This window comes from Cynocephalus volans, chromosome 5, assembly GCF_027409185.1.
Source record: "Cynocephalus volans isolate mCynVol1 chromosome 5, mCynVol1.pri, whole genome shotgun sequence".
Lineage (NCBI taxonomy): Eukaryota > Metazoa > Chordata > Mammalia > Dermoptera > Cynocephalidae > Cynocephalus > Cynocephalus volans.
The window spans coordinates 118,174,489-118,246,577 of record NC_084464.1 but is presented as its reverse complement, the minus strand read 5'-3'; the positions used below and the strand labels follow the sequence as shown (position 1 = coordinate 118,246,577).

Sequence of the window (72,089 nt, the reverse complement as noted above, 5' to 3'; positions counted from 1 at the left end):
GTGGACTTCAAGCAGATGCAGTCTCCTAGAATAATTGGTAGCCACTTGCCATATTATTTGGTCCCAAGAGGACTAAAGAACAAAAAAGCCAAAGTAGGATATAGAAATAATTTATCATGTTATTTCACTAAAATAAACATTTTATCTTTGCTATTATTGTTTAATTTATCATATATTTCCATGAAAAATGGTTTATTAGGTATTAATATACTCTGGAGTGTCATTCTCCATATGAAGTGTCACATATAAATACAAGTGTAAAATTAAATAATTAGATAATGAAAATCAAGGGCCTACTCCATAACCGTACCCGTCCCTATTTCTAATACTCGCTAAAATCCTTTTTAAAATATTTTTACTGTTTCTTCTTTTAGATTTAGTGCTATTTTCGTATATTTTTTACATCTTTGCTATATGTTTTATACTTTCATATCTCTTGGAAAGTTTATATATTTTCCGTTTGAGACATTACTTATTGATCTCTTACCTAATTGAATATATCACTCATACATACCATTTCCTCTCCTCCTCCCATATTCCAGTATAATTATATTAATTGATAGATTACTGACTTACAGTTGCCATGTTCAACAATAGTTCTGTATTTTATTCTGTTATTCTTATTATTTGAAAATAATATTTATTTATTATGTTAGTGTCCCTTTTTCCATTGCCACATATTCTCTGTCACTTTTACCTCCCTCTTTCTTTCACCTATACTTTCACTTTAGATGGTCAGAAATAATAACATGTACATTTTACATTAAAAGTTAAATCATTCAATCTCTGTTAATATTTAATTAAAAAGTTAAAAATTAATAAAGAAGTGTTTATTATATATGGAAATGTAATTTTTTAAAACCAGTCTATTAGTGAATTATGAAAATCTTTTCTGTTTTAGATTTTCATTCTTGATTTTCTGTATGGCCTATTTCTCTCCTTTATTGTATGCTTAAATTACTCCAATTATTTAAAAAACAGTCAAAAATGGGAATGGTGCTGCTGGTATGTTTCTCATTTCTTTAGAAAATACTTTTTTGCTCTTATTATTTCTACTAGAAACTAGGGCATCTTCAAAAAGTTCACAGAAAATGGGTATTATGAAAAAACTCCGCATGGATTGCAAAAATTTTTTGCACCAAAATAAACTCATACAAACTTGTTATAATATATCTGAATAAGATCTAGTTTGAGGCATTAAGAAGAATAAGACATCAGTTTGAAAAGAACCCCCATCAAAGCAACATCAACTCTGCTAAAATCGAATCAAGAACAGACATCAAGTTTGTGGTGAGGCGTGGGCGGAAGAATGCTGAACTCATGGATGCTTTACAGAAAGTGTATGGGAACAAGGCCCTAAAGAAATCAGAAGTTTACAAAGGGATAACTTATTTTAATAAGAGACAAGATGATGTTGAAGAAGAAAGCACGATCAATCCACATCAATGTGCAAGGAAAAAATTAATTGTGTTGGTGCCCTAAATGAAGAGGACTGCCGATTCCCAGCAGAAACAATAGCCAACACCATCTACATCTGAGTTGGTTCAACCTGCACAATTCTGACAGAAGATTACAACTGAGCAAACTTTCTGCTCCATAAATGCCAAAACTTTTCTACCCAGATCAGCTGCAGAGCAGGACCTGAGCACAAAACAAGAGCAGAGCTTTCAAATTTTAAACAAGTAGGATGAAGATTCTGAAGCATTTCTTTGAAGAATTGTCAGAAGAGATGAAGCATGGCTTTCCCAGTATGATCCCAAAGACAAAGCACAGTGAAAACTGTGTCGACCAAGAACTTGAAGTGCTCCAGTCAAAGCAAAAACACCAGTCAGGAGCAAAGTTCATTACAACAGGTTTTGGGGATGTTCAAGGCATTTTGCTGGTTGACTTTCTGGAGGGCCAAAGAACAATAACATCTTCTTGTTATGAGAGTGTTTTGAGAAAGTTAGCCAAAGTTTTAGCAGACAAACACCCAGGAAAGCTTCACCAGAGAGTCCTTCACCACCACAATGTTCCTACCCATTCCTCTCATCCAACAAGGGCAATTTTGTGAGAGTTTCAATCGGAAATCATTTGGCATCCACTTTACAGTCCTTATTTGGCTCCTTCTCACTTCTTTTCTGTTTCCTAATATTAAAAATTCTTTGAAGAAGAAGAAAAATAGAGAGCACCTATTTATCTTCAGTTAATAATGTAAAAAAGATTGCATTTACCTGGGTAAACTCCCAGGACCCTTAGTTCTTTAGGGATGAGCTAAATGATGGGTTGTATCACTTACAAAAGTGTCTTGAACTTGATGAAGCTTATGTTGAGAAATAAAGTTATATTTCTTATTTTTATTTTTTAATTCCACTTTTCCACAAACATTTTGATGTCCCTTTGTATGTAAAATTTCTTTGTGCTTAGTATTCTGATATTTTACTTACATGCATTAAAGTTTAAGGCTTTTTCTTTTCATTCATTGAATGGGCACCTGGTTTCTCCCTTATATGTGAAGGGGTCTTTCTGTTGTGGAATATTCTCATATGTTATGTTTTGGATAGTCTTTGGTTTGTTTTTATCCAGAAGGATTATCAGGTGCATTGTGAATGCCTGGAATATATCCTTAATGAATTTTAATTCATGTTCCCATCTCATATTTTTCTTTTTTTTTAAGATTGTATTTTATTTTTTATTGTAGTACAATATACATAACATAAAATTTACCATTTTAACCATTTTTAAGTATGTGGTTCAGTGGCATTAAGTACATTCACAATGTTGTGTAACCCTCACATTGCTATTCATTTCCAGAACTTTTTCATCATCCCAAACAGTAACACTGTACCCATTAAACAATAACTTCTCACTCCCCCCCACCACCCCCAGACAGTGGTAACCTGTTTTCTACTTTCCATGCGTATGAATGTAACACATCATATAAGTGGAATCATACAACATTGCCCTTTTGTGTTTGGCTTATTTCATTTAGCATAGTGTTTTCAAGTTTCATCCACGTTGAAGTATGTATCAGAACTTCATTCTTTTTTATGGCTGAATTATATTCCATTTATGGCTATACCACCTTTTGTTTTTCCATTCACCTGCTGATGAACATTTGGGTTGTTTCCAGCTTTTGGCTATTGTGAATACACTGTCAGGAAGACTGGTACATAGATACTGTTTGAGTCCCCTCTTTCAATTCTTTTGGGATCATGTGGCAATTCTATGTTTAGCTTTTGTTGTTGTTGATTTGTTTGTTTTGTTTTTAACAATAATTTATTACACGTATATGTGGGATTCAAAGTTTTCAATAGTTGTGTACAATGTGTGATGGTCAGAACATGATAGTTAGCTTATTTATCATTACAATAGGCAATTTCTAGGTTTTTCTGACATTTTCCTTCAAACCCTAACAAATTTAGCAACTGTAATTTTCTTGACAAGTGGTTCTGTTTTATTGTGATTATTTTCCTTGATAAGAGTGTGTTTTTATTTTACATATGCATATAACCTGGAATACTTACAATGATATGAATTAGAATTATTTGGATTTTGTTTGCTATTGTTATTAATTTTTTCTGTCTTTTGTCTGTTTTTTTCCCCTCACATTATCTGTTTATCCGTCATCTTTTAAAATTTATTTTGATATTTCCTTGTAAGTTTGATAAACTTTCTTCAAATATAACTGTTGGTCCCTCTTATGATCTCTTCCACATTAAATATTTTTGTTTTGTTTTGCTTTGTTTTTATGTTTTTGAGAAGTAAAGATCAAGTGCGAATACCATTTTTAAATTTGGAATCAGAATTTGTCTCTACTATCTTTCCTCTGCCTTAAAATAACACATTTTTTAATCTCATTTTTTCTGTGAATCAGAAATTTGAGATCGGGTCATTATAAGGAAGAAGATTGGGAGACTCATGAAATCACTTTTTGAGTACTATATTTATCTCATTAACATTTTAATATATTACTGTTCAATAAAATTCAACAGTTTTAAGGGAAAATGTAATGATTTTAAAAGTAAATTTACAGATTTTTCAACCATCACAATAATTCTTATTTAATTATTTTTAACTTTGTTGGTTCATTCTTCCACCACCTCAATTTGCCTCTGGAACCCATTAGATGACTTTTCATTTGTTGCTTTTTCAGCTCTCTGAATTTTCATTTGGTTCTTTATTATAATTTCTAGTATTCTCTGACATTCTCTACTTGGAGGGACATAGTTGTTATTGTTTTCTTTAAATCTTTAAACATATTTTTATTTCAGTATTTGAACATGTTATACAGCTTCTTTCATGTCTTCCTTTACTATACCCAACTTATGAAAAACCTTGGAAAGTTTCTACTGACCTATTTTTTTATTTTATGTATATGTGTCAATACAGACTACATATTTTATGATATTTTTGTTGTAAATTAGAAATTTCAGAAAATATGTTGTTGTGATTTTGTGTTCTGATCCACCCCCAAGGTGTTTGTTATTGTTACTCTGTGTTTCTTTCTTTGTTTTGTAACTTGCATAGTCTAATTTTGAAGAGAATTTTTTCCTCTGTAATGAGTAACAGTTAATGTCTCTGTTTAGTTTTGTTGTTATTAATTCTTGTTTTAATTTATAAGACTGACTTCTTTGGGGTCACATCTGGATCAATATTGTTTATACAAACATGTTTGTTCAAAGATTGTGTTTAAACACCATGGTGTACCATGGACTCATCTAATATATCTTTTTGTGAATTGAGAAATATATTCGAAGTTCAAGCACTTTAAAATTCTGCTCCAACTGTGTTTTCCTGCCAGATCTTATCTTATGCATAGTTTTTGTTAGAGATTACATTCAATCTATGAATAACTTTGGAAAGAACTGCCATCTTAACTAAATTGAAAATTCCAAAACTTAAGGCATCTCTCCATTTATTTAGGTCTTCTTTAATTTCTGTCACTAACATTTCACACTTTGTAGTGTGAAGGTCTTGCACTTTTTTGTTAAATGTCGTTTTATATATTTTACTCTTTGGGGCTCTAACTTGAATTTTATTTTTGTCTTTATTTCTTTTTCATATTTTTCATTGTTATACAAAAATGAACTGTGTCTTTAGGGAGTGTTTGAGCTTATCTCAGAAATTCTGATATGTTGTATTTTTGTTTACATTCAGTTCAAACTGTTTACATTGTGATTTCTTCTTATATAAATAAGATAAAAATAATAAAGCCACTCCAATTTGTGTAGTTTTGTTATTTATATTACATCTATGTATTTTCTAAACCCAACAAACTATTATAAGCATTGTTTTGAGTAACATTATGTTTTCAAGGAAATTAAGACAAATAGACACCTGCTCAAACATTCAAGCAGTTGATTCTTGTTATTCACAATTATGTTCTATAAAGTTACCTTGGATAATGCATTAATAAATATTGAACTATTGCTCCTAGGGGAAATAATGAGAGTCTGGTATCAATTAACTTTTTGTTTCTTTCTTCAACCTGACCATTTATTTCTCCTTCATTTTTAATTGATAGTGTTGCTGGGTATAGTCTTTGAAAGTAAGACACTAAGTCAGTTCATCCTCAAATGAGGGCCTGCTGATTAAGCACCACTTCTTGCAAGGACGCTATCTATATATATTATTTGGAATTCTTCTCTAAGGAAGTTTTTCCCCTTCATTTATTTCTTACCATTTATTTATATTAGTGTGTAGTTTGGAATATTTATTTTGTATTTTGTGTTATAGTCCAAATCCACATTATTTACTTTGTAGCTCAGTTTGTTCCATTTTGTCCATTGAAGGCCCTTTCAATTTGGCTCCTGTATCCCTTTAACATGTCCCCATCCTTTTGTGTTTTTAATACTTTGTTACATTCTGGTTCTACACGATGCTCCACGCTCATCTTGAATTTCACTTCCATTAGGTTGTAAAAGCCAAATAGTTGAGGTTTATGGAAGTCAGACTACTGATTTTGTTGGGTATTACTGTAATCTTGTGGTCAGTTTGTTTCTCTGTTTCATAGAGAAAATGGCAATAGAGAGTATTAACCTGTAGAAGGATAAAACAAAGATCCCTAGCTTTGCATGGACAACACACAGAAGAGCAAAGAACCATATTACTTCTAACACCAAGTTGCTTTTCACCTTTAAAAGAAAAAGAAATATTAATTTTGTGTTTCATCAACCTGTGTCAACTCACTTTAATTGAATGAAAATAGAAGTAGGTACATAGGGTGTCAGAATTCATTTACACCTATGTGTGTATTAATGCCGTAAAATTAATTTTTATTGGCTATACGTGGTCCAAAGCTAAGAAAGTCTGAAGACAAAGACCATAGGTCAAATTCATTACATGCTGGTTATTTACTTGCAATGGGATAAATCTCAACTTTGCTTCATTTATACTTCTCTGATTATTCTCTACTTCTCCCATCAGGTATTATTGGAGATTGGAAAAATTGCATGACTGTGGAACAAAGTGAAAGATTTGACAAATTTTACCAAAATAAAATGGACAACTTTCCATTAAAGTTCATCTGGGATACTAATGAATAATTCTGTTTTGTCCACAAAATTGCACAAATATTTACTCACCAACGGGCACTTAATAACAACTATCTTCTCTTTATATTCCCTTTGGTATGACACATGATAAAAAATTAATTAACGAAAACTGGAATAAAATAAATCAAAAATAGATTGCACCTATAGTAATGATTTAATGGATAGTATGAAATATGCATTCCTAAGTTATTGAGTTTTTGTACGTTTTGTATATTTTTCAAATTCGTTAGTGAGATCTAAAATAATAAAATATAGATCCATTCATATTATATGAAATTATGATTATTTTCTTTCAATGTATTATTTATAAATATGATGAATTATTTATAATATTTTGAAGGAAGTAAAGACTTTGACACAGTGATCTTAAAATTATATTTAAGTAGGACATTTGTGGCTAATTAAAAGTTTTACAAGAAAGATGCTAACATCAAGGTTGAATTATACCTAATGATTGACATCAGAAGAAATGAGAAATATTTTAGAATTTTTGGTTATGGAATTTTAAAAATTTTTCTAATGTAGACTTCATGATAATAATGATGAAATATTTTTGTGTGTGTGTGATTTATATTCTATACACTTTTTTGCAAAAACCACAATAAATTTTTGTTAGAAAATCCAGGTGTTCCTGATTCTGTAAACAACAATTGAATTTGATCTATTCCCTTAAAGGGAATTCAGTAAATTTTAATGTGAAATGGAGGGTGGGGGTGAAAAGCATAAATTCTACCTGGCAATACATTCAGCCTAAAATCCAGACCATTTGGATTATGGATTGTCTTCTTCATCAGACCTGAGTGGGCTCTTCTTGGTCTACAAATGGAGCAACTAACGACAGTTTTTCTGCATTGCCAGTGCTCAATATACAATGTTGAAATAGTGATATAAGAACTGCTCTAAATAACATTCAGAAAACAGAAAAATCAAGACTAAAAGGTCTTGGTCCATAATAATGCTAAAATTTTGTGGGCAAACATTGTGAATACCTCCAGCCATGAAGGTAGGGAATTTCCTTAATTCAGCTTTGATTCTGCTCTAGGGGAAGAACTTTATCTACTCTTGGACATATCTTTAATGAGTGTAGGGAAACATGTTCTCCTTAAAGGTTACACCACCTTTAAATCCTGACTTCTCTTATTTACGGGACATTGCTTGTTATTGTTCTTTTGCTTTTAATTTTTATTGACATACAATATAAATACATACAATATAAATACAGAGAAATTCGTCTATCATAAATATATCATGCTATGAATTTTCACATAAGGAATGAATTCATGTAATGGGCACCCCAAAAAGGAAGCAGATGCTACCCTCATCCCAGAAGCCTCCATTACAACCTCCCTCAGTCATTACAGACCTCCTCTAAGAGCAACCATTATTATGAATTCTGAGAGCATAGATTTGATTTAATCTTTTTTAAAAAAATTCTACACTATGTACTATCTTGTGTATGTTTTCTTTTGCTAAACATTTTATTAAAAAATCTACCCATATTTTTGAAGGATTTTTAGATTATTTAATGTCTTTACTGGGTAATGCTCCATTATTTGAGTGTACAATTGTATTTACATGTTCTACTCTTGTTAAACTTTATTTTTTAAATTTTTAATATTTATTTACATCTTCCATACATATATCTATTCTGAAGTTTTTGTATCTTCTATGTTTTCATCTTCTTACCAGATCTATTTCTTCCTGAAGACTTCGCTTTGGTATTTCCTTTAAATCAGGCAACATATTTTCTGTTTCTGAAATTGTGTGGGGTTTTTTTCATCTGTGTTTTTGAAGAATATGCTCACTGTACATAAAATTCTAGTTGCAAATTTATATATAAACAAATATTTCAGCATTTCATCCCATTGTTTCCTGCCACCTCACAGTTCTTTAAAGTTATATGTCAATTCTAGTGTGGTTTCTTTGAAGATAATGTTTTGTCTTGTATTCCTTTTTTCTTGTTTCTCTAACTGCCTTTATTGCTTTTTCTTTGGTTTTCAGCAGTTTTACTATAATGGGCCTTGGGGTAATTGTTTCTGGTTTTATCCTGGTTGTTATTAGTTAAGCCATATATATTTACGGGCTGATATCTTTTATCTATTTTGGAAAAATACAGCATTATCGCATTGAAGATTTCTTCTTTTATTTTCTCATTCTAGGATGCTAATTACGTGAGTGTTGTAACTTTTTAGTGTGTTCCACCTATCTCCTACACTCTTACTTATATTATCCTTTTTTTTCCTCTTTGTATGTTAGTGTGGGTTGATTTTTTTTTTTTACTGAGTTGTTTTCCAGATTACTAACCTTATCTTCTGCTGTGCTCAATAACAATGGATGATTAAATCCCTTTATTGGTTTCCATAGTTCCAGTATTATATTTTTAAAGAATGTTTATGTGATTCTTTTTTATTTATTCTAATTTTCTGGTAAATGTTAAATCCTTTTATCTGTTCGTCTATCATCTACTTCATTTTATTGAGCATATTAATCATTGTTATTTTGAAGCATTTATCTTCTGATTGAAAAATCTAGATCATCTCTAGATCTGATCCTCTTGTCTGTTTATTCTTATGGTTATCTGTCACCTAATCTTGCCTATTTACATGTCTAGTAATTTCTTATTATATGCTCTACATATGTATAAATAAATGTACAGGCTCTAAATCATACTATTCTTCACCAGAGAGAGTTCCCCTTCTTTATGTAATGCAGATAAATTTTGGGAGGACTAAAATCACTCTCATCAGTGAGTGAGAGAGTTTGGTGTTGTATTACAATTTGGCAAGATGTCATCTACCATTGGTTTATCCCTTTACATTGGGTATGTCCCTCCAGGGCTTTCAACTAAAGGCCTTCGTTGTCTTTTCCTCCTCGGTCCTTAATAATGAAGAATATTTACTTCCACTCTTCAGAGTTTCTTCAGCTTAGATCTTTGGCTTCTAACACTTCAGAGCTTCAGAATTTAGCAAATGAATTAAGAATGAGATTGATTTTGTGGTTGAAGGCCTTCAAGGTCTTCAGTTCTGTTACTCTTTACCTATGTAAAGGTCAAATATTTTTCTCGTTTCACTGTTCCCAATCATAAATTTCTCCCAGGGATTCGGAATAGATTCTCGGCCTCTAGCTGAATGCAGAATTGGTAAATCTCTTCTGTAAAACATCACTGTAGATCCTTATTTCTCAGTAACCTGTTCTTGAAACAACAGGCTGGCTGCAGAAGCCTTTCACAGGGAACCAGAGGAGGTGGAACTACAAAAACAAATACTCCCAACCAGCCACTTTTTAATATGGCAGGTTAAAGGAGAAGTACATGTCCATGACAACCAAAACTTTCTCTGTGATGTATGAAGACAGACAGGAAGGAATGAATTTGTCCTGCAGAAGAAAGTGCTTAATGTGTACTACCAAGTTATTCTTGGTACCCTTGTTTTTCCCACACTAAAGTAAAAAATTGGCAGGTGGATTATTGATTTTATTAATTTGATCTGTGTTGCTCATTCATTCAGAGATTCGTCACCATTTGGAGTACTAGTAAAACTGGTTTTGTGGATGTTTAATTGAAGACCAAATCCTGAACCCAAAGTCAGAACACCTTGTGAGGCTCAGCACAGAACAGTTCTTGGCCTCTCTTTAGTCTTTGTATTATAAACACCCTAACTGTATGACTATCACTAGTTTATTTCTTTAATGTGTTTCTGATTTTAATTTTATTTTGATATAATTTCAACCTTGCAGAAAATTTACTTGCAACAGTTCGAGACCATTGCACATAACCTTTACCTAGATTTATCCTTTTTTTTTTTTCTGAGACACATGAGAATAACTTGAAGGTGCCTTGCCATTTTATGCTTAAATAATCTTAGACACAACAGCAGTACGGTTTTTTTTTTAAATCAGGAAATTTAACCTTTATATAACATTATTACATAAAATTTATCTTTTATATTAAAATTTCTTTGATTTTCTAATAATGTCTGTATTAGTTTCCTTGCGCTGATGTAACAAGTTATCACAAACTAGGTGGCTTAAAAACAACAGAAATTTATTCTGTTACAATTATGGAAGCTAGAAGTCTGAAATCAAGGTGTTGACATGGTTGGTTCCTTCTGGAAGCTCTGAGGAAGAATCTGCTCCATGTTCCTCTTCTAGCTTCTGGTGTTTGCTGGCAATCCTTGCTGTTCCTTGGCTTGTAGTTGTGTGACTTCAATCTCTGCCTTCCTTACAAGATAGACTTCTTCACTGTGTGTCTCTATATATCTTCACACAGCCATCTTATAAGGACACAAGTCATGATTTAGGGCCCACCCTAATCCATTATGACTTCATCATAACTGCAAAGACCCTATTTCCAAATAAGGTCACATTCCGAGCTTTAAAGTGAACATGAATTTTGAATGGACACTATTCAAACCAGTACAACATTTTTAATAGCTATATGTTTTTCGAGTGTCCAATCTAGAATTGCAAATTGCATTATTATATTTCATTAGACAACTTGAATCTGGAGCAGTTATACAGTTTGTGTGTGTGCATTTCCTGATGTTGACATTTTTTAAGAGTACAGGAAATTTTTTTCTCTCTCTTTTTTTTTTTTACAATATTCATCAATTTGAAATCATTTGTTTCCTCTTTTTTTTTTTTTTTTTTGTCTTTTTGTGACCGGCCGTACCGCGCTCAGCCAGTGAGTGCACCGGCCATCCTTACATAGGATCCAAACTGGCGGCGGGAGCACTGCTGTGCTCCCAGCACCGCATTCTCCCAAGTACGCCACGGGGTCGGCCCTTTGTTTCCTCTTGAACAGACACCAGTTTGCTAATTTTTGTCAGACATGCCAATGAAGTGACATTGGACTATTTTCTCTTAATTATTTAGTTGCAGAAATAGTTTTATATATTCTAGACATAGTTTTTTCTTACATATATGTTTTAATTTTTTTTTTACAAGTGTGTAGCTTCACTATTTACTTTTTTTTAAATAGTTTCAATTGAGGACCAGTTTTTAAATTTGATGAAGTCTAACTTACATAATTTTCCTGTTATGTCTGTTGCTTTATATTACCTAAAGATAATTTCTAGCCACAAGTACAGTAATATCCTCAATGACTTCTTTTAAAAGTTTAATTGATTTAGATTTTGTATTTAGTGTATATTGCAAGTTAATTTAGCATATTATTTGAGGTAAGAGTCAAGATAGAGCAAAGATTTAAAATTATTGGAATTTATTATTTTACTTGAATAAAATCCTCCAATTCATGATTTACCAAATGAGTTCATTTGCACTTCACATTTTTATTAATACTTTATTTTCTGAGAATACCAAAGAACAATGAATGTCTTAAGCACCTTTCAATCTCCTAGAAAATCATATCTTCATTCACATTCATAAACAACACACATAAATTTGCATGAGCACACACACAAACACACACATGCCCTCCAAATTTTTATTCTGAATTTCTACTCGATGCATTTTCTCTATAAGCAGAACTTACTAATGTGAATAAGATAGTAGAAAGGGAACATATTAGGTAATCAAATTTAAGTGCTCTGGATCCTAACTGTCACATTGAACCATCACTGTATTTTATTAAATAAAGATGAGCATGTGAGTGAAATAGAGCACAACTATGTCAAAGACCAAACAAATTCTGAGACAAAATTAACAATATATGTTTATTCATAATTTTGCAGCAAGGTAACCCATCTGTTGTCACTATCATTTCAGCAGGTGTTCAAAGGTCTTAGAAAGGAAAGTAAATTACACAGATTTAATGAGGAAATATTGAAACAGACTCCAATTGGCAAGCATTCTAATAAGGTGTTGTTTTTGAAAGTGAGGTCTCTTTTTGCCTGTTCTTGTTGGCTGAAAAGAGGTAAGAAAACAATCTGGGACATTTCAAAAGAGGAAGGAAAGTAGCATACTGAAGAGATATCTGCACCCTTGTGTTTATTGCAGCACTATTCACAGGAGTCAAGATATAGACTCAACCTCTGTGTCCATCAACAGGTGAATGGATAAAGAAAGTGTGGTATATATACACAATGTACTCAGCTATGAAAAGAATGAAATCCTGTCGTTGGCTGCAACATGGATGAATTGCTGAAAGTGAAATGTCAGGCACAGAAAGATAAATACCATATGTTCTGACTCATATGTGGAAGATAAAAAAAGTTGAACTTTTAAAAATAGAGAGTGGAAAAAAAAAATAAATAAATAAATAAATAAATAAATAAATAAATAAAAATAGAGAGTGGAAGCAGGGAAGAGGATCGGGGAGGAAGGATAGTGAATGGGTGGTTAATGGACCTAAAGTTACAGCTAGCTAGGAAAAATAAGTTCTAGGTGTACAGCAGTGCTAGGCATCTACAATTAGGAATGATTTATTGTATGTTTTCAAATGTCTAGAAGAGAGGAACTTAAATGTTCTCATCACAAAGAAATGATAAATGTTTATGATGATGAATTTGCTAACTACCCTGATTTGATCATTACATGTTATATACCTATATTGAAATATGAGTACGTATCCCTAAATATGCACAATCAATACATTTCCTTCTAAAATTCCTTCTAAAAAGTGTTGAATATCTTATGTAATTTTGAATACCATACATCATGTTGAAATTGTGATGGTTTTGCATCATTATAAAGCAGGAAAATCAAGTCGAATCCTAATGAAATGCCCATGACCAACCGTTCCGGGAAAGAGTGTAGGGAGTGAAGTATCCTACACTGAATCCCCCGAGGTCAGCTGCCTGTGTGCTTTGAGAGAATAGTTCAGGAAACCAGCGAGAAGCACATGCCCTCCTCTTCCTGTGTAAAAGACACATGTGCAATTCAAGGTTGGTGGATTTACAGATGGCTGATGACCATTATTATGTTTTGCAAAGGGGCAAAATGAGAATTCCTGGAAAAATATGAAGCTGTCTGCAGAAGTTAGAGTGAAACTGGTGATAGACAAGGCAGGTGGCATTTAGTAAGTCTAATTTCTTCTTCCCCTCAAGAATATCCTCAAATATATTGGAATGTTATTTTTATTATACACATGTGTAGGGATTAGGAAGGCAAAATATGTATCACACTGTGATTTTTAGCTTCTTACTTTCTTGTCTCTAGGGGAGATTTAGATTTGCATTTTATTTTATCTGATTGTTTTCTCTCCTTTCAGTTCATTTACCTCTGTATTTCACAAGTAAAGTTTTCTGCTTTTGATGACTTGCTGAAGAAGAAACAAAAATGACACACTTGGAGTTGACAGACATGTACACATTTATCAGTCTCTTTTAATATTTGATAAACTTAGTCTGAAGACCTCCTTCCTTGTTAATTTTATTCACTGTATTTCTCTCTCCTATACTGATGTGTAGCAAGATGATCTCTATCCAGATTTCATGTTCAGATCAGTGGTGTGGATTGTTATTAGTTCACTTTTTCCTATTTCTTCTTAGTTGAGCCTGCTCAGTTGTTCTGATGAAAAGCAGGTGGAGGTACGAGAGTCTACACATACACACACAAATGAAAAGAGCAAGTTATTTCTAAACAGTAGAAGAGCAAGGATAGTGTCCATAATTACAATGCACAGTGGTCCTATTATATTTCTGTACAACAAACAGTAGAAAATACTATGAGAAAACACAATTTACAATAAGAGAGAAATATAAGTTGTCTAGGAATACATGTAACAAAAGTTTTCAAATAATTTATGTGTAGAATTATAAAACTTTAAAAAATACATTAAAGAAAACCTGAATAATAGAAAAATATATGTCACAAAGAAGTCAATCCTTCCCAAATTGATATAAAGTTTTAATGCAATTCCCATAAGACTCCCATACACATTTTTTTTTTTTTTTTTGGTAAAAATTGACAGACTAATTCTAAAATGTATTTGAAAGAGCAAACGAGTAAGAATAGTCAAGACATCTCTGAAAAAGTTGTTTCAAGTGCAGGATTTTCCTTACCAGTTCAAAAGAATTATTATAAAATTTTAGTAGAGATTTTGTGTTAAAAATTATCTAAATACAATTGCTCAAAATTGTGGTGTTTGTCCTTCACAGATTAAAAAATAAAATAAAAAACAAAATCAATGTAACAGAATAGGATGCCATGAAACACAACCCAGCACACTGGAAAAAAAAATTTTTCATACCTTTAGGGAAAATATAGACTTCTAAATAAATAAAATTGGTATAATCTGATATCTATTAGTTATTTAAAGCACAAAAATCAATTGCATTAAAATTAAAAATTCCAATATGAAAAAATCTTAAAACTTCCAGAAAAAAATAGGAGAACATTTTTCTTCCCTGTGGTAGGGAGAATTTCTTAAAGAAGATACACATAGCTCAAACCCTGGTGAAAAATGTTGATTAATTTAACTTTTACAGCTTACTTTTTCAAAAGAACCATAAAAGATAAAGATAATCTGCACAATTGAAGAAGGTATGATATGTCCAAATAGTACATTTATATGATCTATTTAATATGTTGGCGGGTTGTGTTTGCTAATAGTCAGGATTTTTCATCTATCTTTATGAGAGAGATGGCCATCAATTTCCTTTCCCTGTAATATTCATGTCAGATGTGGAAGCATTCTCTTTTTAATTTTAGGTAAATTTTGTGTAAATTTGGCAATATTTTTTCTTTTCATGTTTTGTAGGATTTTTCAGTCAAGACATCTGAAAACTTATACTCAATCTCTTTAGTAGACAGAAAAGTATTCAGATTTTCTCTTTCTTCTTGTATCAGTCTTGTACAGTTCTATTGAACTAGGAATTTTTCCTTTTTATTTAGAATTATATGGAAAACTATTCTATTAGTCAGCCTGGGCTGCCATAACAAAATACACTTGGGTGGCTTAAACAACAGAAATTTATCGTTCACAGTTCTGGAGGCTGGGAAGTCCAAGATAAAGGTGTTGACTGATTCAGTTTCTGGAGAGGGTTCCTTAAGCAGCTTGCAGACAGCTGCCTTCTAGCTATGTCCTCACACAGATTTTCCTTGGTGTTGAGAGGGTTGGGGGGTTGGAGTTGGGCAAAGAGGCGGAAAAACCCTCTAGTGTCCCTTTTTATAAAGACACTAATCCTATGGGCTCAAACCCTACCCTCATGACCTCATTTAACCATGTTTACTTCCTTAAAGGCCCCATCTCCAAATACAGCCACACTTGGATCAGGGCTTCAGCCCTAAGTGAATTCAGCCCCTAGCAACTGTTCATTGCATTATATTATCATGTTAATGTCTGAGGAAACTTATAAATATTCTCCTTCTTATTTTTGTAATTTTTTTCTTCTTTCTATGTTGCTTGATGAACCTGGTCAGATTTAATCAATTCTATTATTCTTTCAAAAGTTCCATCTTTTGGCTTTATCACTCTTCTATTTTGTGTTTTGCTATTTGGCTTTCTGCTTTGACCTTCATTTTTTCATGTCTTATTCTTTTGTTGCATTTAATTGGCTATTTTATTCTAATTTCTTGAAATAGATATTTAACTCATTTATTTCAGCCTTTCTCATTTTTGAACTTAATGCATTTATAGTTATGAATTTCCCTCCACACATGACTTCAGCAGCATTCCCCAAATTTTGAGATGTAAAATTTTATAAGCCATTCAGTTAAAATTATTGTTAAATTTCCATCGTGTGTTTATTATTATTATTATTATTAGTTTATTTGGAAAAGTATTTCTCAATTTTCGAACATAGAAGGTTTTCTTTGTTTTGTTTTTTTTTTTTTTTTTTTAATTTCTGGCCCCATTACCTTGTAGTCAGAGAAATTACCCTGTATTGTTTGTTTTTTTGAATATTTTCAGACTTACCATATTGATAATGGGGTTTTTTTCTAATGATGTGCTGATGAACTGCTTCTATATATATATAAAACCCTTATTAATAGCATTTGCCAATTTTCTTAGTATTAATGATCCCAATATGATCAATTTCAAAGTACTCCCATGGCACAAGCTAGTTCCAGCATGCCTCTTGCATTACTCCTTATAGTTTTATTAGTTTTTATACATTTTTGGCTATATAATTTTATGCACAAACATTTTAAATGTTTGCATCTTTTTGCTGAATTCATATTTCATAATGTGTCCCTCTTGATTCCTTGTCCAAGTGTGTTTGCTCTGGATGTTTCTTTAAAGTCACTTTGTCTTTTCTGTATTTAACACTGATATTGCATTTATTCATTTCTTCATTCAGCCCACTTTCATTAAGCCTCTACTGTGTATCAACCTGTGTGTTGATTTCTGGAATTGCAGATGTGAAAAAGAAATCTCCCTGCCCTCACAGGGTTCATAGCACAGTAGAAGGAGGAATATAAAGCAGGCATCCTACACAAGGTTGTGGTAACAGTTGTAACTGAAAAAAAGGGGGGGGGGGAATAAAATATGAATATGAAGAGTCTGAAAAGAAAACTTTTGAATATTATCCTAAACTTTTACTATTTCATTTTTACTTATGTGATCTAGAAAAAGTATATATAGCATTCAAGTAATGTTTAATTCTTGTAAAAAAATAAAAAATAAAATAAAATTTTGATTTATATTGTCAGATGGTAATTAATAGGATTGGTAATCTGTCGTAATTATTACATTTTTAAGATGTCTGAAAAATCTGGGTCTGTATTATAATTGATTTGTTTCAGATAATTAGGTAGTAAATATTTATGCTGATATGTATAAATTAATCTAAATATGATTGTTGGTTAAGTAATATCTTACCTGAAATATTCTGATACTTTGTAAAGAATTTTATGTTAAATTGTATTTATAAATGCTTCCTTTTCCAGTTAAATTTTCATATACAGAAACAGCAACCAACAACTTTAAAATATATGAAAATTATGTTTAGAAGTTATGTACAAATTACCTCGATATGTCAAAAAATGTGAAGAAAATACAAACAAATACTGTGTCCCACTATTTTGGTCATTTTAAACAATTTTGTATTTATGTAACTGCTGCATGATACCCTCTTTGTCGTTTAACCGTTAGACTGAGCACATAAACTTCTAATGAACCCTCTAAAATTGGAAGCTAAATATAGCTGTATAAGAACCAGATACAAGTACTCTGTTGGCTAATAGCAGTGCCAAGACTCCAAACTATCTTGTTCTTATTCCCCATGAGCTGCTATGTTACACAATGAATAGAGAGGAAAAGTAAGCTTCTCAGTTTTAAAAAAATACTGCTTTGCTTTGATAGCAGATGCCTGAACAATGATAGAACAGACCAGAACAAAGGAAGGTGATAATCACTTGCTGTACTTTGAAGGCTATAACTTTTTATGACCACTTGTTGATCCAAGTTTTCTAAATGTGCTGGAAAATTTAAAATCCAATATAGTGATACTTTTATTATTTCTTATGCAAAATCTCATAAGTCATATAATCATTTTTATTTTAAAGCACATATTAATGTTTATATCAATAATCACCAGAATAATTATTTCCCCAAAAATGTTCCAAGAGAGGAAGGGTATGTGTGTATCCTTCAGTTTTAATGACATGTATCACTTCATTTTCAAAAGCACAACCATGCTTCTTTTTTGCTTTAAAGGAGCCTGAGAATTCCCAGTCACTGATTGCTGACTTGAAGGAGCTTGCAGTGTGAACTGGCTCTACTCTAGAATAGAAAAGTTTTCTTCCGTTTCCCACCTCCTTTCCCCGAATCCAGGTCTGTATGATCCATTTCTTTCTCACAGCCTCCGGTTTGTGTATTTATCATAGATCTAGATCTGCATGGCTCATATAAATCATATAATTCTAGTTATATTATTTTTGGAGCCCAAACAAAAGCCATTGAGCCTAAAAAGAACTGCCAGAGAAGTGTTTTCATTTTTTTTTTAGTTTGCCTTTGTTAAAAACCTTACTTTACAGGAATACACCTTTTCACTTAATGTCACCTTTTAGACTCTTACACATTCTTGTCAGTAGTTTAATGGGTAAATGAAGAACACCGTCTTTATATCAAACTTTTTCTGCTTTTTGTACAATTCGAAAGGACCTTGTATCAGGCAGGCATTGGGATGGTTGCTTGTATTAATACGATTTCCCTCAGTGACCATATCTGGTTTTCACCTGCCCTCCTGGAAACAGCCAATTGATCGGGGATAGAGAAATTAATGCTAGCTAGCAAAGCATCAAAGTTTAAAATTTCAACAGAGAGAATGAGGGTCAAGTTTGTTGAATTCATTCTAGAGGACTCTAGTTCTGTTCTGGTTCTTCTGTTCTTTCCTCCAATTCTTGAGCTTTTTGGAGTTTCCCAGGAATCTTGAAACACACTCCTTTTCTAACTGTTGGCCACAAGAGTCCTTTTCTGTTTTCTGCAATAAAAACAAACTTACCCTAGGACTTGAAGAAGTAGGCAATATTAAATTCTTCAATCTTATTTTTAAAATCAGCAATAGTGCCTAGTTCAGTAGATTTTTTTTTCTTTTTTTCTTTGACAGGTACTGCTTGGACTCAGTAGGCAGTAAACTTAACTTTGGATGATGACCATCAGAATGTAACAAAAATTTGGAAAACACTGAACAAGCCCCGTGGATTGAATACAGTATAAGCAACACTGATTATTACCACAGGCCGTCACTTCACTTTTTATAAGCTACCTGCCTTGTTGCATAGTTCCCAAAGGTTCAAGAGCCACAAAGGAAAAAGCAGGTTGTAATTTTATTATATTTGGTTCATAGAGAAAACTTTTTCTTAAATGATTAAGCCACACTGTACTTATGGAGAGAGAAAGAAATAATTCTAACAGCTATCTGAATATAGATTGCAATTAATTAAAATTTGCGTTTAATAGCAAAGATTTTGTCAGTAATTCAATGGCAAGTTATCCATCTTGTGGCTTCTGCTTTGTTTTTCTTCTCATTCATTCCATCTTCATCTAGCTTTCCATTTGACCACTTGCTTACACTCACACCACAGAGTAGCCAGTGAAAGGGAGGAAATATGAAATGCAAATCAATTATAATGGAATACAAACGTACTGGATTTTCACTCTTCCCATCCTGGGAGAGCACAGCAGCCTTTAACACTTTGTTTGTGTCCTCTACAGCCAGGCATAACCGCCTGTTCATCTTTGGCATTTCACACACTTTCTTGGTCTTGGGAACACTGGGCTCTCTTTAAGCCTCTGTGCTGGGTCAGAGACGTCTGCAACATCCTGATGGTGTTTTGTTGTTACAGGAAGAATGAACGATGAGACTACCATGGGTCCTTCCTTACTTCCTTCTCCTTCCCGGGTTGTATAGAGAGCTCAGAATGTCTCAAAGAGTGTCTTCCAGTTGAGGAGATCTGGGATCCCCATTAAAGAATTGGTTCAGAAGTGGATTATGAAGTCTTGAAAAAGTGCCACATCCTCACATCATCCAGAGTACCCAGGAAGAAGTGTGGCCAACAATTATAAAACCTGGAATTATGCTTGCATATTTTAAATTTTGTGTTGTAAAACCTCCTTTAAAAGAATTCCCTCAACATTCTATTTATATAGTTAAACCCTCTTACAAATTTGCATAAAAAGTGCTATGCTTAACAAAAATTTAAATTATTGTATATCTATTTCAAACATCTAAAATTATCTTTTAATTTTCAGATTGAATTAAGAAACCTTAAAGATGTAATGACAACTTATCACTTTTAAAAGTCAATGATAAAATTTTTGACAGTAGATACAATAGAGGAATTCATGGAAAGATTTTTACACTGTTGAAAATAACATTTAATCTATTAAATAAAAAAGCAACCATCCTGCTTTGTGACTTTGATTTTGTAAGCAACTTGTTTTTCAGGAGGAAAGTTACAGGTTCAGAACAGAGAACACAAAATGTGACATTTATGACAATATTCAGTTCTTCATACTGTGAGACGGAGATCCTTAAAGTAGATGATGATGTTTACCTCAAAAAGAAACAGAGGCCAAATATATAGAGTTTATTTGAGCCAGGGCATTGCAATGGGAATACACATGCCGTAGTAAACTATAAGCATATTCAAGTAGATAAAGACAAAGGATTTTAAAGGGAAAGTGATGGACAATTATGTAATTGCTTGGGGATAATTATGCTTGGCAACAAGAATTAACAGCAAGGGTGATACCAATCTGCGGTTGGACAGACGGCTGCTGGGCAGATGTCCTTGCAGAAGTATTTTTGTGTAAGGGTAATGGCCTTTGTGCAAGGTTGTGGTTCTGCAGAGTCCTTTGTGATAATTTTTGTTATCAGGCCTTCGTGCCTGAGAACTCTCCCTTCATGGCCTTCCCTGGCTCTATTTGTCAGGGCTTTTTTGTTTGTTTGTTTAACTGAAGTGACTCCAGTGATTCTGACAACTTTCACAATGACTAGGATGAAAGGTCACAATTTGGAAATAAAAAATAATTTAGTGACTTTACTAAAGTCTCGCTGTCCTCAGAATTGGGGAAAGAAACATAACTATTTCTAGTTATTTCAAGAACAAGCACAGGAAATTAATATATACTGACAGAAGTCTTGGTGTGACCTGTGTAGAGTACTTTCACATTTGTAATCTTTTTATCGCCTTTGAGAAAATAGATATTCTCACTACCTCTTTATCTAGAAGAAAGGGTAGAAGTCAATACAGTTCAGTCCCTTGACCAGGGCTGCAAGAGCTAACTTGTGACAGTTGTAGGTCTGTTTGCCTCGTGGGTCATTACCCTGCCCTGTTGTATTTCTGACGATTGAGACTGCTTGTATTTGATTTTATCTGTCAGGCAGAAAAAATATTGGTTGGTTGAACACAGTCCAAAAAGGTAAAAGAACCTGGCTATTGCACACAGAATTTTGCTTTTCTTCAGGGCTTGTTACATTTCTGAATTTCTGATTTATTTATTTTGTTTCTTTACACCAGTGGTTGGCAGTTTTCTGGTTTGATCATACTAGAGGCTGGTACACTCATAAGAATGATTTCAATATTCTGTTTGTTATCTATGAGGAAAAGGTGAAAGTTTGTTGTGTGTTTGAGTGGACTCGACCAAAATTTTTTGTCAAACCAGTTCACAACATAGACATAAATATATATATTCGAACATATAAGTTTATGACACATTTACGTTGGCATTTGTGAATCTTTACCATGTTTTAACTTTTTATTCTAAAATAATTATAAATTCACACAAATTTCAAAACTATATGTACAGGAAGTTCCCATGTGCCCTTCACCCAGCCTCTTCAATGATAACATTTTTCATAACTAAAATACATGATTAAAAACAGGAAATTTACTTCGGTACCATCCTCCAGAGCTTATTCAGATTTCACCTGTTTTAAGCACTTGTGCATTTGTGTGTGTTTGTGTGTGTTTGTGTGTGTGTATAGTTCTATGAAAATTTATCACATGTACAGCGACCTCAGTTCCTGACAACCATTAATCTGTTCTCCGTCTCTATAATTTTATTTCAAGGATGTTATATAACAATACGATATATAATCTTTTGTGATTAAACAACTACTTATAAAGCATTCTTGCTTATTGCCTTTTTAGGAATCAGTGAGTGAAACTTGACTAAACATTTTCAAAAATGCATGGATTTGATTTATCCTTAAGCTTTCATATTTCCTTATATTTCAGTTAGGCAATAGTAATTTTTTTCCATCCAAAAAATTTATTCAGTGCCTAATACATGCTATGAACTGTTCTAAACACTCAAGAAAACAGATAAAAGATCCATATTTTCTTGCAGCTAACACAATATTGGGAAAAGTGAGACATTAAACAATACCCATAATAAATAAGCAAATTGTTTGGTATGTTGAAAGGAGCTAAATGCTCTGGAAAGTGACAAAGTGGAAAAAGTGGAACTGATGGTCAGAAGTGCAGAGAGGGAGTGTCGGGCAGGTTGTGTTAAGAGGGTAATCAGTGCTGACCTCACGGTACGCAGGTAGGCAGAAATGAATGTAATGTGTACTAAAAAGCTTCATCTCATATATTTCTTTGATTCCTGACATTTTCCTCAAATTGTTTAAGCTATAAATAGAAACACTCATATATCTTTGATCTGTACCTGCCCCTATGGAATCCTTATTCACACATATAGTTCATTGTGGGCCTTTACTTAGGCATGTACATTGTTTCTTCATCATGGGATGCATGTGTGATCATGTTAACCCATTTCAGGACCTCAGAAGTGCTGTGTTAAAAATCAGCAAATGTCATGAAAAGCAGCTGACTGATGAAGATGTGAATCTGTAGTGAAACAAGCTACTTTCAAAAACATGAAAGAAGACCCCAGAGCAAAATATGACATTGGGGCCCACACTCTTGGAAGGACAGAGAAGAGTTTCTTCAAAAAGGTAATGAAATACCGTGCTTTATATTTCAGAATCAGAAATGAATCCTACTATCAGAATGTTCTTTGAAATCTTTTTCTGTGATGTGGACGGGTTTCACTGAAGTCTCACGCTGGCCTGGCATCTCTTGTGCCTAATGACTTCTCTTGGTGAGCCAGTTGACCGTGATTCGACAGCTGTCAGGCACTGCTTGGAAATCTAATTATTTCAAAAGGATATTGTTTGAGGAAATTGGTCCAAACTTGGAATAACAAAAGAAAAGCCAAATACTTATAATTCATACCTCAACAAGAGGTATAAGTTAGGTGACATAGTTAACTAAAATTTTAAAGTTACCCTATACATTATATATACAATGTCTGAAATTAAAACAATGCTTGAACTTCTAATATCATCTTCTATGGTATGATCAAGCTCTGACACTCCTGCTGTCTTTACTTGCCTAATTGTTCTCTGTGTTATAAGGTTCATCTTTGAACTAATATTTACACTATTGATATTTTTTTGGATCTCTGATTCCTAAGCTGGTATCCCTTAACTAACATTAAACATTTTATTAAGTGTTCTTTATATTCAAAAGGCACTACCTTTACATGACTGAGTCCTTTTAATTTTAATTACTCATATTAAAGTTGTGGAGACCTTTTTACCAGTTACTTTTTCAATTGACTTTTCTGCATATTCCTTGGTTTATAATGAGAGGAACTTATGATAATGCTGTCAAAGCCCAAACAAATTACAGCTCATATTGTACTTATTTAGCAAAATTTGATAGATCTCTAATATTTAGAAATTTATCATTCTTTCCCACTCATTCATATGTCTGGGTACATAGTACAGTACTCATGGAAGACCACCAAATTCTAGCTTGTGTACATTTTGATTATTTTAAAGGCAACAATCTTGAAAATTATCTTTTATCTCCTTTATGAACTGTCAATATTCTTCATCCAGAAAACACACTTTTAAAAAATCTTTTACAAGTCTGAGACTCTTTTATCTAAAAAAAACCACAAAATTTAAAAAGTATTTCTTTTTATAGGATGATGTCTTTTACCCCAGAAAACACTGCTGGCTTTATCAATTGTTACCTTTCATCTGGAGCCTTAACCACAGAAACAGCCACACATTCAGTCCTTTTTTCTAGATCCTTTCTTCATCTTCTCTACCAGAGCCAGACTTACTATGAAGCTAGTAAAACTTCGGCTTCAGAGTCCCACCCTTGTGGCCATTGCCATGCCTTGTACTTAACTCTGTATTAATAATTTTGCATTCTTTTTCTTAAGAGACCCCTCCAAATTATATGTTTCATGTCCCACAGATCTGAATCTGCCCTATTCCTATATGGGACTCAAGAGGAGAAGGCTAATACAAATAAAAAGCAACTCGGTGTCTTGAAACTGAGATTGTAACTTTACACATTATAATTCCTTTGGGTGGCCAACTTTTCTAGGTTAGCTTGAAGTGAATGGGTGCAATTCATCATGGCTTAAATTTTTGTGCTGTCTTCTCTAGAACCCTATTTTACAGTGAGGAATTAACACTTTTGGGAACACCTACATGTCATGTTATTGATCTAAAATACTTTGACTCGGGCCGAGCCCGTGGCGCACTTGGTAGAGTGCTGCGCTGGGAGCGCGGCGACACTCCCGCCGCGGGTTCGGATCCTATATAGGACTGACCGGTGCACTCACTGGCTGAGTGCCGGTCACGAAAAAATAAATAAATAAATAAATAAAATACTTTGACTCTTATTGAAACCCTGAACAGTAGGAATTAAGGTCTCAAACTCTGTCTCAGAGTATTAAGGTAATTTGTGCAAGGTAATAACAGCTAGAATGTTTGTATCCGGGGTTTAAACCAGTTCTGTCTGATTCTAGAGCTCATGAGGCCTCCACACAACACAGCTGTAGTGCTCCTTTTCTTTCTTTCTTTTTTTTTTTTTCCCTAAATTTTTATTAAATTTTACCAAGATCATCCATAGAACACAAAGTTAGAGATAAGTGCGGGAGATAGGATAATTATAAATTTTCAAAATACTTAGTAGTATGAAATTAGACATGCACCTTTTCCCTTTTGCCACAAGATAAACTGTCAATGAGGACTATTTAAAAGAAATGTTCAACTCTAAATACGGAAGTGGCCCAACCCTTTGCTCTACAGAATAACTTTTCACTTCCATATACAGTTAGCATTGCTATTCTTCCACTATACACAAATGTGTGGAAAATTTTGTCAGGAGCTTTTGCCAGGGATAGGAGATTAAAAATAGAGCATGTCCTAGTGGCTATTTGGCTAATTATAACTCAATTAACATTGGGGGATGGATTTATAAACTCTGGCTATAATTTTTCTAAGCATCTTCAAAGCTGCGGAATTCTGTAATTCTTCGCATTTGCGTAGGTTTCCACAGCTTCTGCCAAAAGCCTCAAAGTCCCGTGTGTGACTCTTCTCCTTGCTGCGGTGCAGGCTAGTCATCGAGGTCCGGAAGGTCGTCATAGGAGTAGCCCCTGCAGCCTCTGTGTGCTCTGTAGGCGATGAACAGGTGGTAGAACCCGGGCAGGAACACCAGGACGCCAACGATCAAGAAGGGAACGGCCCGGCTGGTCCCCACTTTGCTGAGGTAGCCCGCCAGCAGAAGGCAGCCCGTGATAACGAGGACGGCGCCGACCAAAAACTGCACAGTGGCGCAGGCAATGGCCTTATAAGGAATCTTAGTAGGGCTCTTCTTAAACTTTAATAAGGGACCTCTCACGACAGTTGGACATCTTTTTGCTTTAAAGCTAGCTTCGGCAGGTAAAGTTTCCTTCGGTATGTTAATGTGTCTGTCGTCATTGCCCGAGCGCTTCGAGTGTTTTACTGACCTACTGGGGATCCCAGCGGCCACCTCCGGACGAGCGGGCACCATACCCCGCAGAGTGGGCGGAGCGTCAGGGCCGGCGCATGCGCACCCAACGGCTGCCCGCCCGCCCGCGCGACGGGGTACGGGGTACCGTAGTGTCTCTCATTCATCCGCCTTCACCTACGTAACCATCCCTGGGAGACTGCTGGGGGCGGGGCGGGGGGAGTTAAATCGCTTCTTCAGCATGCAAAGTTGTCATTACTTTGATGGATCGTCTGATCTTATATTGACTCTATGTATTATTTGGCTCTGTTTGTTATTTTCTTAGGCTAGTTCTAGTAAATCTCAGATTCCTTTATCATTGAAACTATTTAGATTGTGTAGATTAGATTAGATTCCATTCATTAGATTTCACTCAATGGCATGTAATTTCCATTTTCTCTCTGGCCTCTCATCTCTTCCTTTGTCTAACCTGCAGCCTACGTAGCTAATCTGATCAGCTGCATCAGATTATTGTGAATATTTACGGAATGAAGTATGCGAACTGCCTTGCATGGTGCTCTCCGTGGAGCAGGTCCTGACACGATCAAGGGCAAGGAGGTTTGTTCAGAGTTCAAGGCATTTCGCTCTTAAATTTCGGCTCACTTTATAGATAGATTTCCTGCAGATTGCACTGAATTGGCTTCCTTGTGGGAGTGGTGTGCCCTTTGGCATGCTAGGGTTTAAACTGAAGTGGTGTGGTCTTCCGTTAGGCTATCGTAGAGAGGTTCCTACTTCATGGAGGTTGAACTGGAGACCTCTAAATTTTCTCCTAACTCCTAGGTTTTATGAACCTGAGTTACAGTCTCTTCTTTAAGGTTTTTTACCAACCACATACATAATTCTCTCTCTTCTGTGCTCTATGCCTACTTACTAATCTATGCTGTTTTAATAGTTTATAATTCATCCTAAAATTTATCACCTATTGCATTCGTCATCCTATTTAATCAATTTAACCTCATCTGGAATATGCATTTTAAATTCAACCAGTGAGTTTATTTTTTAAATGTATTCTTATGTACTAAGGATTACCTCATTATCACAACTAGTGTATAAACTTCTCTAGGGAAGTAATAGTAGTTCTTCAAGGTTCTCATAAACCCGGAGAGCCTAACAGTCAGTTATTTGCATTTTGTGAACCCGATGTTATTTAAATTTACCACGAGATGCAAATATATAATTACTTAAGATAATTCTATCTATAAGTATTTAAATTTAGTGTAACATTTACAATCTAACTTTCATTTACATAGCACTTCATCATGTGCAATCTCTTCCCCCAACATGTCTCAGAAATATAAGGCTGGATTTGTATATTTAACTGCAAAGTCACACACCTAGTTAATGTTAAATTCAGGAATGACTTACATGTGGAGAATCTCCCAACTATGAAGAGCCAGAAGCACAGTCATTTGAAATGGAATTGAACTTTGATTTCACTGCAACTAATTGTGTTATATGCGTATGATCACATTTGGCATGAACTAGATGATACAAGTAGTGTCTCAGACCTGTCAGTTTTGGGTTGTTTAGACTGGACCTTTGCTTTATAAAAGAGAAGAGCAATTCGGTAAGATCTGTATGAGAAAGGAGAATTAAACTAAGGCAAGGGAGTGAATCCTCACCATGAATGGGCCAATCCTCAGAGATATTACCAGCTTTCAGTGAGATTCTACTGCCTTAAAGGGGGCCTGTACCTGAGGTTGTAACTGTGCTACTGGAAAACAAGAGGAAAAGGAATAACAGCATAAACTGTAGAGCAATACTGACATATTGTACAGAGGAGTCTGACAGTTTATTACTGAAGTATATTTCAAATAGTTTAACATTAATGTATTATATTAATTATATCAACTAGAGTGGGCCATAGCTTGTTTGCTTGTATAATGCAGTTAGTTCATTTTATTTATATGTAGATAAATAATCTTTTAAGTTTTAAAATATAAATTGAAGTAATCTCACTACTCATTTTAAAATGGCTTAGGGTTCAGGCTTTCACTGAGGTCATGTGACCATTAGGCTGGCTGCTTCCTGGGATCATTAAGGGAAGTGTTAATCTTTATAGATATGGCTCCAAAACTACCTCAAAGTTCCCTAAATTCAAAGTGGCAGAGAGGCAGTAGAGTTGTCCAGAGATAAGAAGTCTCTCAACAGAATGTACCCTACTTGAGCAAAACTCACTTGGAAGTTACCTTAACTCTGTTTTCCCTCTTTGGCATTCATAACTATCACATATAATTATTGGCGAGTGAAAACAACAAAATCGTGTTTTCATGTGTCATCCTCCCCTTAGTATGTACAACAGATACATTATGAGCAACTAAATATTTCAAAAGAACTGTGCCTTTCCTGCTGTTAGTAAGATGCGTGTTTGTTGGTGTGTGCACATGCTCATGTGTATTTCTCGTAATCCACATGATAATACATTGATAAATTCATTTTTCTCTTTCTAGGTATGATTGGAGATTGGGAAACCATATAACTGTGTCGCAGAATGAGATATTTGACAGATTTTTTTTTCATGAAAAGATGAAAGCTCTTTTTATTAAATTTATCTGGAATATGAATGAAGAACTTTAAATTCAAGGCAGCAGAATATCACCTACAACTGTGTGCATTGGAATTATACAAATATAGTGCACTCTCCCTCTCAACACTGGTACGTAAGCTTTGTTACTCCCACTGAAATCTGGGAACATTACTCTCTTGTGATTCCCTCATGCTTTGCTCCTTTCCTAGAACATTAAATGATAAAATTTGTTATGGCTTTTCTTACTATTGATCTAAATTGTCAGTTATTTTTATTAATAAACTTTTAGAAAAAAAAGAATTACACAAATATAAACCAATACAGGTGTTTTTTTGATTCTTTGATTTTTTTGCCCTGTGTTTTCTGCCTTACAAGACCTGGCAGTACCTACAAAGTCAACAATTAAAACTTGAGCTGCACAAAAAGCCTTCCCCAGGGAATCAGCAGCAAAGCAGCAATTTAGCTCAACCACAGGCCTCAAGTGCAGGTCTCCACAGGAAGTTCCCCCATTTTAGAAGTAAGCAAAGGACAACAAATTAGTTCCAGTGCAAAGTTTAAGTAGTGGGAACAGTGAATAATACAACACAGAACTGAAAGAAAAACCAAAATACCCACAGACCAGAGACAAAGTTTAATATTAACTAGTAAAGGTCTCACTTCACCAAAGAACACCTATGAAACCTAGAAGGACTGGAAGCTCCCTGGGCCCAGAACCCAGGAAGAGAGGAGGGCCAAGGGACTCAGCCATGCTCTCTGACACCCACAACCAGCCCAGTGATGACCAAGATGCTGCAGGAAGTGCCCCAACCCCACACAGGAACAGTGGGGGGCCAAGGGCCTCGGCCATGCCCCGCTGACACATGGCCTCAGCCAGCGATGACCACCAAGCCACCACAGGAAACAGCCTGTGGTCCTGAGCCGGGCAGTTGGGGGCTGAGGGGCTCTGACATCTGCATTCAGCCCAGCAATGACCAAGCCACCACTGGAAGCCCCCTGGTCACCCCTGCAGGAATGAAGGGAGTGCCACAGGCCTCAACCACACCCCCTTCCTTCCTCCTTCTCACACCCTATTTCCTTTCCCCTTCCCCTCTCCCCCTCCCACTCAACTGTTCTGCAACAACATCTTAGAATAGAAAAATAGATGGAGCTGGGACTGATCCCTCTTCCCATAACCAGGCATGCCACTGCTGCCACGGGGCCACCCAGGGTCCTGAGGTATGGAGTCACAGACCAACCCCTCCTCCTGCAACCAGGCAAGGAGCACGCCAATAACACCATGTCTATGTGGGTGGCCCACACAGCCACCACAATAGCCAGTGCAACCACAAAAGTGCCTAGACACCACAACCACTGTGCAGATGGCCCACCAGCCACTCAAGTGTATTGACACAAGGAGAGTCACCAGCAGAGACCAAAGAAAAGAAGAGGATGTCTCTCTCCACAAAGCCCATTCCAGAGTGACAGAAGAAGCATCTGCTCTATGATAATAGTTGGAGACCTGAACACACCCCTCTCTCTCTCTCTCTTTTTTTTTTTTTTAAAGATGACCAGTAAGGAGATCTTAACCCTTGACTTGGTGTTATCAGCACCACACTCTCCCAAGTGAGCCACAGGCCAGCCCTCTGAACACACCTCTCTCAGCACTGGACAGATCATCTAGGCAACAAGTCAACAGAAGGAGAGAAGAAATCTAGGGTTATCAGAGGTGGGAGGGGAGAGTGAAAGAGGGATGGGGAGAGATTGGATAAGGGGCATAAAGAACAAATATGATTTGTAATATGATTTGTAATGTATATGCTAATAATATTGATTTGATCAACATACATCAATGTTGAAACCCAAAAATATGTATAATCAATTATGATTCAATAAAAAAAATATTCTGGGATTATGAATATCGACTTGGGTGATCGATATATTTTGGCAATGGTTTGTCAAAATTTATCAATATATACCCTTGGGATTTGGGCATTTTGCTATATGCAGATTATACCTGAACAAAGTATTGTTGGAATTTTTTTAAATGGGACAGGGGAGATATTCCCCAATATGATGAAGCATATATACAAAAAGCCTACAACAAACATTGTTCTCAATGGTGAAACATTTACAGCTTCCCTCTAAGACTGGGAAAGAGAATTGGGAATAGTGTACCTGGTATTACCGTTCGTATTCAACATTGTACAGGAGGTTCTAACCAATGCAATAAAGAAAAAAATGGTATAAGGATTGCTAAAGAAGTAATAACACTGTCATTATTTGCAGATGGCACAAATGTTTATGTAAAAAATCCAAAAGAATCTACAAACTATTAGAATAAAATTTAACAAGATCTCTGGAATGAGAGGTCAACATACAAAAATCAATTGTATTTCTATATATTAGAAACAGCTACAAAATGAAATCTTGAAATGTAAGTTGAAAGTTGTGTGGCAATATCCATCAAAGCTGAGCATGTCTGCTTTATGAACCAGTAATTCTACTCCTAAATTTATATCCTACAGAGTCCTTCAACAGAAGAACAAATATAGTGTTTTTGCTCAATGGAATACTATACTGGGAGGAAAATGAACAAACTATACTCCCATGCAATAATGTAAATGAATCATATAAAAATCTTGATTTAAGGAAGCCAGATACAAAAGAATACTACGTGTGATAATGTTTATGTGAAGGTCAAAGATATGCAAAACTAATCTAAGGGTGATAGATACCAGGACAGTTTTTACTTTTTGTGGGATATGTGGTGCCCATGAGAGCACATGAGAGAGATTTGGGAATACTAAGAATATTCTGTTTCTAATACAAGTGGAGGTTACAGGGGGTATTCATTTTATAAAATATTTGGTGGTAAAGTTCATTCAATGTATACAAATGATTTGCATACCTGTGTATGTTACACTTCAATTTAAAAAATGTTACTGTCATATGCATTTACTGATGTCTCCATAACTAGACTGCTAGCTCCTTGAAAAAAGGGATATTTTAGATTTCTTAGTATCCCTCACAGATTTTAGCACAGCACCTTCATAAAATATTACTTTACAAAAATAGATGCAGATGCCAATAAAGTTTGTATATTTAGTTTTAGTATAGGTACAAATAATTTTTTAAAAAGACATTTATATATGTATGTATAAACTGAATACATATAAAATCAAATTAAATATTACATTTTTCCTAAAACTTTCCTTTCTCTTAGTTTATTTCTAATAATTCCAAAAGAAAGATCTAGATATCTATTAAAAATAGAATCCAATAAATTAAGTGCAACATGTGAATCACATCTCACTTGAGTACTCTAGGAAGTTAAGAATTAGGATGCAGGCCCAGCCCGGTTAGCTCAGTTGATTACCATGCTGTATTATAACACAAAGGTCAAGGGTTCGGATCCCCATACCAGTCAGCCGCAAGAAAAAAATCCTGTGGAGCTTGGAAACACTTTGTCACGGAACTAAAGCATTCTCAGAAGAAAAAAGATTCATTTGGTTAAAATGCAAAAGTTTTATAAAATACTTGGTTTAGAGGAGGACGTTAATGTTCAATTACAGCTAGGAAAGGAAAACGTCTTTGTGCAAGAGTGCATGTAAGTGATGTCTATTTTTCCTTAGTATAAGCATCATTTTCAGAAGAGTAATACGCCCTTCATTTCTTTTGAAATAGTCCTTTGTAAACATGGATCGCTTGACAAATAGTCTTACTCACCACAGAACACTCGTTCTAGCAATATTTCCTGGACTTTAAAATATAAAACTGTTTTTATTCAAAATGCTTACAGGGTCAATCAGTGTTATACTTCAATTAGTCTATTATACACAAATGTCCGTTTTTAACATCTTCGATTAAATGCCTACACTCCTGGGTTGTTTTGTTTTGTTTTTAGCTTTCCCCCATGATGATTATGAAGTTCCAGACAAAAAACCACCTGAGAGATTGCAATTGCTTTTGTCCCATCCCCACACCCTTTTAGATGGTTAATGTCCATGGTCTTGATCTGGATGGTAGATATGTGAATATTTATTATTCTTTATATCTGTCACATGTTATAAATATTTTGTGTATATGCTATATTTAATTAATAATTTTTTTAGTTAAAAAAAATCATTGATTGACCTAACTTTAGCCAGACTCCTAAACCTTCTCTTAGAGGTATCTGGCTCCTCTAACACCTGCCCCTTCCCACTGCTTCCAATCCTCCTTCCACTTTCTACCACCTGCAATCTTTCCTGGAATTTCCTTGAATTCTTTGATATGTCCCCCTTCAAACCGATTCCTCTGTTCACTCTTGCTAGACACTTCCTTCCCATGCCAGACCCTCAGTCACTTGGACTTCAGGCCCCTACTCCCCATCAGGGGCTTTCAAGGACTCAGGGACCCCAAGAAACAACCATCTAAGATTTAAGAGAAGAGGGGGGAAAGGCTATTTGGAAACAGAAATGGATGTTTTGTCCACTTAGATGGGTTTTCGTGATATTTAAATAGCTGCTAGAAATCGCCTCAGTTAGTCACTTAAAATTCAGTTCGCTACCTCCATAAGATTACGTGTCAAGGCAAAAGATTTTGAAAACCTTCTCCACAAATAATGGCAAAAATTTAGCCCTTATTGAGTATGTAGCATCAACTTGTCCTATTTTTATCAAAAATACAATTTGGATAAAAATATAAAGTGGAGATACATCGGTGAGTTTGTATTACTGTTTTTTACTGACCCAAGTAAAATTATAGAATGAAATCTGTCTGCTTATGTATGTGTGTATGTTTGTATATTACATACATAAGAAATTTTTTACCTCCAGATGGTGTTGCCAATAATTTAATTTTTTACGAATTTTTAAATCTTTTATAAATTTTAATTTGTAAAAATGCTATTTTTAATTAATTTAACAAAAAATTTGTAATGTAAGTATTCTCAGAAAAATAGGAAGCGAGTTGAGTGCTTTTTAAATTCATGTGTTCTGGGATAATCTTTGGTAAATAAAGCTAACTCAAAAATTGTTCATAAAATAAAAACAAGAATGTCTTCAGAATTAAATGTTATTCTTTACAGCAGCATTAAATATAATACAGACACACATTTTTTTTCTACCTACGTTTACTAGTCAAACAAGCTTAAGTCATATTTACTAGACATTTAAAACAATAAAAGAATAAATTTAACCTACAAACAAAAATGCACAGTAAAAAATAATGCTTGATGTATGTCAAGAATGGCAATTTAAAAACAGGAAGAGAGAGGGGAAAGAACCATGTTTAACTTTTTAGTTTCTTTGCTTCTGTGATATTTTGATACTTGTCTGTTTTGTCAACAAGAAAATAACTTAAAATGATGGCTAGCTTTGTTTAATGTCTTATAAAATCTACATGAGCAGTTCGAGCATAACTGTTAAGAACATTCACCAGAACACAGACATTCAAAGTGCAAGAAATTCATCAAATGGCCACTGCCATCAGCACTCCACCATCTAAAGATGCTTCAAACTCAAATATAAAAATCCCAACTGGCTGTCCTCTGGATTCAAAAATTTGGTTTCCAACTATTAATCTTTGTTTTCCTTCATTTTCATAAAAATTCCCCTCATTAAATGCCTGAATGCTACCATCATCTAGCAAATATCCTCTACTACCTTGTCCCAAAAGATGATTCAGCTGGTCCTTAATGAACACAAGGTGACTGAGTGAGAAAATGGATTTATACTGTTCCTTGAATAATGAAGGAAACTGACAAAGATTCTTTGTTTGGCCTGACTTTAGTCAGGTCCCTGAAACTTCGCCTACGCCCATCTGTGTACTTCCTTGTAAAATTCAGTTTTAGCAAAGAATCTTGCCAAGTTAGTTCAACAAGAACCCACTACCCTCGATATCTCATCACCCTCAATATATGATCCGGTTCTTCATTCTCCCTTATCCCCCAAGTGATGCCTGATCACTCTCACCTGTCTTCAGCAAAAATTCTATCAGGTCAGTTTAGCCAAAATCTCCCTTTACCCCTGATGTTTTCTCCTAGTAATTTCCTGTCCACTGATCCCCACCCTGCAATCTGGCTATAAATTCCCACTTGCCCATCAGGTATTTGGAGTTGAGCCCAATCTTTCTCCTCTCTGCCAAATCCCACTGCGGTGGTTCCTATACCACAGCATCATAATGGTCCTGGATAGTCTTCAGTGCCATGCTTTAATAAATGTCATTGAAAACTGTTTTTATTTCACAATACCTATCACAAAGACAACATGATGAGAGACCATGATTCCCCAAGACAAAAGAAAGAAAAACAAAAGGTTAGAAGATATATGAATTCCTGACTGCTTCATATTGGTTTGGGTTCTTCCTAAGTCCAAGACAATTTCTTTTTTGGTATTTCATAAATCATGTTAATGAACTACCATATTTTGCATATGTTGGTTAGAAATACTTTATTCTTGTTTGCAACAAAGTGTTTGACTAAGATATAAGTAATAAAAGTCTCAAAAATGAAAGAACACTTCTGATTGATGTTTCCACAAAGATTTAAATAGATGTTTTATTTATGTGATAAAAATAAGCCAGTTGCATAGACATGAAAAAGTATGCTACAGTTGAAACAAACAATGTAGCAAAGGTAAAATAATTATTGCAGAAAATTAAGTTAAATAGGAGCTAAGAAGTTTTCTAGAAATGAAATTAGAGGATAATAGGATGTGACTATTTTTAAGACTTGATTTTGTTCCCAAATTGCTATTACAGAAGTTTACAAATGATTTACATTTCCACAAAGATATATGAGATATATGAGAATGTTTATTTCACTCTATTCTCTACGACATTGAACATTCCTCAGTTCTTAAACTTTTGCTAAATATGAATTAATGTTTTGTCCATTCAATAACTGCTAGATTTTTGTCTTGTCTTACAAAAAGTTTTCATATTTATGAATTATTTTGGAAATTTTATGGAAGTATGGCAAAAATACAGAAAAATGCACAAATCATCCATGCATAGCTAAATGAATATTCACAAAATGACTATCCCAATAGAACCAGCACTGAGATCAAGAAAAAGACCATTGCTAACTCTCTAGGAGTTCTCTCATTTACCTGTCCAGTTAGTACACCGTCCACCAAATGTACCTATTCTCCCTACTTCTGAAATAGATTAGTTTCACCTCTTTTTGAATCTTATATAACAAATCATGCAACGCGTCTGCCTTTTTTTGCACTAAATATTATATATCTGAGATTCATATATGTTTTCCATGTAGTTGTAATTTATGCATCCTTACTGATATTTAGCTTTTTATCATATAAAATGTCATAATTTACTGTAAGTGTACATTGGGTTGTTTCCATTTGATGACTGTTATGAAAATAACAGTGCTGCTGTTAAATACTTATGATTGTAAATTTACTTAACTTTTTCTTTTAAGTTTTTTCTACTGCTTTATGCTTCAAAATTTTTTCTCCATTTGAGAATTATAAACCAATATAATTTGAGAATTATTCACCTATATTTTCCTAAGTATCTAAAATAATTTTATCTTATTTAACCATTAAATTTTCATGGAAATAGTTTAGTGAGTGATATATCACACATAAAATTATTTTTTTCATCCAAATAGCGAAATGATTAAACCAGCAGATGATTCACCCATCTTTGATCATTTGATCTTCAGTGCAAACTTTGTGATCTGGTAAATGATTTAAAAGATGAATGTGTTCATATAACAGTTCTCTATTTATTCCAATTACCATCACATTTTGATATTCACATTGACTTCAAAACCAAAAAATTAAAGTTTAATTACAAGAATAAAAGGATTTTTAATCCTTTTTAAGTGTTAATTAATCCTAAATTTAAGAGTAGATAAAGGAAAAATACACTCTAAAGAATACTCTCTCAAGACATTACAATTCATGTTTTATGCTTTCTGATTTTCCTATTATTGTGCAACGTGCCAATGCTGACTATTTCCAAATCAATTTAATTTTTGAAATTTCAAAAAGTTCATTAAACTCATGGCAACTAATCTAAGCATAGCTATCTTATTTTGTTCATTAATAAAATTTTATAATTAACAATTATATTATAGGCACAAAGTAATATGTATATTAAAATATGCCCTCGGATTAGCAGATTTTTATATGATTATTTTGCACTGTGATTAGAATTCTACTCCTCATTTATATCCCAGATGAACTTCAAGGGAAAATCTTTCATCTTCCTTTGAAATATCCTGTCAAACCTTTCATTCTGCTCCACGGTCAAATGATGTTTCCAGTCTCCGATGGTACCTAGTGGGATAAACACACGAAGAGTACCTAGGTGAAGGAGTAGCACTAGAAAGACAAAGTTTACCCAATTCACTTTAATCTTTTCTTCAAATCAAGCTAAATATCTGTTAGTTCTTCATGAGGTTTGAAACTTCACCATTTCTTATACAGGCATGAGATAAGAAAAAAGTTAGGAAAGCAATAACACTTTTTCAATTTAAAAATAAACACTTACCTTGGAGGGTTATATTAAAAATTATATTAAATGATAGATGTAGGTTGCCTAGTATGATGCCTGGCACATGTAACATATATATTTTGTTAATTATAATATATTCTTATCTTTTAGTGTTTTTCTTCCTAAAGAATGATTATAACAGAATGATAGTACTTTAAGATTTACAGTTAACTCTCCTATCTGATAAACTTCCACCAACTATTACCATTCTATCATAATCATTCTTTAGGAAGAAAAACACTAAAATATATAAATGTATTAGAATTTTTAAAAATATATGTTACTATATGCCAGGCATTATACTAAGCAAATTACATCTATCATGTAATTTAATTCTTAATACAACCTTAAATAGCAAGTATTTCTTCATTGTTAAACTGAAAAAATGAAACCTGAAGATTTTTAGCTAATAAAATCAAGTTCACATAGGGTGCCAGAGCTGCCATTGCTGCAGTTTTACTTGATAGGAGTTTGAAGCTATGGTTATGCCATTTTTTTAACTGAAGACTAAAAACTTAGTATCTTCAGTGATTAGACTTTCTGTGTAAACATTATTATTGGCATTTGGAACAGATAGCAAGATATTAGGGGTATGAGAATTACATTATATCTGATCTAGTTGAGAAAAGGAAAGTGAGAGTTAATAATAAATGGGACAAAAGAAGAAAGAAGAGTTTTTTTTAAATATCAATATCTAGGACAATTTCAATAAGATCTTTACATAAATACTTATAAATCAATATCCTTCATTACAATGGTACATTATGAATAAATAAATTAGAGAATAAAACACAAATAAAATAAAGTTCAAATTACATTTTAGAATGATGTTCATTAAAATAACTATTTTTAAAATTTTGAGTTTTAAGGGGTACCAATTAGGAGAAAAATATATTCATTTTTAACAACAACTCCTGGCATGTAATAGGAGCACAATAAAAACGTATTGCATATTGCTGAAAAATTGAATTCACAGCAGATTGAGTTAATGAGATACCACTCTAATTTTTGTAATGAAGAAATCTGACACATGAGGAAATAGCAATCCAAAGCTCCTCCACCACAACAAAATATGTATTAAGTTCACCTCCTAGAATATTCTAGGAGAAATAAAGGAAAACAAGGATTAGAGTTCTCCTGATCATGAATATCCACTGCTGTGAGACAAGTCTTGCTAATAAATTTTTTAAAGTAGGGTCATGTGGCCTAGAAGAAAGAAAAGTAATATTTATTGAGAAAGTTCAGTTGTCAGGCTATGTATCAAAACACTGCTAAGTTTCCTGCAAAACTTATAAGGGCCATATTCAATTGGATCTTTGGTACTCTTTACGTCCCCAATAGCAGTATCATGTGGAGAGACAAATTGGAAGCACTGCTTATTTCTCCTAGGGACCAAGGATACAAGAAAACTCTTAACATTTTTGCTATTATAAACCACTGAGCATCACCTTTGCGCAGGAAACATCCCTCATTATTTCTTGTGCCAACTTCTTTTTGCAGAATGAGATCGTAATTTGCTTGTGGATCACACTTCATGGACTGAAACGTAGCCTGTCTCACAATAGCGTCAACATCCTCTTCACTCAGTTCTTTCTCAAGAAAGTCACTGATTTTAAGCACAGAACTTCTGAGATTCTGAAAGAGTGGTAGGTTAGAGAAATTACTCAGCTTATGAGGAATGCATGAGTTACAGCCTATATATATCGTGATCAAAAATGGTTCAATATGAAAATTAGTCAATGCAATATAACATATGAACAGAATGAAGGAAAAAACTGACATGATTATCTCAATTCATGCAGAAAAGATATTGAAGAAAATCTAACACCTTTTCATATTAAAAATGCTCAACAAACTAGGAATAGAAGGAAACTGCCTCAACATAATAAAGGCCATATATGAAATAGTCATAGTCAATGAAGAAAGACTAGAAGATTATTCTCTAAGATCTGGAGCAAGCCTGATTTTGCCACTTCTATTCAACATAATACTGTTAATACGAGCCAGAGCAATTAGGCAATAAAAATAAATAAATAAAGGCATCCAAATTGGAAAAAAAGAAGTAAAATTATCTCTGTTAGCGGACAACATGACCTTATATATAGATAACTCCAACAATACCACACACTCAAAAAACTTGTTAAAACTAACAAGGAAATTTAGCAAAGTTGCAGGATACAAAATCAACACACAAAAATCAGCTGAATTTCTACAGAATAACAATGAACAAATCCTAAAAGGAAATTAAGAAAACAGCTACATTTAAAATCACATCAAAAGGATTAACATTGTTAGGAATAAACCTAACCAAGGAGATGAAAGGCTTGCCTATTGAAAACTACAAAACATTGCTGAAAGAAATGAAAGATAGAAATAAATGGAACAACATCCAACGTTCAAAAATTGGAGGACAATAATTTTAAGATGCCAATACTACCCAAAGTGATGTGTAGATTCAATTCAATCCCTCTCAAAATCCCAGTCACTTTTTTTGCAGTAACAGAAAAATCTATCATAAAATTCATATGGAATTTCAAGGGATCTTGAATAGCCAAACACTCTTGAAAACGAAGAAAAAATTTAAAGGCCCCACATTTCCAGATTTCAAAATTTACTACAAAGTTACAGTAATCAAAATGGTGTGGTAATGGCACAAATACAGAAATATATACCAATGGAATAGAATAAAGATCCCAGAAATCAACTCTCATGTATATGGTCAAATGATTCTCAACAAGGATTTTTAACAAGGACATTCAATGGGGAAAGAAGAGTCTTTCAACAAATGGTACTGGGAAAACTGAATATCCACATGAAAAAGAATAAATTTGGACCCTTACCTTATGCCATATACAAAAATTAACTCAAAATTGATCAGACATAAATGTAAGCACTAAAACTATAAAACCTTTGGAGGAAGACTTAGGGGAAATGCTTCACAACATTGGATTTGGCAATGACTTCTTGGATGTGACACCAAAAGCACAGACAACAAAAGAAAAATAGATTAAATGGATTATATCAAAATTAATAACTTCTGTGCATCAAGGAACACAATGAACAGAGTCAAAAGGTAATTCATGTTAAGAAAAAATATTTTCAAGTCATATATCTGATAAGGGGCTAATATCAAGAATATGAAGAACTTCTACAACTCAACAACAACAAAAGCAACCCAATTAAAAATGAGCTAAGGTATTTTATTCTTTTGGTACCTATTGTAAATGGGCTTGCTTTCTTGATTTCTTTTTTAAAAACAGACAAGTGGACCAATGGAACAGAACAGAAAACCCAGAAATCAATCTACACACTTATAGCCAACTGACCTTCAACAAAGGCACCAAAAACATACATTGGGGAAAGGACAGCCAGCCTCCTCAGCAAATGGTCCTGGGAAAACTGGATATCCATGTGTAGAAGAATGAAACTAGACCCATACATCTCATCATATACCAAAATCAACTTAAAATGGATTAAATACTTAAGTAGAAGGCCTGAAACTACAAAACTCCTAGAAGAAAGCATAAAGGAAAGATTTCAGGATATAGGACTGGGCAAAGACTTCATGAATAAGACCTCAAAAGCACAGCCAACAAAAGAAAAAATAAATGAATGGGATCATATCAAACTAAAAAGCATCTGCACAGCAAAGGAAACAATCAACAGAATGAAAAGACAACCTACAGAGTGGGAGAAAATATTTGCAAACTATACATCTGACAAGGGATTAATATCCAGAATATACAAGGAACTCAAATAACTTAACAGTAAAAATAATAATAACAATAATAATCTGATTCAAAAATGGGCAAAGGAGCTGAATAGACATTTTACAAAAGAAAACATACAAATGACCAACAAGTATATGAAAAAATGCTCAACATCACTTATCATCAGGGAAATGAAAATCAAAACCACACTGAGATATCATCTCACTCCAGTTAGACTGACTATTACCAAAAAGAGAATAACAAATGCTGGTGAGGATGTGGAGAAGGGGGAAACCTTATACACTGTTGGTGGGACTGTAAATTAGTACAGCCATTATGGAAAACAGTATGGAGGTTTCTCAAACAATTATAGGTAGAACTGCCATATGATCCAGAAATCCCACTTCTGGGCATATACCTAAAGGAATGGAAATCATCAAGTTGAAGGGATATCTGGAGTCCCATGTTTATTGCAGCTCTATTTACAAAGGCCAAAATATGGAATCAACCTAAATGTCCATTGATTGATGACTGGATAAGGAAAATGTGGTATATATACAAAACGGAATACTGCCCATCCATAAAAAAGAATGAAGTTATGCCATTCACAGCAATGTAGATGAGCTTGGAGAAAATTATGTTAACTGAAACAAGCCAGGCACAGAAAGACAAATACTGCATGTCCTCACTCATAAGTGGGAGTAAAAGGAAGAAAGGGAGGGATGGAGGGAAAGAGCGAGGAAGGGAGGAAGAAAGGAAGAAAAAAAGGATGGATGGAAGGCAGGAATGAAGGAAGGACAATCACAGTAATGAGTTCAATTTTCAGAAAGAGAGAACAGACCTGTGGTTACTTGAGGTGAGAAAGGGGGAGGGGGAGGGAGATTAGTGAGAAATTGGTTAATGGACACAAGGAATGACTACATTTTGGAATGATAAACATGCCAATTATCCTGATTTGATTATCATACATTGTACACAAGTATTGATATTCAGCTTTACCCTACAAATATATATAATCGACTATTTTTCAATTTAAAAAATGGGCAAAGACTTATTGATATTTTTCCAAAAAAGATATACAAATGTCCAATAAGCACATGAAAAGATGCCCAACATCATTATCATTAGGGAAATGTGAATCAATCACAATGAGATCCCATTCCATACCCATTAGGATGGCTGTTATTTAAAAACAAACAAAAAACAGACAAGAACATGTGGTAAGGACATGGAGAAATTGGAACTCTTGTGCACTGCTGGTGGAAGCATATGTTGCAATCATTATGGAAAATAGTATGGTGGTTTCTCAAAATACTAAAAATAGAATTAACATATGATTCACGAATTCCCCTTCTGGGTATATACCCAAAAGAATTGAAAGCAAGGTCTCAAAGAGATATTTGAGCACCGATGTTTATAGCATCACTATTCACAATAGCTAAAACATGGAAGCAAGATATGTGTGTATGGATGGATGAATATATGAACAAAATATGGTGTGTACATACAATAGAATATTATTCAGCTTTAAAAGAGGAATTTCTGACACATGGATGAACCTTGAATTCATTATGTTAGGTAAAATAATCTAATCAAAAAGGACAACTACTGTACGTTTCCACTCAAATGAGGTATTAAGCATAATCAAATTGGGAGAGAAGCATGAGAAACTATAATTTAATTAGTAAGGAGTATCGATTTTGCAAGATGTAAAAAGTCCTAGAGATGGACAGTGGTAAGGGTTGCATAACAATGTAAATATACATAATGTCATAGAATTGTACACTTAAAAATGATTAAAATGGCATATTTTATATGATGGATATTTTATCACAAGAAAAAATGCAATGGGGAAAAAACCTGAAACAGAGATGCAATGTGCAGCAGCAGCTCACAGGAAAGAGAGATTAATTTTATCTCAGAGAGGTAAGAACAATTTTTCCTAGAAAAAAAAATTTCTTCCAATTCAAAAATGAAGAATAAGAAATGCTCCTGAAAAAGCATGGAATTCCTTTCTGAGAGTAAAAGTAAGTCCCAAATTACAAAATTTGAAATCCCTTTTACATTAAATAAAAATTAAACTTTAGTGTGCTTGGTACTTGATAGATTCCCAAGAAATGAAGCTGGATTAGCAGGTTGGTGAAAAAGGATTTCTAAGTTTGCTGAGTATCTTAGTCTTTTTCCTTGTAGGTAACAGTCAGTGGAAGAAATGAAATGTGATAGGGTGAGTAATATAAGAGGATCCTAGTTATTAAGCTATTTTTACAAATAATTTTTATATACAATAACTAACCCAAAATCAAGACATTCAAAAACAAGTATGTATGAATTTTTTTACTGAAGATAAGACAATGTTGCCAAGAATGAGCAGAAAAAAAGACAATAGAAATAAAACTATAGATGTTCCAGATACTGGAATTATTGGAAAGATTGTTAAAATAACTAAGCTTATTATATTCAAGGTGATAAAAGACAAAATTTTCACAAAATAACTGGAAAGTATAAAAAATAGCAGATTTAAAATAGATCTCAATTCACAAATAGAAATGAAGACTGGGGTGAATAATTTTAACAGCAGATTAAACGCAGATGCATAGAGCAAGATTGAAACGTGAGTTAGGGACAGAAGGAAACATTCAGAATGACACATCACAAAGAGACAAAACAGAGGTCGGCTTCCTCTAAAAAGAATTCCTGCTTCTAATACAGCTCATAAGACTCTTTTCTGTGTCTCTCTAAAACTATCCACTTCAGTTAGTTCTTCAGCAAATAAGCCAATCCCTAATTCTACCACCTATAGCTGTTCATAATCCTGAGCTATATTCCACAAAATAGTAAACTGTTTTCATGCAAGACAATGAGCACTCCTGTTCTTTATCTATTACTTCCATCTCCAAAGACTACCACAACAAGTTATACGAAAATGTACAAATTTCTTTACTTCAGCCAATTATGACATATAAAGGAAAAAATCATAGGAAGAGAAAGATTAAATCTCTCACTATATTAGACTTTCCCCCAAAATATGCCATTAAATAGATTCTCATTTCTCTCAAGATAAATTAAAATGTTTTAAAACTTTTATACATTTTCAATTAAAACACACAGGCAGAAAAGGCATAAAACAAACATTCATCTTAATGAATTATTATGAAGTGGTCATCCACGATTCCAACATGCTCGTCAAGAAACCGAACAATGCAAGTATTCCAGAATGCCACCAGACACATTCCCGTTCTAATCAAAAACCTTGCCTTTCCCCCAAAAGATAAAGCACTATCCTCATTTTATGATAATGACTTATTTGTTTTTATTTGTAGTTTTAGCACCTTAATATGAATCTCTAAACATTATAGTTATAACTGCCTCCACTCCATCTACAAACTGCTGGATACAAGCCAGAAAAGTAGAAAATGATTCTCCTATGCTAAGTCACTATGGTCCTAGGGATATCACCTTCAAGTCCGTGGGAAATGCACAAAATCTTCTGAGATAAACTGCATTGTCTTTCGGTGTCCTGAGAGGGATCATCATTGGAGAACCAGACATAAACTGTATTAAGTAAAATTACCAAGACCCTAAAATTTACTCCACCTTTGTTGGATACCTAATTGCTTGAGAAAATTGGGAGCTTTCTATAGAAAGAACTTGAAGCTGAAAAACTTGGGTTGACCAAGATCTATCTTCTCCAGCAAGTTGAAAGAAGATTCTCTCCCTATTACACAGTTTTAAAAAAATGTTTTCACAAGTCTGGCAAAACACCTAGATCAAAGATATATAAGCAATGGGCTACTTGGTGGTAGGTTAGAGAAAAGTGACACCTGGCAATAGTATATTGAAGATGGAACAGAAAAATGTTCAGGAGGTTTTACATAGTTTACTCTATGGTTTCTTTGTCCAAATTTTCAATAAAGTATATTGTTTATAAATGCTTTTGTGTGAGCACATTCTTAACATGGAAATCAAATATAAAAATAGGAAGGAAATCAGGTTTGCATTTTGGTTGAAGAATGGAGAATACCTGGAAACAAGGTGAGATTAGAAGCAGGTGGAACAATTAGGAGCTGCTGTGGAAACTAAGCAGGAGACATCAGTAACCCGACCTAAGGAAAAAGCAATATTGATTGGATAATCTCATGTCTTCCACAAGGGATACAGAGACAGAATTCACATGGCCCATTGGTTAATTGATTAAATGAAGATGTAAGGGCAAAGTAGATATTAAGTATGAAGTCTGGTTTCTGATTTAGGCCGCCTGAATTACAGTGGAATTCACAGGAGAAGAAGCAGTTTTTGTGGGGGAGATGAAAAATTCTATTTCGCACATGATTTGAAGTCCAAATATTAGATATAAAAGTGGGTATACAGAAGACAGTTATAATATTTATGGGTCTGAGCTTGTCATATATATTTGGGATTCACCAATTTATTATCCAATCTGGTTTACTGTACCTCGCATTATACTTCGTGTGACTAAATTCAATGGATGTTTTGAACCCATTTTTAGTCCATTTCCTAGCAGTCTTAAAAGATCTTTCTAGACACGCCTGCTTGGCTTCTGTGTCACCACACACTCCATGTTTTCTTTCCACCTCTCTGATTCCTCTTTTTCTTTTTTCTTGGTGGGCTTATCTTTCTTTATCCAAACTTTCCAAGTTAAGGTCTCTCAGTAATTGATCCTAGTCCCTCTTTTTTCCCCCTTCCTTTCCTCCCTTCCTCTTTTCTGCCCCCCTTCTTTCTTTCCTTCTTCCCTTTCTGCCTCCCATCCTTCTAATCCCTCTCTGCTTCCCTCCTTCCCCTTTCTCAATTTAATCTAAGTTCATTGTTTCAGTTATATTCTATGCACAGTGACAATGTCAAATTTATATCATTAGTATCTTCAGCCCAAACCGTTTTAAGAGTTTTAGGTATATTTATTTGGATATTTCTAAGTCACCTTAAACTCCATATGTCAAAACTTACATCGTAATCAATCTTCTTCCTCTAACCTGATCTCGCTTCAGTGTTTCCTAAATGCCTTCAAGAATGATACCACTATCTACACAGATATACAAACCAGAAATCTAGACAGCATCCTTGACATCCCTCTCTCATTTTTCCTCTATATAACCCCTGTCCGTTTTACATCCTAAATGTCTTAAAACTCTATATCCTCTCAATTCCCAATAATACCACTCCAATCCAAGGCACCTTTGATTTTCAGTGGATTAACACACTGTTCCCTAAGTTGTCTGGTCTGCTTATATTCACTATTTTCACTTTTCAACCCACTAATGGGAATGATATTCTAAAAATATTAATTTTATCCCACTGCTGTACTTCTTATAACTCTTAAAGTACTCCTTACTACTTTTAGGATTAAAGAAAATCACCATCATTATCATAAACTACAGACCTTGCATAGTTCAGTCTTATACACTCATCCATCTTAATCTTCCATCAGCTCTACTTTATTGCTTCACAGTATTTACACATTATTTTTCTTTGGCTAAGAATTCTCTTTCACTTCTCTTCTTTTTCTTAATCCATATTTATTAGTTTGCTTCTTCCAGAAAACATTGCCTGTCACCTTTGACTATATAGGTTACCCTTATTACATATACAGGCATCGTACCTGAACTTTTCCTTAATAACCACATTTATCACAGTTTTGAATTATATATACTCGCTTGGTGCATACCTGTCTTCCCTATTATATTATGAGCTATATGAATAAAGGATTCATCCTCTCTTTCTCATGATTAAGTGCCTGTCACATAGTAATCATTCACTAATTTTTGAATAAATGAATTGACTGTGTATTATGAATCACCACATCAATCAAATATCACAAAATAGTGAATTCAACTGTGTTTTGTTTGATTCACACAAGGTTTTAAGACAGCCTTGAATTGTTTGCCAATATGTAAATATTTTGTGTTTTCACATGAAAGCTACATTTCAAAATTCTCTTTAAAAACCGGAAGAATTTACATCACAGGGTACATACTCACCTGTGGCAATTATTAACCATATATTAGTAATGACTTCTTGCCCTAGTTACCCATGAAGCCCCTCTGTATTAGTCAGTTTCTGTTGCACATAAAATACCCGAAACTGGGTGAGTTATAAAGAAAAGCGAAGTTTATTACTTACAGTTTCTGAGGCTGGGAAGTCCAAATTCCATCTGGTGGTGGTGACAGTGACCCAGGGGTCTCACATTACCAGTTAATGGAAGCAGAGAGAGCAGAGAGAGACAGAGTCTCCTCTCTCTTCTTTTAAAGCCTTCAGAACCACACCCCTGACCACCATTTTTAATCCATTAACTATGGCATGGTCCTGCAATCTAATCACCTCTTCAAGGCTCCACCTTCCAATTACCATAGTTGGATTTCCCACCTTCTTAACAGTCACAGTGGGGATGAAGTTCTAATACATAAAACTTGGGGGACACAGTTCAAGCTTCAGTGAGTTTGGGGGAGACATAATTCAATCCACTACACAATCTTTAATGTATGGCTGCTGAATATTAAGGTTGTCTTTATTGCTACAGGTGGTTGCATGAGAAGGGAACACAAAAGATGACTGTGTATAGTGAGAAGACAGCCTTGAGAAAGACCAGTAATTAAGGATGGGAAGGAAATTATAAACCCAAAAAGAAGTCTGAGAAAGAACAGTTAGGTATGAAGATAACTAGGAGATTCTGGTTTGCTGAAACCAAGAGAAGAAACTGTTTCAAAGAAATATTATTTTAAAGAAGTAATCTTCTTATCTTACCTTCTTCATATCTTCATACATCATGAACAGAATATTAAAATCATGTTTGTGTTCATACCAGCCTCTGATGTGATCAAACCAGAGGCTTCCTACCACTGTGAAAAAAATTAATAAGTAACGAGGTAAAGATGTTGCACTTATTGTACAGCAAACTCTATTCTTTCTTTTCTATTCTGGAATCTTCAGAAATAAAAATAAAGCTCCCACCACTGGACCTGTGTATTACTGTTTTAAAGTGGTTAGTGCTTTGGGGAACAATTACCTGATTTTTAACAGAAACCTGCCTGTGTAAAGTTAATGTATGTATGTAGAAAAGCAGCAATGCAGAAGTGAGAAGCCCAAAGATCTAAGTTAGAAGATTTCTTTAAGGCAAGTCTTCTCATTTTCCTACTTCTTTCCCTCGAAAACATATGTCTCTATTTCTCTGCTTACTCTGTAAGATCTCTGGATAGCAACATTAGCGATCTACAATGGGACAGAACCTGAATATAAACTTCTAAATGAGTGAGAGCTTGATTCCATACTCCATAAGCATCTTGCATCAATAATTCTTCCTCAGTAGTGGAATAAAAAATTCCACAACTGTTATTATGAGGCTTATCACAAGTCTACGACAGAACGTGCAAACTCACCCTGAATATTAGCTATTCTGGAGTACATCGCTCTAGCTAGTTTGAATTGCTAAACCATTTACGGCTCTCTTATGGTCTGTTCAAAACATTTCCTAAACAATATGCCTTTGCAAACTTGACAATCCCCAAATGGTCCTGGCCAGGATAGAAAAGCCATAATGTGGCAGGCTAAGTTGACATACAATTGTAACCACTCACACGCATTCTGTCATCTATGGTTGCTCTTCTCCATCTCTCCAAAATATGTTCCCTAAGTTCCACAATTTGGCTAAATGGTAGCATTACTTCATAAACATGTTGCTTGATAAATAAAATCATAATTACCTTTTCCATCTAGAAACTTTTTCATGAAATGTTCTATAGTATCTGTAGCTTCTAATACAACCACAAGCTTTGAAAAATGAAAATATGAGATCAACACATCCTTAGGGTTTCTGTAGACATAAACAATCTGCAGAAAGAATTATAAAATAATTTTAACAATTCTTGGTTATCCTTACATATTTTTTAATAGCTACATAATATTTTATTACATAAATGTATAATACTTTTCCATCTGGTCTACTAGCCATGAAAATTTAGGTAGTTACCTTTTTTTTTTTTTTTCGCTATTACAAAGGATGTTGCAATAAATAATTTTCTTCACGTGGTATTTCACATGTATGCAAGCATGTACAATAAATTTCTAAAATGTAAAACTGATTATTTGTAAAGTTGACAAATATTGAAAATTACTTTGCAAACAGCCTGTATCAATTTACCCACTACAAGCATTATGTGATTTTTGATATATAGCCAAGATAGCACTGGAGATAAGTGAAAAATATTGAACTCCTTATGATGTTGGACAAATGGTTATCCATATATTAAAAAAAAAGAAATGCATTATATCTCACATCATACACAAAAATCATTCACAAATGGATTAAGGATATAAACAAAAAAACTTTGACAGCTAAGAAATATATATATATTTCTTGTCTTAGAGCTAAGGAGGATTTCTTAAACAAGAAAAATTTTATTTAAAACAAGAAGTAATCAATTTTGCTACATTAAAATCAAGAATGCTATTAATCAAAACATAAGGGTACTTCAAAAAGTTCATGGAAAGATTCATATTATCTTTCATTTCTATTTTCCATAAAAGTGTGGAAGTGCCCTTGCATACCAGAAAGTTACAAAAAGCCACAAAATATGAAAGAAGCAACACATATAAGCAACAATAGATTAGTATCCAGAGTATGTATAAAGCAAATTAATAAGACAATACAATGTCATAAAAAATTTTGCAAAAGACATAGTCATTTCACAGAACAGGAAATAATTATGGCCAATAAACATCAAAAAGTGCTTATTCTCATTATTGATTATAAATATGCAAATTAATATCAGTTTGAGAAACCATTTTATGATTACTACATTGACAAAAATGAAGAAGTCTTGTACAAAAAAAAATTACTACAGAAAAAATTATTGGGAAAATAATTTTGGGGGGAAAAATAAGAACTCATCCATTACTGGTTTCAGTACAAACTGGTACACCTGCTTTCTTAAGAAATATAGCACCATCTTAGAAAGCTAAATATTCTTGTACTTATGGCTTTGCAGTTCTATTCTTGGATGTTTATGCTAGGGAATCTTGTGCAGGTGTGCCCAGGAAGATCATGGCAGCAAGTGTTTATAATAGCAAAATATTAGAATAACCTAATTATTCAAAGAAGAGAAAGCAGAGATCTGATATAATCACTTACACAATCTGTGAAATTATACAAGAGTGAAAATAGTATTGAAAAGCAAGAGTAAACAAAAGCATATGGCAAAGTCCCAGACAATAAAGAAATAAAAAACAAGAATATACAAATAAAGTTAAGTAAAATTTAAGGCCAAATGATTTAACAAGACAGCATATAATTTGTTTGCAATGACCAACAGAACAGGAATTTTTGTATACTGAATAACGTCAAAGGAATCTAGAAACAGGAAAGCATAATCTGTTTGCAGTGAACAGAATAGGAATCTTTATATACTAAATAAGAATAAATGGCACAAATTCTGGTAAGTCTATAAATATTTTGATTTAGCAGCAATCCTAGTGGAAGATTTACACACACTTTTCTTCAGACATAGGATAAAAGAAATAGCAAAGTTAATTTTAAAAATTAATTTTAAAATTTTATTTGATATATGTATATATTAGTATCCCACACAGAAAATGTACATCATTTTCTCATGTAGTTGTAAAACATATTGAAAAGCTGATCATGTAATTGGCAATAAAATTTCTCAACAAATTCTAAAAATTAGAACTCTTACAGCACCATTACCTGATGATAGTGCCATAATACTAATAACCAGCAATGAAAAAGTTTAAAAAGAAATTTACGTAAACAGCTGGAAATAAAAAAGCCTCAAAATAACTGGGACATATTAGAAAAGTAAAACTGCAATGAGAGATTATTTAGATATTAACAAAATTATATCCATAGCTATACAAAACAAGATATTTATCATTTTAAAATTGATGGAACCAATCAAAATGTCCATCAATGGAATACTACTCAGCCATAAAAAAGAATGAAATTTTGCCATTTGCAACAACATGGATGAGTCTGGAGAAAATTATCCCAAGTGAAACCACCCAGGTACAGAAAGAGAAATACCACATGTTCTCACTCATAACTGGGAGCTGAATCCATAAATAAACAAATGACCAATAAAGAGAGACAGAGAGAGAGAAAGAAAGAAACAATAATCACAGTAATATGTTGGACTGTTAGAAAACTAGAGGTGGAAAAGGGGAGGGGAGGGGAGAGGGGGCTAATGAGGAATTGGTCAATGGACACAAAGAATGATTGCGTATTGTAATGATGGATAAGCTAAATATACCGATCTAACCACCACACATTGTACACAATTATTAAAAATCAACATTGTACCCCACATGTATGTAATAATAAAAAATAAAATTAAAATAAATAAATAAATAAAATTAGTGTTTTTAAAATAAACGTTGGATATAGATATACTAAGCAGTTAATCAAGGAACATAGAAAAATAAATGCAAACAAAATATGAGGAAATAATTAAAATGAAAACAGAAATCAACAAAATAGAAAACATTAAATTATGTTTCAAAAAAGGTGGGAAAAAAATCAGTAAAATAGAAAACTCATATCCTGCAACATATAAAAATGAAAGAATATAAAAATTTTCATCATTACAATGAATGAAAAAGATATAATCACAGAATTGAAGTAATTGATAACATCATGAAAAAATATGTTGTATTTTTTTACAAAATCTAGATAAAATGGGTAAGAAGTACACTAAGAACAATATAAAACACATTTGGAAGACACAAAAGTAAACCTGATAAACAAAAAGCCCTAAAACAATGCCAGAGGAATGTTGGAATATTGCAATGATGGTTGTCCCAGAATTAATCTATATACTTAACAAGTTCAAACAAATGTCTAAAAATCATTGGGGTATTAAAATATTTTTAAAAAGTTGATGGGGGAATTTACCTTATCAGTTATAATATGTAACACTGTGAAGAACTGCCACATATTAAACAGACGTATCCACTTTTGGCATAAAGAATGCAGACTTAGAAGAGAGGGACTATGGAAATTTGGTACATCAAAATGTAGACTTCAAAATAGTGGGGAATTATTAATGTGGATGTTTTAATAAATCATGTTGGATCAATTGGCTAACCCCGTGGGTAAATATCATGCAATATTTATGTCTCACATCACATGAAGTATGAAATAAAATTTATAATCAAAAATAAAAAACACAAAATGAAGTTAATTAGAAAAAACCTGGAGAGTATTTGCATAATCTTTGGGGGTGGGGGAACTGTTTTCTTATCAAAGCACCAGAGCTGGGAGCCATGGGAAAGATTAATAAATCGATTGCATAGAATTAAAAACTTTCAACAATTTTTAAAGGTAAGCTATTAATTGGAAAATGTTTGCCCCTTATATATGCTTCCATAAAACAATAAATAAAAGACAAACTAAAGAAAAATGGGCAAAGAATATAGAGGATATTTAAGACTATAAAAATATAAAAAGATGCTTAATCTTATTAAAATCAAAAGGGTTGCAAATTATTCAAGAGCAAGATTTTTTTTTTTTTACCCAGTACATTAGTAAAGATTTATAATTCCCATCATTGGTGAGCATGCAAGGAAAGAAGCATTATCACAGGCTATTTGATGACATTTGAGTTGATAATATTATAGAAGGCAAGTAGGTAATATCTGCCAATGCTTAAAATATTTGGACTCTTTAAAACTCTGCTTTTACTGAAACATTTTGTCAGAATAAAAAAGTGTGAATATCTACAGGAATGTTTATTACAGCATAACATGTACATTTGCTGCAACCTACCTGTCCATCGAACACACATTAAATATTGCTCAGCCATACAATAAAACCCTATTAAGCCATAAAAAAGAATGGAATTTTATGTATTGATGCAGAAGAATTTTTGCTATATAATCACATTGCAAACATGTGTGGCAATCCAATATGTGCATATACTTATAATTCCATATATAATTTTAATGTGCAAGACAACATCGTAATGATATAATAAGCATAACATTTGAAAGAATACGGATTAGTGGGGCTGGGGAACAATATGTGCAGAAAGTATTTTGTCTGTGCAAAAAGTCCATAAGCCATTTCTATTACATACTTTAGCTCTTTTGTTCTTGAGACCTTTTGGTGCTAAATAATATGGGATGTGGGAAGTGAAGAGGCGAGGGGACGGTCTGTCAATAAAGTTCATATTGCGAATGTTGTATTCCAAGAAGGGGGCTCTATCAATTGTTTCCACATTCTCAGTTCTGTTACGGTGTCCCTCAAAATAAATCAGGCTTAGTATCTGCTGAGTCCAGATGGTACCTATAAAAATAAATGATCTTGTTTTCAAACCAAAATTAATTTTTAATAATAAATGCCAACAGTAAAGCCATCCATCTTAAAATCATTTGGAGCTTTTTCTTCTTCTAAATACTTAAAGTATGCTAATAAGTCTGTCCAATATTTTTGCTTGCTTTTCATCTGTAGTTTACTTTAAAATTAGTAAAGATTAAATCAAGGAATCAGTGTTTATTTCAGTTTGAAGAGCTGTAGTTGTTGATTCCATTATAGTGGTGATTCAGATTAATTCTACAACTCCTTATGTTTCTTGTATGTCATGTAAGGTCCCTTTTCATCATCTTTTGTGGGTACTTCTGTTACTCCTTCATTGGATTCCTTTCTTAGGACTTTATCTTTTAGAAGTATAAACAAATTAGGACCTTAGGGACTAGATGTCTGTTCCAAACATGATAAAATTATTCAGTTTCTTTCCTTCCTCTTGATTCCCACCATGTAAGGCCTCCACATTATGAAACACTTTTTTTACACCAAATTCCCAAGAATAGACAACCCAAAACACACATTATGCGGAAAGAGAAAACCAAAAATTTCACTGTTCTCATTGATTCTTGGTTTTTTGACCAGTCAAACATGATCACTAGTTATGAGAGGATTTGGGAAATTCATGTAAATGTTTTAAACAATTAGAATGGATCCATATGTAATTAAATATGATGATACTAAGGTTTGGCCTGATTTACTAATGATTATTCTAAACCATTTATGAGTGGTAATGTGGACGTTGACACACTGCTGCTGCTATTCTGAGAAAGAGAAAATGGTGCTTCTTATGAAGCTGAGCTTGCCATTTTGAAAGAATTAGCCATGCCAAGAAATCATACGTTCTGGTGCTGGTAACAATGAAAGTTTCCAACATCTCCCACGGTCCATCAAAAACACTCATCATTCACCCCAATTTTGGCCCAGGACCTCCAAGAGGACCTGGCAATCTGCTGGTGACTTATGAGCCCTTTTCTGGCCTTATCAACTGGATGATCACGTGAAGATGCTCGCTTTCCATTGTTTTCTCATTGCCAAGTGTGCTTATTGCTTGGTAGCATGGACTTTGGCCAGGCTATCAGAGCTAGAGTTGAAAAGTCTGTGGACGTACATCATTGAGAAAATGAAGGGATTTCTTATCTCCATAAAACAAGAAGTGACTTCAAATATTGCTGCAATTGTCAGGGTCTTTGTGTGGTCACACATTAGTCAAACTTTAATTCATCTCAGACTAATTCTTCTGTCTCACCAAAATAACCCAAGGAGATTTGAAAGCATTGGGATCCATGAAGTTGATAATCATTGCTGGGAGGCAATTCTCCAAAGGAAACTGAGGCAAACATGAAGTTCATGCTGACTGCTATGCCATGAGCCATAAAATCCATTGACTCTGACCCAGGAGTCTCCTATCATCTGCTAGCATCTATGAAACTATGGAGGGTTAACATATTAGCTTACATGTAGGACAAAATCTTAGTACTCTCTCAGATTTTGACAATCAAAGCCTTGGGTTCCAGATCTACAATAAGATGGAATGACTTCCTGTAAGGGCCCTTCAAGTAATATAATATATTTAAGCATTCCAAAGATGTAAGGACAAAATAGGACTTGAAGAAAACAAAGCAGTATATTTGGAAAACCTCTTTATTTACTCCAAAAATTATTTTATTGCCAAACCATATATGGCCAACTTGTTTGTGGTGTTCTGGGACACACACAGCATGAACAAGCAAAAAACCATATTTGAAATCTCAGCAATTCCAGCTTTACCTCTTAGTCCATATCAAACCAATTCAAATCAAGCATTCCAAGTTTCACCCTCTGCTGAAGTACAAATAAGCATCACATGGTCAAAAGCCTTTCAGTGCCTCCTCCTGTAACCCACTAGTACTGTGTGTCACCACTCCTTTGTACTGATGGTCTGCACAGACCTCAAAAAAAACAATCTTTTCAATGGACATTATTGGTCCAGGACTTTTTCAAGATTCTTAAACTAGAATTCAGCTCTCATGGAATGCTTCTTAAGAAAATGAAACCTGTTGGAAAATTGATCTTTATGGGAGATAAAACCTCTAACTAATGAAGCATTTATAAGTTGGAGAAAGGAAGATTTTGCACTCTCAGACCTATCATGAGGAAAACAACATATTTTCCAGAGCAGGAACAAAAGAGCAACCTGGGAAATCCAAAATCCCTTGTTCCCATATAAAATGACCAATTTTAGTAGATTATGTTCACAGAATTTATTGTAGACCTGTCACATTCCAAAAATGTAATGCCATTCATACCATCAATAAGAAGGCCCCTTTTCCAATTTAAGCTCCTTGGCTATCATTGATAGAACTCTTTTTTTCTGCATAACTCCTAATGCCACATCATTCCAGGTCAGTCATCAAGCTCCAAGTCAACTCTCATTATTGGAGATGACTCCTCCAGCTTCTGCCTGTCCAGGGCATATGTCTCCATTCTAATCACAAAATTTAATAAACCAAAGAAAAAAAAAAAAAAACTGCGGAGGTACCAGCTGCTGGGGATTACTGCTCCCTGGAGTTCTCCTCTAATTCCTTCAACACTTCCACCAAAATAATCCCTGCTATGATTCAGCAAGCATAGAGTCACTGTTTAGCAGGAATAGATTCTCATTTTGATGTTTCTCATTCACCCCCTTAAAAATATCATTGTATTGTTTCCTTCTAAATTACAAACATATTTTCTTGTTAAATAAATTTTAAGAAACAGTAAATCAAAAATGGAAACACTTCATCTAAAGCTTAAACTTACCCCATAACTGCTTAACAGATTAGAGTACCAGCCTTCTAGAATTTTATTGCATACTTTATATGGAAACCATATGTAAATAGTCTTTTTAAAGACAAAAGTAAGTCCATGTTATACCTACTATTCTACAATTTGGGTGTTATTTTTAACCAGTCTTATAACATAGACATCTTTCTTTGTCATTACATCAGATCATCTCCATACTCATCAAAGAACTACTGATTAGTTAAATAGACAATCATTACTTTTTTGTATGGTTAATAAAATACTCTTTTACCTAAGACACTGAGTCATAAAAGTGTGCTTTAAGATGCACTGATCCCTCTATTGATTGAGGCTGATATGTTCCACATTCAGAATCCACACATTCATGATAAGTAATCATCTAGTACACAACATGTGGGAGAAGCACTAAAGTAAGAAATAACAAGTATCTACGTGGATGACCTCAAATTATGGAAGAATATTACCCTGTAGCCAAAAGAAGCTCTGATGAAGCCACAAAGAAGACTCTCAGAAAAACCAAGTTGCCTGGAGAAAGAGTTGCAGGCAAACAGATAGGATAGATTCAGTTGGACAAGACACCAACAAGATGTGTTTCAAGCACTCACAATTGCTGCTGTTCCCCTTCTGAGAATAACTACTATTGGGGCCCGTACCTCATCTCCCTATATGTAACAAAGTGAAATTTCCTATTGTACTGTATTATTTGATTATTTATTTACCATTACATTGACTTTCTTTTTATCTGTCTTTTTTTTTCTCTTATTGTTCAGTATATGTCTTCCCATACAATGTTGAATACAAGTAGAGGTAGCAGGCATTCTTGTCTTGTTCCTGATTTTAAAGATAAAATTTTAAATGTTTCATCACTGCATACAATGTTTGCTATAATTTTTGGTAGATTGTCTTTATCAGGCTAAGGAAGTTCCCTTTTCTCCATAGGTTGTTAATAGTTCCATTATGAATGGATGCTGAATTTTACTGAATTCTTGTTCTACATCTATTCAAATGATAATACAGGCTTTCTCCTATACTCTAGCGATGTGGGTGAGCTACATTAATAAATGTTTAATTCCTGAAATAAACCCACCTTGGTCATAGTATTTTTTTTTAACATTGCTACATTTTGTTTGCTTATATTTAGTTTAGGATATTTGCATCTATGTTTATGAATGTTCTCAAAGGGTGGGAAGTGCCAAAAATCTTATAAATGTTTCTGCTCAACTGATTCATCTACGTGACAGAGTTGATACAATTCATACTGAATCCTGGGGAGACTCACTGATGTCTCCTCCAAGGCAACAAGAACCCCGCAGGCTGGACAGAGGACTGGTATGTGATATTCCAGAAACTTGGGATGGATTATGGGTCAGGGAAATACTTTTATATGCGGTGCAGAGCTTGACCTAAAACTAAGCAAGCTGATATGCCACCAACATCTAAGGCAGGAGGAGAAAAAAAACAATCTCAGTTGTTGCTGAGTTATCCACCTGATAGAGTTTCACAAGATGGCAGAGATAAGGCAATCCAGAGACAAGAAGAGGGGTTATTGGCTTGGGGGAAGCAAACAAGGTCATGAATTTCAAAGGAGAGGGCGAAAGGGAGGGCCTGGAGCATTTTCATGAAAATCAGTAATCTTTTTTATCATTTTGAGTTAGACTCTAGTATATCTTTGAGCAGCATTAACTACTCTGTATAACAGTGTGTAAATGGCGCCAATCATCCTATGTTCTAAAAAGCACACTTTGAAAATATACTTTTTTTTGAACCACAAAGTTTGAGTGCATTGTATTTTAGCTGAAAGTTATTTTATTATTATAGAGAAATAGAAAGCAATTCGAGTAACTGAAAAGCATATTAAGAAATAGTTCTGAGATATTCTGTGAACAGAAATCTAGCTGGGTTTTTGAATATATTTTCTTTCATTATCAGACCAAGCCAACAAGTTAGCATCTACCAAGTACTGGCTCTTGGCTCAATAATTGATTTCTTCATATTTGCCATCTGAAATGACAATATATGCATTGCAAATAGCCTTACACCATACATATTTGAGTTCTATTTAACTTTTTTCTGATCCTAAATGGTTATCTAAAAGTAGGTTGGGCTGTTGATGAGGTCTGGAAAAGTGCACATTGTATACATGTATTACCAAAACGAAGTGAAGACTGATATCAGATGGCCCATTCCTTACTCTTACCAAATGGTCCACTCAAACTTACCAGATGGCCCTCTCCTTTAGCTTTCCAGATGGCCCACTCCTTAAATTTTCCAGATGGCACAGTCCTTAAACTTACCAGATGGTCCACTCTTTAAGCTTACCAGATTTTGGATATGTGATTATGAAGACATCATCATCTCTAATTTCAAAATCATCTAGATTTTCTAGTAGATCAACATTAACTAAAGAACGTTCAAAATTACAGCCTTTGAAGTTTAATAAATATGTGTCTGTGTCATCCATGATTCTTCACCTACAAGTAAAAACAGATAAAGTTCTCTTCAAGTTCTTAATATTTTATAATAATAACTCTTATGGAGTACTCAATATGTGCCAAGCACTAATTAAGTGTCTGTATGTATCAACTCATTTACCACATGAAACACATTACACCTGTTAAATTAGTTAAACTTCACAGTAACCCAACATTACCACAGGTATTGTTATTATCACTATTTTAAAGATGAGAAAATTAAGATACTCAGAGGTTAAACAGCTTTCCCTAAAACCCCTGAGGAAAAGATTATTGTGATTCCAAACATACAGATGAGGAAATTAAGGCACAGAGAGGTCAAGCAAATTATTCAAATTTGCCCAGCTAGTGGAGCTAGGAGGAGTATGCCAGATAATTTGGCCACAGAATCCATGCTTTTATTTACTCTAGAGTTTCTTAATATTTCATATTTTTATTTTTTTACATTTTTTTCACTGTTATAGAAGTAAGAAATTATTTAATGAACGTATCCTTTTTACTGTTTTTTTGTTTGTTTTTGTTTTTTTTCTGGTACGTGAATAACCTGCTGTGTCTGAAAGAAGCTTCTGAGGCTTTGGGATCTAATACACTGTTTCAAATGAATAATGGAAATTGTTCTGTATGAGTAATACCAATTGGTTTTACTTTAGAAATGTTGCCTTTATATAGATATTGTATGGTAATTATTATAATTTCCAGTATGAATTTTCGAAAATCAGAAATCTTATATAAATCTAAATAAGAAACTCAGAATAAAAATAGAAAGCAAACAGTCTAATGACAAATCCTTTTGAAATTAGGTCCAGCCACGCATTTCTGTTAGGTCTGCCTGAGAAGTCTTTACTTGAACGTTAAATAGGTGAGGGAATCCCAGAAGTTCTAATAACATTAGATTTAGAATCAGTATATAGTTCTGTTTTCTTTATTCTTTTAATTTTCTGTGCACATCAAGAAACTAAATTTGTTAAAAAGCTGCAAATATGGCTTTGTCTAAGTTGCATGTCAAGAAACAATATTTAATTTTTCCACAAACAATCGAGGTTATTTGGTCCATAGAGGGAATTCAGAATTTAGCCTTTTGCAGAGTAAGAGTAGAAAATCACTTACATTAGAGAAGCCCCCAGGGTCCAGAGGTGGCGGGTGGGCCTGACAGCAGCCTGGCTGGCCCTTCCTATTCCCCACCCCCCCATTGACATCTTAGAATGTACTTATTAGAAATTAATAAATTGATAAATAAATAAAAAGAAAATCACTTATATTAGAATCACCTGGGTTTCTGGGTAATAATAATGGTTCTAGATCCTATACCACACTGGTAGAATCAGAATTTCTGAGGAGTGTGATCTACAAATGTGCATTTTAACAACCCTGCCATTCATACAAGGAAAATGACAACCAAAAGGTGATAAAGCACTGCCTTGATTTAAATGAATGTTTTATCTCAACCTCCAGAGAAGCTTTTATGGGATGCTACTTGACTCCCAGTTAAAAGATCCAGTTAAGGTAAGGTCCAACTAAACTGGTAGAGGTTTCCTCACTACAAGCTGAAGTCCAGACAAATGTGAAACATTGAGATGTGGGGATAGACTATCCGGCTCATGGATCACAAATAATGTTTCCATAGAGGCAGATGGAGAGCTGTTTTGACACTAACATCACAAATTTCCCAGAAAAAACCTCAGAGAACTCAGCCTTTGGAATGTGGTAAAGGATCATTTCTACTGCATAACGTGGACAAATGGAGAAGTCCATAAGTAGGAAATATAGTTGAAGTGAAAAGCAGAGATGAAGTAGAAGTCACTGTCCCACTCCTCCTAACACCCCAGCACAGCAGCATCCACACACACCCCAAAAAGTCAGTATGGATTCCAGAAACTTTGGATGCTGAGGAAAAAGAAAAGGGTGTCAGGCAGCCTCTACAAACATTCCAAATGAACATCATTCCTTTTTTGTTACTATTATGTTCAGTCACTCAAATGGTCTGTCTTTTACAGTCTCATAAGAGACAATGATAAGGGATGTTTTGTCACAGAATCAAGGGAGAAAGAATGGAGTGTGAGGGGGATCCATGTAGGATTTCAACATTGGCAAGTAACATGCTGTTTGTGTCTCTTTGATAAATACAGGACAAAGTCCTTGTACAAATAAAAAAGGGTGCCCGTGTCTCCCTCTTATTCTTTTATTGAAGTCCAAAAGAAAAGGGGTAAAATAGAAAATTGGGAGGATAAAAGTAAATGTACATGTTGTGCAGAAGAAAAGGTGAGACTTGGGAGAGACTTTAAGTCTACCCTTTAGCTTTGTTGCAGATCAGCTGATGAAACAAAACCCCCTGTGGTACAATTTTAAGAATGATAGGGATTGATGTGTTGCTGAAGAATAAATATTCTCTACAGAGTTTTTCATGGCCAATGAGTAGTGTTCTAGGAAATAAGCAGATAGCTTAGTATGGATGAGTTAGCTCAGATTTTGTTGACACTAGGAAAAGCCTATCAGGTTATTCCAGAATCATTGAAGGAATCAAACATTTGGGAGATAGTAAAGAGAACTGCAGGTGAACAGTAGTCATATTTACTTAATTTTGACAATTATAAAACAAACAACAACATATAGTAGAAAGCTATAGCAACAACTTTCTTGGACATGAACAATGGTAAAGTAAAATCTTTTACACCTACCTTAGGTGACTTTTGTTCATTCTTCAGGTCTTTATTTGCACCGTTAATTATTCTACCCTTATTTTCACCAAGTTTGTTTCTTCTACTATAAAATCGGCTATAGCTATGGAAAGTTCCAGAGGTCTTATAAAATCATTTATAAGAGGTCATATAAATTCATTTTCCAATATCCAGGGTTGTCCTTTCTACGTTATGCCTTTCCAATACTGTTATTTTTAAAGGTAAATATTACACATGGTTCAACCTTTTTTGTATCCTACAATAACTGGCATTTGTCTCAGGACTGACCTAACATCTCTCAGACTCTCTGTCCATTCTTCAGTCTTCTGTTGCCTATTTAAGAGGCTCTTTGATAATGATTCTCAGGTTTTCACTAAACACAGAATTTTGATCTCAGGTGAAATTTTTAATCCTCTCAATGTACAACTATTCACTGGTAAGGAGATAGGGTTTAATCTGAGGGTAATTTAATCTTATAATATTCAGCCTGCCTCTTCTTTCTCACATTTGCAAATTAAGACAGTAATCCATTTTGTGAGGGTGGCATAGTGTGAGGAATAGAAATCAAAGAAGAATAGAAATGGGAGTAGACTACTTATTAAAATAAATAGCTCAGCCAAGAATTTCTGATTTCATAACACAAATTTCCATTGAAATTAATGCTTTAGGGGTCTTTTGAGATGCTTGGGATCTTTTCCTGATCTCTCTCTTGCTCTCTTTCCTTCTGAAGTGGTTATTGACTGTGAGGATTCTATGCCAGTCTGCAAAACACCAACATAAGAGTTCCAGATGGCTGTGTAGCGACACCCAGCTCTTACCTCTAATGCAAAAAAGGTAAAAAACAAAAAGTGAATAGTCATGTGTTGAATAGAGAGTCAGAGAAAACACTGGAATTCAGCAAAAAGGTGAGGAAGACCTCTTGAGGCTTTAAAAACTGAGATGGCAGCATAGAAAAACAAATAAAGTGCCCAACCAAGATTGGCTCAGAGAGAGGCAAAGTAGGCAAGGAGACTCCCCAACCGTCTCTGCTCCCACGGCAGATGCCCACAATCCAAGCTACAAGGAAGCCACATTGTCCTTGCAAGCCATGAGACCAGTTTGGGAAGCTGCTGGGAGCCCACATTACTGTATTATTCTAGAGAGAGTTCACAATGAGCTCCTCCACCCCCAAGTCTAAGGCTGCCACAGCATATCGCCATTTCAGGATCCAACACCAGAGTGAATTTTTTTTTTTTCTGACCGGTAAGGATATCACAACCCTCGGCATGGTGTGGTCCGCACCACGGTCAGCAAGTGAGCGAAAGGACCATCCCTATATAGGATCCGAACCCGCAGCCTTGGCGCTACCAGTGCCGCACTCTCCCAAGTGAGCCACAGGGCCAGCCCATTGGAGTGAATTTTGCCCTGAGGCCCAATAGCTCTGACATCTCCACAGCCCTAAGACCCCCTCGCCACATCATGACTGCACAACTGGAGCCCAGGTGGGGCCTTGCACCCCTGGAAACAGACATTCCAGTGCAGTGTGGAGGCCACCTCCAGGACAGAAGGAGCCAGTGTTCGGACTTCCTGGCACCAGAGAGCCAATCGATCAGGACCTCTGCCACTGCCTGTGGCCCTGCTCTCTTTGATGGAGTGCCTGTGCACCCCTCCCAAGAGCACAGATTATGCCATGGCTCCAGAGAACCCTCTCCGAGCCACCCACTTCTGGTGGCAAGCTGCAGAGCACCCATCCACTTCTCCTGGGGTCACAGACTCTTGTCTTTAGCTCCAGTGAGCCTGTCCAGGCTGCATAGCAACCCAACATCTCTCTTGAGGGTACAGGGTCCTTCCCAAAACCCCAGCGACCTCACTCAGAGTGGCCCACTTCAATGGCGGAGCTACAGAGTGCCCCAGTATCTCTCTTGGGGGTTCCGGGTCTCATTCACAACCTCAGTGACCTCACCCAGAGTCACCCACTCCAGCTGAGAATGTGAAGAGTACCTTAGCTCTCTCTTAAGGGTGCAGGGTCCCACTTACAATGCCAGTGTCCTCCCCATAGTTGCCCACTCCAGCTTAGGGTCTGCAGAGTGCCCAGCATCTCTCTTGAGAGTCTGAGATTCTGCCAGCAGTCCCAGTGACCATATCCAGGATCACCAACTCCAGCTGAAATGCTGCAGAGTACTCCAGCACCTCTTCTGGGGGTATAGAGAGCTACTCAAAGCCCTAGAGACCCCACCCAGAGTTGCCAACTTTACCAAAGGAGCTGCAGAGCACCCAAGTGCTTCTCCCAGGGGACCAAGACCTCAAGCACAACACCAGTGACCCCACCCACTATCACTTATTCCAGCTGAGCAGCTTCAAGACTCTAGTGCCTCTCATGAGAGTGCAAGGTCCAGGACATAGTCCCAGCAACCTCTCCCCAGGGCTGGCCACTCTGGCTGAGGAGGTGCAGAGTGCCTCAGTGCTTCTTCCAGGGTTCCACAGTCCCACAGTTGTTCCAGTGACTTCATCCACTTTAGCAGAGGAGCAGCCAATTGCCACAGTGCCTCTCCCAGAACTCTAAAGTACTGACTACAACTCCAGTGACCCTGTCTAGGATTACCCACTTAAGCTGAGGAATCATGGAACACACCACTGCATATCTCAGGAGCTTGAGGTCCTGCCTGCATCCCCAGCAACCCCACCCAGGGTTACCCACTCCAGCAGGGAGCTTCTGATAGTCCCAGTGCCTAGGCCACAGAGGCAGTCACAGACAACTCTGACATTGAATACAGCTGAAGAAATCACATGGATACTACACTGATGTGCTCAACCAGAACCAAACCTAAAACATCCTATTCAACTGACTCTATAGAACACATGTATGGGGAAGAGTCTCTGTATTAAAAAGATACTCCAGAAAATTAGAAGAAGTGATTGCTCCATCAAATGCCCAGACATCAACATAGGGATAAAAGAAACATGAAAAAATTAGAAAACATGACATCACCAAAGGAATACAATAATTCTCCCCTTCCAGAGCCCAAAGAAAAACAAATCTATTAAATGACTGAAAAGGAATTCCAAATAGTAATCTTAAGGAAACTCAACAAGATGCAAGAGAATACAGATAGACTATACAGTGAACTGAGAAAACAATTCAGGATCTGAAGAGAAATTCAACAGAAATAGATATAAAAATGAAACAAGCAGAATTTGTAACTTAGGAATTCATTAAATAAAATAAAAACTACATTTGAGAGCATAAGGAACAAGCTATATCCGGCAGAAGGAAGAATTTCTGAACTTCAAGACAGGTCTTGTGAAACAACCCAGTTGGAGTAAAGGAAAAAAAAAGGAATAAAATAGAATGAAGATATCCTATAAGATCTATGGAATAACTTTAAACATAAAAGCATCTGTATTATGGGTGTTACAGAAGAGGGGAAGAAGGGAAAAAGCATTGAAAACCTATTTAACAAAATAATAACTGGAAATTTCCCATGGCGAGATATGGACTTCCAGATGCAAGAGGCTCAAAGATCCTCAAACAGATTTAACCCAAAAAGGTCCCCTCTGAAGCACATTGTAGTCAGATTGCAAAAGTCAAAGACGAGGAGAGAATTCTAAAAATACCAAGAGAAAAGCTTCAAGTCACCTATCAAGGAAACCCCATCAGACTACCAGCAAATTTCTCAGTGATCACATTAAGGCCAAGAGAGAGTGGGATGATATATTCAAAGTACTGAAAGAAAATAATTGCCAGCCATGAATACTTTACTCAGCATAGCTATCCTTCAGAAATGAATAAAAAGTAATGTCTCTCCCAGACAAACAAAAGTTTAGCGAATTCATCACCACTAAAACAGCCCTACACCCTGGTCTCTCCTGTGGGAATGAGGGGGGTGCCACAGGCCTCAATCTCACCCCTCCTCCTTCCTTCCTCTTCCATCCCATTTCCTTCCCCTGTCTCCTCTCTGTGTCAATCCCAAATGCTCTGCAACAACATCAGAGAATGCGAAAAATAATATTAATAAAACTAAATTTTAAAAAATTAAAAAGTAAAATTATAAAACAGCCCTACAAGAAATCATTATGGGAGTCTTACATTTGGAAGAAAAGGACAATAATTACCATCATGATAATATGTTGAAGAATAAAACTCACTGGCAGAACAGATATGCAAGTGAGAAAGAAAAAAAATTGTATGTTATCACTGCAAAAACCCACTAAATAGCAAAGACAATAAAATAGAAAGGAATGAAGGTTATACAAAACAACCATAAAATAATTAACAAAATGTCAGGAATAAGGCAATACCTTTCAATAACAATCATGAATGGAAATACAGTAAATTCCTCCATTTAAAAGATATAGACAGGCTGAATGGATTAAAAAACAAGAGCCAGCTCTATACTGCCTGCAAGAAACTCACTTCACCTGTAAAGACACACATAGATGAATAGTGAAGGGATGGAAAGAGATATTACACTCAAATGAAAACCAAAAATGAGCAGGAATAGCTATACCTACATCAGATAAAGAAGACTGTAAACCAAACACCATAAAAAGAAACAAATTAAGTCATTATATATTGAGAAAGAAATCAATTCAGCAAGAGAATATAACAATTGTAAATATATATGCACCCAACATCAGTGTGCCAGATATATAAAGCAAATACTATTAGATCTAAAGAGAGAAATAGACCCTAATACAATATTTGGGACCTTCCACACCCCTCTCTTAGCATTGGACAGATAATCTAGCCAAAAACCCTGACATACATTTACAGAACATTTTTCCAACACATTCTTCTCATGAGCACATGAATGATTCTCCAGGATAGATCACATGTTAGACCACAAATCAAGTCTCAACAAATTTTTAAAAATTGAAATCATATCAAGTACCTTTCAGACCACAATGGAATAAAACTAGATATCAACAACAAGCAAAACTTTGGAAACTGTACAAATACATGGAAATTAAACAATATTCTTTTTAACAACCAATGGGTCAAATAAGAAATTAAGCAGAAAACTTAAAAATTTATTGAAAAAAATTGAAAATGAAAGCACAGCATACCAAAAAGTATGGGATACTGCAAAAGCAGTAAGAGGGAAGTTTATTGTCATACATTCTTAAATCTAAAAGTAGAAATATTTCAAATAAACCATATAAGGTTGCACCTCAAGGAACTAGAAAGGCAAGGACAATCCAATCCCAAAATTAGTAGATGAAAAGATATAATAAAGATCAGAGCAGAACAAAATGAAATAGAAACCAGAAAATGATAGAAAAGATCAATGAAACAAAAAGTTGTTTTTTTTAAAAGACAACCAAAATGGACTAACCATTAGCTAGACTAAGAAGACAAAGGCCAACTAAAGAAAATCAGAAATGAAAAATGAGACACTACAATTGATACCACAGAAATACAAAGACTCATTAGAGACTATTATGAACAGCTATACACCAACAAATTTGAAAACTTAAAGGAATTGGATAAATTTCAGGACACATACAACCTACCAAGACTGAACCAAGAAGAAATAGAAAACTCAAACATACCGATAATTAGTTATGAGATTGAATCAGTAATCAACAGCCTCCCCACAAAGAAATGATCAGGATTGGATGGTTTAACTGATGAATTCTACCAAAATTTTAATGAATAATTAATATCAATTTTTTCAAATTAATCCAAAAAATTGAAGCAGAGGGAATTCTTCCAAACTCATATTATAAGGCCAGCATCACCCTGATAACAAAATCAGAAAAAGATACAGCAATAAAAGTTACAAGCCAGTATCCCTGATGAACATACATGCAAAAATTCACAACAAAATATTAGCAAATGGAATACAGCAGCACATCAAAAGGATTATACTCCATGATCAAGTAAAATTTATCCCAGGACGCAAGGATAATTCAACATACATGAATCAATAAATGTGATATGCCACATCAACAAAATTAAGGACAAAAACTATATCATCTCAATAGATACAGAAAAAGCATTTGAAAAAAATTCAGCATTGTTTCATGATAAAACTCAAAAAATTAGGTATAGAAGGAAAGGAACTGAACATAGTAAAGGCAATATATTACAAACCTACAGCAAACATTATACTGCACCAGGAAAATTGCATGCTTTTCTTCTAGGAACGGGAACAAAAGAAGGATGCCCACCACTGTTATTTTTCATATTACTGGAAATTCCAGCCAGAGAAATTAGGCAAGAGAAAGAAATAGAAGGCATCCAAATTGGAAAAGAGAAAGCCAAATTGTCCCTGTATACAGACATGACCTCATACATAGAAAAACCTAAAGACTCTACCAAAAGCCTCTTAGAACTGATAAACAAATTCAGTAAAGTTGCAGGATACAAAATCAATATACAAAAATCAGTAGCATTTTTATACCTAAACAAGAAACTAGATGAAAATAAAGAAACTTCATTTGTAATAGCTACCAAAAAAATAAAATACCTATGAATAAATTTAAACAAGAAGGTGAAAGATCTCTATAATGAAAACTACAAAACACTGATGAAAGAATGTAAACAGGACACACAAAATATTGAAAGACAGTCTATGTTCAAGAATTGGAAAAATTTATATTGTCAAAATTACCATACCACCCAAAGGGATCTGCAGATTCAATACAATCCCTTTCAAAATATCAATGACATTCTTCACAGAAATAGAAAACACAATCCTAACATTCACAGGGAACCACAAAAGAACCCAAATACCCAAAGCAATCCTGAGAAAAAAGAACAAAGCTGGAAGCATTATGCTTCCTGACTTCAAATAGACTACAAAGCTATAGTAATCAAAACAGCATGGCATTGGCATAAAAATAGACACATAGAACAATGGAACAGACTAAAGAACCCAGAAATATCTGTATGTATCCACAAGCAACTGATTTTTGACAAAGGCACCAAGAGCATTCACTGGGGAAAGGACAGCCTCTTCAGTAAATGGTTCTGGAAAAAATGAATATCTGCAAGCAGAGGAAAGAAATTAGACCCATGCCTCTCACCATATACCAAAATCAACCCAAAATAGATTAAAGACTTAACTAGAACACCTGAAAATATAAAACTACAAAAAGAAAACATAGGGGAGACACTTCAAGACATTGGTCTATGCAAAAATTTTATGAAGAAGAGTTCTAAAGCACAGGCAACAAAAGCAAAAATAGACATATGGAACTACATCAAACTAAAAAGCTTCTGTACAAAGAAAATAACTAACTAACTAAATAAATAAAAATTAATAAAAGTTAAAAGCCTCTGCATAGTAAAAGAAACAATCAACAGAGTAAAGAGGCAAACAGTAGAATAGGAGAAAATATTTGCAAACTATTCATCTGACAAGGGATTAATATCCAGAATATACAAATAACTTAAATTATTGGTAAAAAAAATATTAATAACAGTAATAATAATAATCTCATTTAAAAATGGGCAAGTGACCTGAACAGATATTTCTCAAAATAATACATACAAATGGCCAAAAAGTATAGGAAAAAATGCTCAACACCATCATGAAAGAGCAAATCAAATCCATAGTGAAGTATCATCTCACCTCAGTTAAACGACAAATATCAAAAAGACAAAAAATAACAAATGCTGGCAAGGATGCAGAGAAAAGGGAACTATTATACCTTGTTGGTGGGAACATAAATTAGTGCAGCCATTTTGGAAAACAGTATGTAGGTTCCACCAAAAACTAAAAATAAAACTATCATACGATCCAGCAATCCCACTGCTGGGTATTTGTCCAAATGAAAGGAAATTAGCATAATGAAGAGAGAGTTGCACCCCTGTGTTTATCACAGTATTATTCACAATAGCAAAGATATGGAATCAAGGTAAGTGTCCATTGCCACATGATTGGATTAAAAAAGTGATCTATATAAACAATGGAATACTACTCAACCATAAAAAAGAACAAAGTCCTGTCATTTGCTACAACATGAATGATCCTAGAAGACATTTAGTTAAGTGAAATAAGTCAGGCACAGAAGGATAAATACCGCATGTTCTCACCCATATGGGAGAGCTAAAAAAAGTTGAACTTTTAGAAGTAGAGAACTGTGGTTACTACAGGGTGGGAAGGATAGAGGGTAGGGGAGATAGGGAGAGGTTGGTTAATGGACATAAAACTACACCTAGATAGGAAAAATAACGTGTGTACAAGGAGGGGGCAAGGGATTGAGAAATTCTGTCCTGGTGCAAGAGTTTCAGGGCACTTTATGTCTTTTTTTTTTTTTTCCCGGCAGCTGGCTAGTACAGGGATCTAAACTTGTGACCTTGGTGTTATAAGGCTGCCCTCTAACCAACTGAGCTAACCTGCTAACTCCTAATGTCTTTTTTTAAAGCAGCAGCTTATGAGAGAAATTACATGTGTTTCTTAAGAAAGAAAAGCAGAGCGATGGAAGTAGTAAATAAAAGCAAGTAAGGCAGCTGGCAGCCTAGGTCGGACCCGAGTGAGCAGATGTACCAGAGGGACTGCAGAATGTGCTGGCTGTGGTGTCAGTGTCTGAACTACTGCCAGTTCAGACTACCTACAATGCTTCCCATTCAGCCATGCCTAATTTCAAAAACCCAGATTATGAATGAGCACACAAAATCTACGAGAAGCAGTAAGCAATTACACAATGTAATTTAAAAAATATCCCCCTCACATTACTTAGAAACACTACATATACATCCTCAGGAATAAACTTAACAAGAAATGAGCAAGACTTTTACAAGGACCACGTATCTTTACCAAGTGACATCAAAGAAAACACAGATAAATCATGAGCGTAAAATATTTCTGGGTGGCAAGTCTAATTTTGTAACAATGTCAATTTTAAAATTATTTTTTAAATGTAAAGCAATACTGAAAATTCCAGCAGGACTCTTTATGAAAGTCTATGGATTCTTTTTAGAAATTAAAATGTCAGGGTCTTGACAAAAGAAATGATAAGTATATCACCAGAACAATGTGTACAGAGTCAACTCATGTACATACGATTATTTAGAACATGATAATGTCTATTTTAGGTAGTAAGAATATGATGGACTATTCAAATAGATGAGGGTGGGTTAATTTGTTATCTATTTTGAAAGTTAAGTAGATCTTTTTCTTCTAATGGAAGAATAACATACAGATGTAATAAAGACATGATTTATGAATGTCTGAATATATTTGGGAGAGTGACCTTCCTAAATAAAATGCCAAACCTAGAAACTATAAAATTAAAGATTGATTCATGTAATTACATAAAAATTAAAATCATGAATATGACAAAAAGACCATAATCTGTTTTTAAAGGTTGACGCGATTCCTATTTCAGGGAATTGATCACATTATGATCTCCCCTTTTGCTCACCAGCTTAGTTGAGTTGTAAAATTCAAGAGAATTTTTGAGAATTCAAAAATTATTATTGAGAAGTAAAATAAAAATATTCTATCATTATATGCCAAAAACAATAAGGAAAATCTTTATTTGATCAGAAACTAAGTAAACCCTGGAAATGGGAAATAGGCCCAAGATGGCAGATGACATAAAGGCTGTTACATTAATATTTATTAATCACTGAGGCTTTTCAGTAATGATTCAATGATAGTCAAAGACTGAAGTGTTTAATTAAATCACAAATTGGTCACATGACCCAATTTGGGCTATGGAAACAGAAAGAGGAAATCAAATAGAAGCTTCTGAGATCTATTTTCCTCCTGGAGAAAAAAAATGACAACAGAGTAAGGAAAATGCACTTCTGTCTCAGTCCCTCTATTTCTGCTTTAGATGGTACCACATAAGCACATGAGTTTGGAGCCCTGACAACCATCTTGTAAATATGAAGGGAGACATTATTGGCACACCAAATATGACAAAATGGAACGATAGAGAATGCTTGGGACATTCATGACATTCTTGAGTTGCCATACCCAGCCTCAGGGTAGCCTACTCTGGATTTCAGTTAATAAACAATAGATGTTCTTATGTTTTAAGCCACTTATAGTTGACTGTTCCTGGGAGCTGGATTCTTCCAAATGGTACACAGAAGTTTTTATTTAATTTATTATGCAATGCTTAACTGAATACAATGCAGACAGGATTTAAGTTTTCCAAAAACTGCTTCCCACTATGATAAAATGTAGGATGCTAGAAGGATGAATAATGCATAAATGAGAATTAGCAGTTCATGACTTTGAAGGTCTTATTGTCTGGTTCAAAAAAATCAAGCATATGCAGGCCCATATACACACACAAACAATCCTTCACACACTTAGGATTTTTTTAAGAGATTTTATGTTGTTAATTATAAATGAAAGCCTGGTAAACAAAATACAAAAGTGATACAGGAAAAAAGTCTCATGTTACATTTTATCTTGGATATCAAATTCTATATTGTTCTTTTGGTATTCTGGGCATGAACCATACATTCATTAGGCCAGGATGGATTACAAGTTAGATCAAATCACAGATGCAATCTCCTCTTACCTTCTTCATCTCCTCTTATATCATGAACTGAATACTGAAGTGGCTTTTGTGCTCACACCAACCTTTGATATGATCAGACCAAAGGCTTCCAACCACTGTAGGAAGAAGAGATAAATAATTAGGTAATTATGTTGAACAGATTGAACCGGTTATGAGGTGCAGGAGTCTCTACTAACAAAGAGGGATAAAAGCTTATTTTGCTAAAATCCAGATTTTCCTTGTCAGACGGTCATGGGAGAAGCATTCAGCTGCCACTAGGAAACGATTACATAAAATCAAAGAGAAATTAGCCTCTTAAAAATGTCCTTTATATAAACAGAAAACAGCCTGAATTGGGGTGGGAAAGATTCCTCTCCTTCCCGCTCTTCTCTGTGTCCCTAAACCCACATACAGCCATTTCCCCTCCCCATATGCCATTGTAGGGTCCCTGATGAGTCACTTAAGCTCTGCACAGTGGATCAGAGCCTAAACTGAGTCCTACTGTGCAAGATCGTCATCTCTATCTCAGCAGGCCTTGCTCCTGCTCAACTAACTACATTAAATTCTCAGAAAAATGCAACAGAACTTTATCAAATAAAAGCTTCTGGAAGGTGCCACACGCAACATGCAGTGGCAAAGCACTGAACCAACTGTGATCTCAACTTAGCTCCCTACTCCGCTGAGTTAGAACAAATACACCTTTGAGCTAGTGACACACTTCTCTGTTCACACTCCTTTCATGGTTAAATCTAAACACTCCCTGGTAATATGATTTTGTAAACTAGAAAGCCTCTTGAGTGTGGGTGAGAGTGAAAGGAATTTGCAAGAATGGCAGGACATGGTCATCCAAAACAATCCTACCAATTGGCTTGATAAATTGACCACTGACTCCCCCAAACACACTATATCACATCCTATTTTCCACCCTCAAAATTCACTA

At 34.6% G+C, this 72,089-nt stretch overlaps 2 protein-coding genes across 2 annotated transcripts; both read right to left on the bottom strand.

The window, feature by feature from the left end:
• Positions 1-25,313: 25,313 nt before the first annotated feature.
• LOC134379270 (transmembrane protein 230-like) lies at positions 25,314-25,751 on the bottom strand. Its single transcript, XM_063098467.1, has 2 exons — positions 25,655-25,751; positions 25,314-25,579 (listed from the first exon to the last, which is right to left on the bottom strand). Exons 1-2 carry the CDS (start codon positions 25,749-25,751, stop codon positions 25,314-25,316), a joined length of 363 nt encoding a protein of 120 aa, XP_062954537.1.
• Positions 25,752-36,396: 10,645 nt separating this feature from the next.
• On the bottom strand, positions 36,397-58,015 carry LOC134377610 (amine sulfotransferase-like). Its single transcript, XM_063096098.1, has 6 exons — positions 57,874-58,015; positions 52,544-52,752; positions 48,158-48,284; positions 47,202-47,296; positions 38,184-38,370; positions 36,397-36,518 (listed from the first exon to the last, which is right to left on the bottom strand). Exons 1-6 carry the CDS (start codon positions 58,013-58,015, stop codon positions 36,397-36,399), a joined length of 882 nt encoding a protein of 293 aa, XP_062952168.1.
• Positions 58,016-72,089: the final 14,074 nt, after the last annotated feature.

Bases quoted from the DNA above. Each gene is read 5' to 3' on its own strand.
- LOC134379270 (XM_063098467.1), bottom strand. From the start codon at position 25,751: ATGGTGCCCGCTCGTCCGGAGGTGGCCGCTGGGATCCCCAGTAGGTCA. The intron at 25,580-25,654 runs CGAAGGAAACTT...GTCCCTTATTAA, and splicing joins CGACAGACACATTAACATAC to AGTTTAAGAAGAGCCCTACT.
- LOC134377610 (XM_063096098.1), bottom strand. From the start codon at position 58,015: ATGGATGACACAGACACATATTTATTAAACTTCAAAGGCTGTAATTTT. The intron at 52,753-57,873 runs GTAAGCTTAAAG...TTATTTTTATAG, and splicing joins AATCACATATCCAAAATCTG to GTACCATCTGGACTCAGCAG. The intron at 47,297-48,157 runs GTAATTATGATT...TTTTTTTCACAG, and splicing joins AAAGTTTCTAGATGGAAAAG to TGGTAGGAAGCCTCTGGTTT.